At 30.8% G+C, this 72,089-nt stretch overlaps 3 protein-coding genes and 1 pseudogene across 9 annotated transcripts; 3 read left to right on the top strand and 1 right to left on the bottom strand.

Annotated features, from left to right (window-relative positions):
• The first annotated feature begins 15,229 nt into the window (after window positions 1-15,229).
• On the top strand, window positions 15,230-23,733 carry LOC114406747 (transcription factor bHLH48-like). Of its 2 annotated transcripts, none has more exons than XM_028369543.1 (7): window positions 15,230-16,103; window positions 16,215-16,343; window positions 16,487-16,552; window positions 20,766-20,834; window positions 21,547-21,618; window positions 22,330-22,537; window positions 23,439-23,733. In XM_028369543.1, the coding sequence occupies exons 1-7, from the start codon at window positions 15,567-15,569 to the stop codon at window positions 23,558-23,560; spliced, it is 1,203 nt and encodes a 400-aa protein (XP_028225344.1). In that variant the 5' UTR covers window positions 15,230-15,566; the 3' UTR covers window positions 23,561-23,733. The 2 variants fall into 2 exon arrangements, with proteins under 2 accessions (XP_028225344.1, XP_028225345.1); XM_028369544.1 differs by lacking the exon at window positions 23,439-23,733 and adding an exon at window positions 22,914-23,370 and having other exon boundaries at window positions 15,233-16,103.
• Window positions 23,734-27,177: 3,444 nt separating this feature from the next.
• LOC114405237 lies at window positions 27,178-29,926 on the top strand (annotated as a pseudogene).
• An 8,188-nt stretch (window positions 29,927-38,114) lies between these two features.
• Window positions 38,115-44,926, top strand: LOC114406746. 6 transcript variants are annotated; one of them, XM_028369540.1, is made up of 8 exons: window positions 38,115-38,279; window positions 40,034-41,354; window positions 41,441-41,732; window positions 42,033-42,239; window positions 42,349-42,522; window positions 43,187-43,390; window positions 43,496-43,609; window positions 44,237-44,926. In XM_028369540.1, the coding sequence occupies exons 2-8, from the start codon at window positions 40,267-40,269 to the stop codon at window positions 44,579-44,581; spliced, it is 2,424 nt and encodes an 807-aa protein (XP_028225341.1). In that variant the 5' UTR covers window positions 38,115-38,279; window positions 40,034-40,266; the 3' UTR covers window positions 44,582-44,926. The 6 variants fall into 6 exon arrangements, with proteins under 6 accessions (XP_028225341.1, XP_028225340.1, XP_028225339.1 ...); XM_028369539.1 differs by lacking the exon at window positions 38,115-38,279 and adding an exon at window positions 38,569-38,823; XM_028369538.1 differs by lacking the exon at window positions 38,115-38,279 and adding an exon at window positions 38,569-39,833.
• A 7,857-nt stretch (window positions 44,927-52,783) lies between these two features.
• On the bottom strand, window positions 52,784-57,797 carry LOC114405520 (AP2-like ethylene-responsive transcription factor BBM). The gene is made up of 9 exons (XM_028368008.1): window positions 57,711-57,797; window positions 55,814-55,975; window positions 55,637-55,704; window positions 55,492-55,500; window positions 55,066-55,154; window positions 54,135-54,211; window positions 53,915-53,965; window positions 53,756-53,829; window positions 52,784-53,514 (listed from the first exon to the last, which is right to left on the bottom strand). The coding sequence occupies exons 2-9, from the start codon at window positions 55,936-55,938 to the stop codon at window positions 53,018-53,020; spliced, it is 990 nt and encodes a 329-aa protein (XP_028223809.1). The 5' UTR covers window positions 55,939-55,975; window positions 57,711-57,797; the 3' UTR covers window positions 52,784-53,017.
• Between the last annotated feature and the right edge of the window lie 14,292 nt (window positions 57,798-72,089).

The following is a 72,089-nucleotide window of genomic DNA, read 5'->3' as shown; positions in this document are numbered from 1 at the left end:
GTTTTTGATTTTTACGGATAAAAAAATTCACAGTACTGACAAATAAAAAGAAAAATAGCAGGCCTAAATCAATTACACAATTAATCAAAGCCAAAAAAAAAAATGACTTGCAAATTAACTGAATAATAGATTTTTAAAGGGTTCATCATTTAAATTCCTTGAGCTGAAAAAGACAAAAAAAACTTGTCTAAAATTAATTTTTGAGAAGCATTTTCACCAAATACTTTTCATATCAAGTGTCTATCAAAGTATTAAATATAGGAAGATTCTCCAAGGGAAATGATACAAATGGTATTAATTGAAAGATATATTTTGGCCAGGGATGAAAAGATAGATAGGGGCTGTGGCTGAGTAGCTAGGTTGAGTGATCCTTTGAAAATGACTGAAGGCAACAAGCATCTTGGGAGACCCGACAGGCTGTTAACAGCTTCAAAACAGTGTGCCTTTCTTTCCACAACTTTTTCCTTTATGCTCTTAACTTTTCTCTCAACTAAAGATGCTAATATAAAGCTACAAGATTAATTTAGTAATTAAAAAATAAAGAGAAAAAAAAGATCATCAGTTCAAATTTCTCACATTATTTTTTTTTAAAGAATCTCACACTAATAAAAAAACTAACAAATTAATAACTATAACATTGATCTTTAAAATAAAACTAAAACAAAAGACGCTAATAACATTGATGATGCATTGGGTCCATTTCGAACGGATTCATGAATGCCCGTTTTCCCTATTCCACCCTTTTCTCCCCAATGTCTGAGTTGATTCTTCTTAAGGAACTTGATGTGTTGACCCTACACATTTGTCCGTGACATTAAGCAAAATGTTGGGTCATTCTCGTGTCTGCCTGTTTTTTTTTTTTATGTGGGTCCTTCGCCATCAAGGTCTAATTTGGGCAACTGCAATCTGCCAATAGTCCTATTCAGCCTTGTCTACCCATTTATTCTTGATGGTTAAGTTAAGGGCTTTAAGGTAAATTCACCGGATTGGAGCCCATAGTTGAAGCTTCCGTTTGGATTTTTGAGAGATTCTTAAGTTTTAGTTTTATTAGTGCTCCAAAACTAAGGAAGAAAACTATGTTGCTCCATGGTCCTGACAAATGAGAAGCAGCTAAGTATGATGAATCTCAGCCCAAAAAATCACGTCACGGGTGTTGTTTGGTGTTTCATGTTTGTCTTACTTTACCTGGTTACTTCCCAGTGCGTGTTTGTTTTACTGGAGTCTCACCTTTTAATGCACGTAGAATATGAATCACTCTCTCATAAAAGATTATCATTAAATGTTAAATCAAACACACCCTTAATTCTTACTTTTCTCAAGATTAAATTGGATTGAAAATAAATAATGTTTTATAAGTCAAAGAGTAAAGTGGAAATTTATAAAAGCATATCCAACTAAGGGTTTAAGTAAACTTTCTTTTTCTAAAAAATAAAGTAAACTTGCTATAATAATCAACAGCATTAAATTAGATTGCACTATTAGGGCCAGTTGATATGGTAATTGCATAGAAGGGATAATTTGTTTGAATAAATAAATAGTTGTAGATGTAACGCGTGAGACCCATTAAAAGAAATAATTTCTTAAGTTAGAAAAAGTTTTTAAAAATAGTGTATCATGATGACAACTATATAAAGTATAAAAAATAAATTATGTAACTCCGATAAATTATATAACTGAAGATACTATAAAATTGTTATAAAAAAAAAAAGATACTATAAAATTAGAGACTTATCTTTTGATCATAATTAGAGACTTATCTAATAAATACTGACAGTCTCCACTTCTAAAATAAGAATTTAGTCATTTGATGTAAGATTTGAGTAGCACAAGTCTTAATATAATGATGTTGATGTTAATTCTGAGGATTAAATAATTAACTATTATAAAAAATGAATTGAATTTACATTTTTATTATATTAGTAAATAAATGAATCAATTCATATAATATAATTTCAGAAATTAATTTAAGATATTACTCTTGTAGAAGCAAACTAGACAGTCCAACCTTTATATTATATAATCACCTAAGCTAAAAAAAGAAGTCAGAAACTTGAAATCCCCTGAAGCACACATGAATGGTTCACATCAAGAAAGCAGCAAAGAAAGAAACGACAATCTGAACCTGACATTGGAGAACACTGAACAGCGCTTGCTGATAAAACTTCGCGCTGAGGATATAATATAATTGTTGTGTCACATCATCTAACCTAAGAAAAAACATCAAAAGAAATGAAAGAATCGTTTAATATGGAGCCTAAAAGTTAGTTACCCTAATACCCTTATTTACATTATGAAAAGATCGTTAGTTTCAGCCATCATATGGTCAACATCTTGCACGTTATTAGGTTTGATATTTATTTTTCTTTTCTTTTCGAGGCAACATAAAAAAAAAAAAGAATAAAGAATCCTAGTTGAAATAGCTAGCAAGACATGCCACTGTTATCTAGCATTGTCAATTGTAAATTGATGACTATGACCTTTCTAAGATTCACTGGCAGGTTGAAAACATTGTGCAATGCGAAGAAATTAGGATATTAAAGACTTTATGTTGCCATGATGGTGTTGAGTTTGTTTTCCCTTTAAAAGATTAAATCACTGCCTTGACGGTGATTTCCTTGAGCATCCATTTAATAAAATGAACGCAGAGAAATTAGGAAAGACTATGAACAGGTTACTCCTCATCCTCATTTTTCAATGGGGACCATAAATGGACCATACCGTGCTTCCCGAAGAGTTCTAATGTAGCAAGAATACGATTTTTTTTAAATGTTTTTGACTTATCTAAGTTGATAAATTTTGTGAGGTTCCACGGGTAAATATTTTATGATCACCTTCGGTCTTTCTATCATTTCATGACCTGAATAACTGAGTAATGATGCATGCACTCACATTCCTCACATACTATTGTACAACTAACATGGTATCATAATTGGTGTGTTATATTCGGTAGATAACATGTCTTAAGGAGATGATATAAGGTTCAATCTTTAAATGAAAGAATATTTGTTGAGAAATGTTAATTTTTTAAATGAATTTCAGTACGTAAATTAGTTTCTAACTCTTTGATCAGGAGATATTATGGGTTTATATAAAAAAAAATCCTACACAAGCCATTGATTGAAACCCCAATTAATTCCTTTGTATTTCTTTTACTGAATGATTCCTATTGTGCACATACCCAACATTATTTGTGCAAGAATGGCTTCCTGTGTTTTTATCGGGTTTTGTACAAAATGTGACGCTTGTCAAAAATGAAAAACCTGACTTTCCTTTGTTTATTTTCATTATTCTCTTGTCTAAAACTTTCAATATTGTCATATTTACATGCTAATAGTAAGAGAGATTCATTTTAAAAAAGTAACCAAAACTGTTTGAATGCTCTTTTTATTTATTTACATGCTAATATTTTACTTAAGTGAAACGAAGTTTTTACTATTTAAAATAACAAACAATATTATTTTCTTTATTTAAATATACGAGTAGTTATGACTTATGAACCAATCATTGAGCATAAAAGTAGGAAGCACCTAAATGGTACTGTTGTTATCTAATTGAAGAAAAACAAGGTGACCTGTACGTTACACTCTTTCTTTTAGGTATGCTATGTTAGTTTGGTTTTCAAGTGTCGTACTTAATAGTAAAATTTAATTTTTGTATGTTTTTATGTTATTTAATTTTTTTTACAAGTATGTTCTAATAAAATGTTATCTTATTCAAGACGCAATTAAATGCTAAATATAAATGGTTCTTTAATAGAAAAAAAAAACTTAAACTACAATTCATTACTTTATAAAAAGCTAACTTCTTTATGTTAAATCAACTGTTGTTAATATTTTTTGTATTAATTTCATATGATCCAAGTAATGCATGAGAATTAATGAATGGCCCTTACCACTGTTTTAAGTCTTCAATTAAAAATATTAAATATCACTGGGTCAATCGGTCACGTGCCACGTGGGCTATGCAGTTCCTTCATGCACTCTGAGGCTGACATTCTCTAGTCTTTAACATGTTATCTTGTTTTAGGAGGAGGTTGGGGGAAGAAAAGTAGTTGTTGTTGTTGTTTTTTATTTATTTATTTACAATAAGAGAAAGTTGTTTTCGATTATGATCCAACACACAATAAAAGTTAACTTAATATCCTTTTGAACTTTATTTATTTATATATATATATATATATATATATATATATATATATATAGTTTTTTAGATACATTAATTATTTTTTTCTTAGATATTTTTATTTAATTATTTTTTCTCAAAATATTAAAGAGAAACAATTAAGTAAAAAGAGATAATAAAAGAATAACTTTAAAATGATAATACAAATAATTAATATAATTAAATAAACTAATTATTTTTTTAAGGAACATAAATTAATTAAAAAAAATTATAACTAGGGATGAAAAGATTAATTAATACTAATTATTCTTCTATTTTATTAATAAATGACTTCTCTTAACTTTTTCATTTATGATTCTAAGATTAATACTCATCTACTTTAAGATAAGTATCGCATTTGAATAATAAAAAATTAGTTTCAAAATAAGTGTTATATTAATTTTTAATGTAATATTACTTATTTTTTATTAGTACCTCTAATAAGTGATATATTATTTTATAAAATTATTATTCTCATCAATCTATTTATTATCTTTATGAAATTATTATTCTTGATCATCTATTTATTAATTTTTTTTATCAATATAAAATAAGCACACTTATTTTAAAACAAATAGAATACAAGCTATTCTCACATTTTAATTATTAGCTAGACAATAATATACACGGCTAAACGAGAGTGGGTTGATGATGTCAGCTATAACTGTGCAAGTAGTATGACATCTATTGATAAACTTTTTCATGCAACAAACATACTTTTTCTCCTTTCTGTATCAAATATAAGAGAATATTTTTTTATTTTAAATATAAAAAAATTTCAATTAACTTTATTAAAAGGAGTAACTGTGAAGTTGTTAGTCAAATTTTTCTTTGAATAAAAATTTAAATGTAAATTTGAATAAGGAAACCTATGTGTTCCATTGAAGGGAGAGGAAAAGAAATATAGAAGAAATAATGAGTTTCATGTGAATCTCACATATTTTATAATATATTTTAATTCAAGTATTTCTCTTATATTTTTATTCTTTCAATCAAATACAACATTAGATTCATCAATCTCATCTAGGAGTGGATTGAAATGAAAAGAAAAGAGATAGAGGGAAGAAAGAAAAAATAATATACAACATATAATAACTAACAAAAGTGATGTGATTTAAAAAAAATGAAATAGGAGAAAACATAGATAGATACTTATTTTGTGTCTCTTTTCAATAATATTTTATAATAATAAAACAGGTCATAAAAAATTGTTATCATAACTCAAAGTACATGTCAGTGTTCGATTATATTATATCAGTGTTAAATTGGATAAAATATTATACTAATATTATTAAAATATGGCTCTTTTATCCAAAGGAAAAACATTTTAAGGCTGAAAGATCAAACATCTATATACAGCAAGAAAAAAAAATCAAACATCTACTATAAAAGTGATCACTAATCACCGAAAGTCAGAAATAATTTCTAGCCAATTTATAAAGAGTAAATAATATATACATTTAAAAAGTCATATTTACTTTTATATTTTTGTTGACAAAAAAAGTTAATGCATAATAATTTTATTAACTTTTACAATAAATACCTTAAAAAGTCATATTTACTTTTATGTTTTTTGTTGATTAACAGTAAACTCTTTACATTATTGATACATACAAATTATTAAAACTAGCATTTTGAATATTGAGAGGGGGACCAAAGCCCAAACACTTTTCAAGAATGGAACAAAATTCTCTACAATTTTGTTAGGAAACGAATAAAAGGCTAAAAAGATGTTCCATATGTTTGGTACGAGTAATGTCACTTGCCCCCGGTTTTCTTGCTGAGCCACTTTCTTTCCCTTCTACGAATTATCTTTGCTTACCAGAAAGAACCTTCATTATTATCGCAAGGGAAAACAAATGAATAAATCATAGAATGAAGTTGCATTATTGTATCTGGCTAACTATCTATCTACTACATTCTGTGAAAGCCAGAAAATTGAGTTAGACAAAATTGTCTTGTCAGCTATGAAGCATGGACACTTCAGCTCCTTACCGTGTCCGGTGTCCGACACGCGTCCGTGTCAGTGTCCGACACCGACACGACACCCGTACTACGTTCTATATTTTGGACATTACAGGTGTCCACGTGTCCGTGTCCGTGTCGTGTCCGGTGTCCGTGTCGGTGTTGGTGCTTCATAGCTTGTCAGCATGTGTCTAATAAAGCACCAAAACAAAATTTAAAGTCACAGTGGATGAATTTGAAGTTTTGCACAAGATACCATCAAAACATAACATATCTTGTGATAGCATATTGGAGCTCTGAGTAGACCAGTGGCCTTATTACTGAAAAGTGGAAACTGGGAATACTCTCTATACCCTTGTGTCGCTTTACACAGTTGGAAAGTCCATAAATTTGAGGTACCCTTCCAATTGTCATTTCACTGTTGATTCGAACCACAACACCAAGTACAAATGCCATTGTCAAACTGCCAATCTTTGTCTCTCCCTTTGTTTTCTCTCTTTCTCTCTCTCCCCTGGGGCCTATAATCCTTGCAATTACAATTCATAGATGGGTAAGTGAACACTTTCTCTAAGATCCAATGCCAGAGGAATCTCCATCACAAGATGAAAAGATAGAGAGATTACTCATGATCAGAGCTGCATCATAAAGTTCTAGGGTCCACAATTTGGATTAGGATTTTTTTTAGTACAAACCGCATGTATTTTTATGAAAGATAATATTGTTCAAATAGAGGAAGACTATTATAGAGAATAAAACTGTTGCTAAGAATATTTAATGCATCTAATATTTAAACTCAAACTCGAGAACACTTGCAAAGTAAAACTAGAACAACCTTATATGCAACACAAAGCTCGAGGGGTCTACAATTTGGATTTGGCCTTTTTTTTTAAATACAAACCACATGTATCTCTAGCATATATAATCTTGTTTGAGTAAAATAAGACTATTATGAACAACATAATTATTTCTCCGCATATTTATATTAATACAACTCCATATTTAAACTCAAACTCGAGAGCACTTGCTTCCGTTGATATGGTTGGATTAGGCCCTTTTGTAACTAAAATTAAATTCTAAAGAGCTTCATGGGCTTCTTCTTCAGGCTCTGCCCTTTTCCATGGAACAAGCCCAACTGGTATTGTCAGCACATGTCTGGTTGCTGTCTGTCTTGCATCAATCTTCCACCCAGTACAGCTACCTAACCAAACCAGCTCATGTTTTGTTATCCACCAAACCTCATTTACATTTCATGCTCTCATTAAGGAACACAGCTTTTTTCTGAGTATTAGTCATCCTTATAGTCACCATATATTTTATTATTATTTAATAATTAAAAATAAAATAAAAACAATTGATGTTCTACCTAAATAAATTAATTTAATGTGTACAGATTTGACATAAGTAGTCTAATTATAATAAAGTATTGAATAATGGAAGAGTATAATTCTTGACCAATTTTCTGAGAACTGTCATCTGTACATTTGTATGTTGGCCAGATTTTCATCAGAGTTGAGATAGTATTTAATAGCCGTGAACAACATATATAGGTACATGTATGCATCATGGTTGAGTCGTAATCAAAGCTCTATAACAACTAGTTACTACTTTAAACTGAATAGTGAGCAGTAAGTGGGTAACTCTACTTTTTTCATCAATAATCAATAATATTTAATAAAAATGGTCACGTTTTTCAATATATTTTAAGGTTTAGGACCACATATAACTGAGTGCACTGTTGTATATGAAAAGCATTTAGCTACGTACCCTTTTGCATCTGGAGCCACACAGAGTCCACCGTTCACTGATCCAATGGTAACTTAAACCAGGTCGCAGTGTGAGGCTAGCTACAAAGTTGAAATGTGTCAGGTCAAACTCACATAATCTGTTATGCACTTATGCAATTTTTGCCCTCAACAATTTTTTGTCATTAATGTCAAAGCCTGTAAGTGCTATTGCCATAACAGTACGATGGACAGATCTTACTGCTTGTCAGAGATTAAACAGATTGGAAACATATATGCATAATGCATTCAACAAGTTACAGTTTCATGGTTTGAATAAACAGAAATGTATTAAATAAAAATGCAACTAATAATGTTTTATTAATAATCTTTTCGTCGATGCCCCTTATTAATATTATACCAGTACATACTTAATAGTTAATACTAATTTCTAAATAACAAAGAGGAACCACAACATCCATATATGCCAAACTCAGGAATGTAATTGGCTGATAATATTTGTTTGAGTGGTGTGATTATATAAAATTATATTTATTTTTTTCTGTATTGAATGGATAAGTTTTCTGTTTTCCCCTTCAAGCTATTTACCCCTTCTCTTTACGCAGAGAATATGTACTACTATATATTATATCACGATCATATCTCTTCAATTCGGCCTAACGGCCTTGCTCATATGTGACAATATACCTTAATAGCCAGCTGCAACTGCATAATAAAAGTTTCTTTTATATGGTTTTATTTCCTACATTAAATGGTACAAACAACCGTGCTTTATTTTTTGTGGGGACCAAGCAAATTAGTCTTTAAAATCATAAAATTCAGTTCATTAAGTTATGGAAATTAGAAAAATGTTATTTTAATTTCTAAAGTTATCAAATATCAACAATTTTAGTTCTTATGTTTATAAATTTTAAAACCAAAATACTTATTTTTTATTGATTGTAAAGACTAAAATGATAATTTTATTTATTTATTTTAAGAAATAAATTAATTGATGATTATAATTTTAAACACTAATTTAATTAGTGTATTACTTACATTTTAACCCACTATTTCACTCCATGTCATATAGCCTATTCTGTAACTACAAATGATCAGCTAGCTAGAAGCTGGAGACTTGAGAGTCAAGGGACAAACAGTAATTATATTTTTAAAATTAATTTATCATTAAATTAAACTAGATTTAATAAAATATAATTGATTATTATCTTTCTCAAGACCTTTTTTTTTATTGATTATTGCAGGTGACGGCTAACATGAGAAAAGTAGTGGGGTCTTCTTTAACTTAAGGCTCAAATTTCTTTATCTTTCCTCTTTTCTTTTCCTAATTTACCCTTTTATATTCTCTTCAATTCCTTCTTCTATCTCCTCTCATTCTTCTCCCCATCTTGCCTGTGCAGGGAGATTCCTCCCCTTTTGAAGGATTTTTCTTGATTTGTCTTTTTTTTTACTCTAAAATTTCATTGTAAAAGAAAAACTGATTGTAGAAAGAAATTGATGTATACTTCGTTCTTGTTTATATGATTACAGTTTACAGATTGTGTAAAATGTTGATATATTAAGGAAAATGTTGATATATGGTTACCAATTGAGCTTGGATGAGATTCATTGCTTTGTGCGTTGCAAAATTTGGATTTGTATTTTGTGCATAATTTGGATTTGGATGGAGTTATGTTTGGAAGTGAAAGAGAAAGGGGTTATGGGAGACAACATCTAGGGATAATTTAGTAAAGATATATGATTGACTGTCCATAAATCCTTTTCATTATAGGAACCTTCTTATTTTCCCATGTTAGCCCGTAACCGTTAAACAATTTCATATCAATTGATTATTATTATCATAAATAATTCACTCTTGACTTACAAATGGCACTTTATACTTTTTTTTTTATACTTTTACACTTTCTCAGTATAGTCGTCTCTTACGTTTTTGTTTTCTTTTCTTAATCGTCTTAAAGGTTGAATTGAAGCAAAAATCTTATAATCGCCATTAAAATTGTGATTAATAAGGTAATTAAGAACAAAATAAGGCACAGAAAACTTAATTGTATAATAAAGTGTAAGGGGATTTCATAAATAGGAGGCTATAAATTAAGAATGCATGAAACTATGAGAAGTATAATTTAACCTAAATTATACTTTTTTTTATTCACATCTTAAATATTCACCTACCTTTAGGAAACAAGTGAGAGTCTCGGAACTCAAATCTAATGCAATTGTGCGATACAATATATTTTTATAATATTCTCTTTCAATATTTTTATATTAATTCATTATCTTTTTATCATAGCTAGCTTTTTCATTTAATCTCACAATTTTTTTCTGTTCTTTTTTATTTCTCACATAATTATTGAAAAAAGTATATAATAATCCTGAATAGGAATATAATTTTTTATCAGTAAATTTTTTTTATTGGATTGTTAGAAAAAATTATTTTGGAAGGACCGAATTATCATTAAAGATTAAAGTAGGCAAAAGTTAAAATAATTTTAAATATTTCTTTCTTTTTCTGCTTTACCAAATTACGTACAAATTCCAAAATCGTTACACTTTTTTCCTTTTCCTTTCCCCTTCCCTCTATTTTTTTTTTCGATACCAGATACACAGTCAATTCATTCAACAAAAATAAAAATAAAATACGCAATCAATTCATTCACTTCTTCTTTTGTCAGATTAACTAAAAATAGTATTATTTACAAATTAAGCATGCTATTGACTTAAAAAAGAAAGTCTTGAACAATTTTTTGATCGGAAAAAGTCTAGAACATTTTGTTTACATTTTCAAGATATTAAATATTTATATTTTATTTAATGATTTTTTTTATTTCTTAACCTTTGTACTAATATACATATGACAAAATCCTAATTCATATATATTTTAATCAAAAAATATATTTACTAGCATACAAAGTTAACTACATCTATATCTAAAATCTAAAATATATACTAAATGTAAAAGTTGAACATATCGAAGTTTGACTTATTTGACAAATGAACTAAGATTTTCAAATTTAACTTATTTAACTCATGAGAGCCTAACGAAAATGATTAGGGGCGTGCTTGAGAATAAATAATTTATTTATTTAAATAACATTTGAGGATAAATATTTTTTATATAAAATCTTAACACGAAAGAATTTGTATATTAAATTTAACTATACATGGAACTTACTGAAATAAATTAAAGAGTTTATAAGATATTTTATAAATTCATATGAATTTCATATAAATTTTTCTAAGGGTATGTTTTCTCTGAGAAAGAAAGTGAAAAGAAAGAACGAAAAATGAAAATAAGTAGAAAGTGAGATCATTTTTAATATGTTTGATATAGAAGAAAATAAAAAGGAAAGATTTTTTTTCTTCTTATTTAAAAAATTGGATAAAATGTAAAAAGAAAGAAAAAAATATGTATATAAAATCACATAAATATTTTCAATAAAAATATAAAAATAAGGATAAATTAGTATTTTTCAATGCATAAATTCATCTTTCTTATCTCTTTCTCCCCAAAACGGAAAGATTAAAAAACTGTTGACCCTACTTAATTACCTTTTTACGTATCATTCCTTCTTCAAATATTGATGAGTCGAATTAATTTTGAGTAACATGTAATCTAGTTCAGATTATTTTCAATCCTACGTGAATAGGTATAGTGTTCATCATCCTCTCTTACCTTTTTTTTTTATCGCCGCTTGAAGCAGAGCAAAATTAAAGAGGATAGAACACTATTTCTCCAACCTCTAATCATGATAAATAAAAAGGTACACAAGTTTTGCATATCACATTATTCACATGTGTCATAGGACATTTATGGGAATACCTACATACATTAACTTATCATTACCAAAATTTTGTTTTGTAGACAGCGCTGGATATGGGAGGTTAAGTGAGTACATGGGTACAATTTGAAACTAAATGAATGGTGTCCACTACCTAACCTTGGTTACCAATTAATTATAACTTTCTGGTTTCGTTTCCTTTCATGTGTGTAGAGTGACTCTTTAGTAGCATTGCAGGAGAATGGCAGAATTAATGGTACATTGTCCATTGTCCTTGATCGAAGAGTCCCCTAAAGTCAGAAGATAACAGGTATAGCCTTGTCTCTCTAACAAAGAGATCTTCATTATTCGCTTTTATAACTGTGGAAATGGATTATACTAGTGTCGCACAAAGGAAAACCAATATAATTTCACTTTCATAATGGCTTCGTTATACTAATGTGAGGTCAGGGTCTTCCGAGAGAATGCACCAATTCCTCCCCCAGCAACTGCAATGCAAACTTGTTAAATGAAAACAGCTTGTTCCCGTGATATAGCCATATAGGGGTACACCAATGTGTCCTATCCAATTACTAACATACTGAATAGGACTTGACTCTGCTTGCCAAGTCTAGCCAATTAAAATAAAAGGCTATGATATTGGTTTTAAAATTCTTTAGAATCATATTTACTTAAAATCACAAGGAGAGAATGTCACTGACTACAGAGGAGACTTAGAGTCTGAGTGTCTTTGGAGAAGTCTCTCACAAGCCTATGCCCTAATGTGAATCTGAGTGTCTTGGATGGCCGAGTGTGGTTTCTCCTCTTCTTATAATATCAAGTGACTACTGTTCATTTGGGAAGTATATTTCTTTGTGCGCAACTGGATCATTCTTTTGTTGTCTGAGATGTTAGAATATTGTGTTCCTCGTCTTATCACCATGCTATCATATCGTAGTGTTGTTTTGCTCTGACATGTCAAGGTGTAATGATCCTAGTTGGATGTTCGAGGTTGTCTCATGGTGTACGATGAGTTGTCCTTAACAAATGAAAACGACTGAAATTCTCTTTGACAAATGCATCTCTCTACAAAAAATGAAGATCTTAATATGGAAAATTGCAAGAAAATGCGACTCGATCATTCTTCTATGTTAGAATATTGTGTCCCCCGTCTTGTCACCACACTCTCATATTGTAGTATTGTTTTGCTCTGACATGTCAGGGTGTAATAATCCTAGTTGGGTTGGGTGTCTGAGGTTGTCTCATGGTGTACGATGGGTCGTCCTTAACAAATGAAATTGGTGACATGAAATTCTCTTTAGCAAATGCATCTCTCTCAAAAAATGAAGATCTTAAATATGGAGAATTGCAAGAGAATGTCTCCCCATAAGAATGAGATTAACTACCAAAGGAGTTATATGTCCAATCACATGCCTTTATTGTGATAGATTGCATTGAAACTTACTCACAGTTTATTGGCTACATGCATACACAAGAAATAAGAGTTAAAGGTGGACTCTGGTCATCTTTACATGAACCAATTCACAATTCTAAGGATTTAAAGAGTGTCATTTTTCTCCTACTCAGAATTTTTTCTACTCATCACATGTTTAAAGTGACATCTTTATTTTGGTGTATATCACATCGAAGAAATGAAAAATTGTGGGAGAATATTCAAAAGCCAACTTGTTTATCACTCTATTTGGCAACACAATTTATTCAAAAATGAAAATCAGCGCAAGCTTAAAATTTTACTCGTGTTTGCAGCAATCAAAATCAGCATGTTGATAGGTGGACAAAATCCACTGTTGACCACATAAAATGTAACATTAATTAATGCAATTGTCTTTAGTGATGCAAGTATCTATGGTGTATTAGTTTGTTGCAAGAACCATCAAGACCATTTTCTCAAAGCAATGGCACTATTTTCATGGAAGCCCGACCGACACCTCAAGAGGTTGAAACAATAGGGCTCCAACAACTATCAATTAGGTCTCTACGCTAAACTTCTACCATGTGATTATAGAGTTAGATCGCAAGCAAATGGTGGATTGCTTGATCTCAACAAACTTCATAAACAATGAATTTGGTGACGTCCTTCATTGTTGACACAGACAAAGTCAAGGAAAACCTCTGAAATTCTTTCCATATTGGACCTTGGACATATCGTAGTTCCGAATCGAATTTCTTTAGAAAGAAAATCTTGTCTCATGGTAGCCTGCTCCAGTTCCCTTACGAAACTTTCGTTATTGGGTTAGCCACACACTTTACATGTTTCTAGCGATTCACATGGCATTTTCAAATGATACAAGTCTTGGATAAGAATCTACAACGCACTAGAACGCCCTTGTTGACGATCCTTTACTTCGACAACATCTAGGGTTCCTCGAACAATGTGATATCCACACCGGGTAAATCTTTAACCCTCCCCCTCTTACTAAGACTACATAATGTTCTTGTAAATTATGGCCAATATCGGGTATATAAGCAGTAATTTCAAATCCAGAGGTTAAGCGTACTCTGACAACTTTACGTAAAGCAGAGTTTCACTTAATTTCCTCTGCAGTATTGGGCTTTGGCGATATTTATCATGCACTTTTGGAACCTGAGACTCTTGAAGAATCTTTTCCATTCTTCGGTTATGTATGGAAAGATAGAAATAAAATGACTACAATTTTGGGTATTCACTTAATCTTGTTTTTAAAAATTGAAAAACATTTTAAACTGTTATATTCGCTCATGCACAACCAAATGAAGTTGTCAATTGTTTAGGGATGGTGCTAAATTTAAAGCTAGTCAGCCTTTGATTTAATTAATTCCTAATTTTATTCAAACTTTGATAATGAATAACAACCTATGAACGCTCTTTATTAAAAAAAAAGAAGGAAAAAGAAACATCTTACATTAAAAGTGCATATAATATAAAGTCTTAAATAATATATCAACATAATCAAATTGATATTAAATGATAATATGAAACTTTTTTACACTCAAATAGTAAGTGTTTGATAGGGTGTCCTAACATGGATGATGCATTATTTTTGAAGCAAAATGATACTCACTTAGTCATTTAACGTGAATTTACAATCAGATTCAAACACACAATTTCATAACATTAAAATCAAATTAAATTTACCATTGAGCCCTTATATTAAAAACAAAGGTAAACCTTTTGATTAGACGAATCTTAGCGCTAACCTTGTGCTCATGTGAAGCACGTTATTGCGGAAACAATAAATTATTGAAGGAACGAGATTAGGCAAGGTGATAAACTTCCAGAAAGAAATAATGAATGAATTAAGAAGTGCTTTCAATGGCCCAAATATAGCAAAAACTGCTCTACAATGTCAATCACATTAGGATACGGAATGCTCCAACGGGCTTCTTTTTCATCCACGGACCTGTTGGTCTGTCGAATCTCCGTAATCGTAAAAAGGAGGAAACAGATTGTGCGGTAAAAAAAGAACGAAACGAAATCAACGGTGAACTGAAATCAATAATATTTCTGAATAAAAAATAAAATAAAATGATATTCCCAGATGATGGGGCCCTCAATGGGTGGTGGTCCCAACCTACCCTTTAACCTTACCTCAACGAAACTGTATGGCTGGAACCGTACTCGTATGATTCAACAGTAGTAGAGTAACCGTAGCGTAGCAACGTTGCTTTCGCAGTACTTCAAATGGCCGAGAAGCAATCTCAGAGACAGAATCACAGAACCGGAGAGAAAGAGAAAGAAAGAGAGAGAGAATTTCATTGACCGCCATTGAAGCTTTGCTTCTTCTATCTCTCACTCATAACAAAATTCCCCACACACATTCTTCATTTTCTCATTCTCTCCAATTTCAACACTGTTACGGTTCATAATTCTTCCAATTAAGACAAAATTTGAGGTGTGTACGGTTCAATTGGACCTTCTACGCTGCGTTTTGTTCGCTCAATGGACCAAGCTCCGGGAGGATTGCGCGGATCCGTGCATGACGGCGCTACGCTCGAGTCAATTCAATTCAACGAAGAAATTCAGGGAATCATGGCGCCGGTGCCGGCGCCGGAAAACGCTAACTCGTTCACCGCGCTGCTTGAACTCCCGCCGACGCAGGCGGTGGAGCTCCTTCACTCGCCGGAATCCGACAGCGCTCGGAAACCGCCTAATTGCCACGTCAGCGCGAACCAGAAACCCTACCTGCCCAACTCTTTCGGCAGCAATTTAACCTTCCCTTCCAACGCCGCCTTAATCGAACGCGCCGCGAAGTTCTCTGTGTTCGCCGGCGAGAACTCGCCGCTTCCGCCGGAGGAGGCGTGCCTGGTTCCGGCCGGGACCGGTTCCGTTTCGAATTTGGATAGAGTGAAGAACGAGCCACAGGAGACCGATTCGAACCCGTGCTCGAGCTCGAGGCTGGGTTGCATTTCGGATCCCGCGGTGGAGAACAACAATCAGAGGACCGCCAAGAGAAAGGAGCGAGAGAAGAAGCTAACAGTAACGTTACTTACTTTCCCTGATTGCAGCAAATTGGAGAATTAGGGTTTCTGTTCACCGTAGAATTGAATGCTCAAAACGTGAACTAATACACGATTTTGTGGAATCCAGGTTAAAGGATCGTCGAAGAAGAGTAAAAGCATCGCCGATGAGACCTCCGGTGACGGCGAGAAGCTTCCTTACGTTCATGTTCGAGTTCGTCGAGGTCAAGCCACTGATAGCCATAGCTTGGCAGAAAGGGTAAACGCTTGATTAATCACTAATTAATTTGCTTAACTTCGATCACTTTAGTGTATTTTATAATTTTGCCAAATTTTAATGTTTTTTAATTATTATTATTTTATGGTATAAGTGTATAACTGACTACTGCGTCTCTGTTGTAGGCTAGGAGAGAGAAGATCAACGCTCGCATGAAGCTTTTGCAAGAGCTGGTCCCAGGCTGCGACAAGGTCGGTCTCTCTTCCTTTGTGGTCTTAACCTTAAAACCTTAAACCCTTAGTTACTAGAATTAATTAATTGTGCTTTGTTCGTTCTTTTGGATTATGCCATCCTTTTCCGTCTAATTTTTCTCCCAAAAGTGTAATTATGTATCTAGGTTACGAGCTAAAACAACGCTTTTTGTCATTGTCACCTTTTCAACCCCTCTAAACAAAGTGATTGCTTTTACATCAAGAGAAGCGACCACTGGCACCTAGTGTCAAACATGGCATTTGTGTAATTTCACCCTCTCTTTTTCTTTTGCCTTTTTGGATGGTTTCTTTCTGGTTAGTGGTTACAAGTTTTTTTCGAAGGTTAGTTTAGTTAAACTCTTTACTTTAAGATCTTCTACGATATTAACCTGAATAGAGCGAGCGAGGTAAGTAAAGGGGGGCTTTTTGAACAAATTGGTCACTTTCGGAAATAACAAATTACAATAATTTTAAATTTGTTTTAAATAATTTGGGGCCTTTTTTTATTAAAAAAAAAAACAGTAGGAAGGGCTGGAAGGCACCCCACTTGTGTACCCTAGCCCATATTTTAGTCCTGACCCAAAAAAAAGTCTGGAAGCTCATAGGCTGAGCTTTAAGATGCAATATTGTGTACCATCCAATCAAATAGAGCTTAGCCTACATACCTTGAACCCAGACAAAAAAGATGGATTATTCACGGATAAGCAAGCCTTAAACATTGCTAATTAAGAGTCTCTCGTCAGCTGAGACGTTGAGGGTATTTATATTCTCTTATTCTATCTTTACTCGAGTGTAAATAAAGATAAACCAAATACAAAAAGAATGAATTAGGATGGAAATAATAATTTTATTATTTGGTTGATATGAAAAATAAGAAGGAAAAAAGTTTTTTGTGTGAATTCCACATATAAAACTTTTCTTTCTAAAGTGGGATTGTTTAACTTTTTAAAATTAAAGATTTTTTTGTAATATAAAAATTATAAATAAATTTATGTCAATAAACTACATGATATACTAAAAATTTATTTTTTAATTAGTATTAAAAAATTCGTATAATTTATTTATTTTTACTTACTCTTCCACTTATTTAAATAAGTAAAATAATCACTTTTTCTTTTATATTTCTAACAATTGAAATAATATTTTATTTATTTATTTTACTTTATCTTTCTATTTCTTCTACTATTATTTTTTTTCTTTGATTTATTTTCCTGTTTCATTGAACAGTCTAAGTGGACAACTCTTAAGGCGCAGCTTCATGTGTAATCATGTATAAGCCACGTGAAGTTGGCGTCTTTACAAGACTACGCTTGATAAGATAATGGGACACGTGTTGTCACTCGGTTAAAGGCATACTTTTTTTTTCATACAATTAATGCACCACCTTTTGAGTTTTTATGTGATGAAAAAAATATCAAAGCCTGATATGCATGGAAAAACAGAAAAAAAAAATTAAAAAAAATAGGGCTTTCACCATGTAGCAAGCAGTACTTAAGAAAAGACTTAACTCCACATGGCTTTTTACAAAACGGCACTAGTGCTTTTCACCAAGTGCTGTCACGTGGTGAAGGCCCCAACACTGGCAATTATTTGTGTGTGTATATATATAAATGTTTGAAAAAGAATAATTTAAAAATGTACTTTAAATATTTCTCAGGAATTTATGGATTTTTTTATATAAAATGAGTTAATTTAAACAACAATTAGTAAATTAAACTGAATTTATTCGAGTTTTCAATAGTTAGTAGGGGTGGTGATTGAGCTGCCAACACTTGGACATGCATCTCAGTCAATGTCAAAGTGAACCTTAAAATAATAAATAAATGGGCTGATTTACTTCATCATGGGCCACTGCCGGTTGAATAAAGAAAAAGGAAAGAATAAAGGAAGGAATACAGAAGGTGGAATAATTGGTAGGGATGATAATTGGTAGTGTTTAAATAGGAAATAGAGCATTGGTGTTCATACTCAAGCTCAAGAAAATGTAACTAATTTCATACTTTCAAGATAGTGTAATTTTAGTATCTGTAGACATGGATTTATTACTTGCCTTTTGGTTGAATGGAATATTTTGTGCTTTTAATTTATGTTTTTTAACAAATTAGTAAAATAAGATATTATTCTAATATTAAAATTAGAGTTTAATGGTCATCTTATAGTATAAAACTGTTTTACACTATCAATTTGGACTAACTTGACTAACTCATCAAACCCAATCAATCCAGTTGCATCCAACTAAAAAAGGTTGAATTATGTCTAGTTCAACAAGTTGCATTGGGTTGAATTATGTTAAATCCAATCTAATTGAGTAAGCTATTAGGTTAATATATGTTGAACCCTATCTAACTCAACCCAATCTCAATTTATTGGATCAATTAATTTTTATTTTTCCAAATCTGACTCAACGTGGACCTATGTCTAGCCTGCTTTGATGCATATTTGAATTACAGTTTGCACGCCCAAAACCTTGGCTTGTAGAAAATTGACTTTTATCCACAAATATGTTTGGCATAGTCATGTTTTTTAACATGATTTTGGGTCGTAGACCATAGTTTGAGACTTTGAGTAGAAGTGGAAAAAGGTACTTTTCGGTTAGATTCAATTATGGTTTGCCAAATGACAATCAAAACACCAGTAGTCGTTTAATCAATTGCACTCTTGCAAGAAGACGTGACTCCTTTTGTTATGTTCCACTGTTGCCAGTGTAGTTGTGCTTTAGGTGAGATGACAAAAGATGTTGTCTGTTGCTAGCATTGGAAAATTAACATCCTACTAGCAAATTGTTTCAAAACTACCTCTGTAACTACCGAAATATTAACCTATGCCAAACAATTCGGTATAGGCTGAGAATATTCCGGTGTACTTTGGTAAAAAAAGCCCAAGTAATGATAACTTCGTTCATCCACATAACAATTTCCTCTAACATTTGTTTTGGGCGTACGCTCTGTTCATTCTTCCACACGGAGTATCTATTGCTCTCTTCAGCTTTTCCATTACTATTTTTCTAAAATGTATTTTATTAAATAGTTGAGTTTAAGTTTGACTTAAATATTTTAAAAACAGATAATTTAACAAAATGCAGAAAAATAGTTAGTACTCCTAAAAAATTGCATGTAGCAGTAGAATAATACATATATTAAAGTGGTAATTTTTTGGTGATAAGGTCATTGTCATTCATTGAATAGGACAATACATGCATACACAAAAACACGTCATGGATGATTATACACGACAATTTTGGTAGTCCCCTATCGTTCCTTTCTTCGGCCTTCTGGCTTATTTAAGAGACAGAATGGTGGGCGGGTGGGGCGGAAGAGACAGAGAATGGGGGGCAGGGGGAGGTTCTACTAGAACTTCTAACTAGTATAGTATCCATAACCATGGGTCCCTTTGGCAAGTGAAATATTAAAATATAATCCATCTTTTGGCGGTGATGGTATCGTTATCTTTACGAGTTTGGTATCCATCATTTATGGGATGAAGAAAATGGTCGAGAAAAGAATGCGTACTTTTGGAGTGCAACTGCCAGCCAGCAGACCTTTCACCTAACTGGCTGGGGTCAATTGTACGATCAAATTAATGTCACCTAAACTCATTTTTAATATAATAATAATAATAATAATAATAATAATAATAATGTCACCTTAACATAAACGAAATACATACCTCAAGATTTATCCCAAAAGAACAGGTTATGACATGGAAAATTAAATTTCAAGTGTTTATATCAACATCAAACACTTAACAGATTGAAATCACATTTATGGGTTGGTTTTAAATTGAGTTGTGAACAATATGATGCCATAAATAGAGATTGGAGGGCTTTGCTGCAATGCATGAAAATTTACCATGCATCTTTCATTCTTTCTTGATGATATTGAAGTATTATTTAAACCATTCTAGTCTGTAATATTTCGGAGCATGGGGGATGAATAATCGGGTATATTCGTATAAGTATAAGTTAATAAGTTATTACCAAAAATTTATTCTCTCATTCTGGCCCAATTACCATGTACTACCATTTTCTTCACACTTGCATACAGGCTTTAGGCTTGTTCCATAAATGAGCCCCTGTTTTTGTTTGATATGGAAGCCTTAATTACAGAGACACTCTACGATTTTGACATTTTGTAGTGCCTTTGGATTGTGTTAATATTCTCGAAATAGCTAATGTAGGTCAAGTATAGCTGACATGAATTGATTTACTCTGCAGATATCAGGGACGGCAATGGTTCTGGATGAAATCATCAACCATGTGCAATCTCTACAGCGTCAAGTGGAGGTCAGACTCTCACATTGCAGACATTTTGCATATATATTCTTACAATGAGCAGGCTATGCTTGTTAATTATTATCTATTTGGTTCTCAATTAAAATTATGGATTATGCTTAAGTTTTTTTGAAAGAAAGGGTCTGGTTTACTTTGCAAATTCTGAATTCTTTTGGTGCCTTAAAATTTGATATTTTGCCTTCTTAAGTTAGTGTGGTATACTAGAAGGATTTGGGGGTTATTTGGAACAAATATTGGTTGCCTGTAACTGTAAGCAAGCATTAAGCATTAGCAGTTATGGTCATATTATTTTGGACTATATGACTTGTAATCTACTTACAAATTTCCTAATGGGTCTACCTACTATTCTCACCTCCTAATGTGGACTTGAGGCTTGAAATTGCATACTCCTTGAACTATTCATCTGTTTATTTAGTGAGTATGCTCAAAAGTTACAATAAAAAACTTCATACCCCATTGCCCAGAGGCTCTTCGCTATGCGAAGGTATGGGGAAGGGATGTTGTACGCAGCCTTACCCTTGCATATGCAAAGAGGCTGTTTCCGGATTCGAACCCATGACCAACAAGTCACCAAGGCACAACTTTACCGCTGCACCAGGGCTCGCCCTCGCTCAAAAGTTACAATATTCTTGTAAAAATATTTTGTCTACTTTAACTGTCATCAATATGATTTTGATCTCACTGATTTATGCTCTGGCTGCAGATCTTATCAATGAAACTGGCAGCAGTTAACCCTAGAATTGATTTCAGCCTCGACAGTTTATTGGCTACTGATGTAAGTTATAAATTAATTGAACTTACTCAATTTTATCATCTGTTGAAAAAATTACAATTTATCTTTTTATTTTGACTGGGGGAGTAATCTGAACTCTGAAGACTCTAAATGTCCTCGGCGTAGCTAAAAGCCTATATTTGAGGGATAATGCACTTTTTATTCTGCCTCCATTGCAGCCATTGGTGCTCTATGCTTTATCCATCATGTAGATGAAATGTAATTGATAAAAAATTCAAAATTTTGTTATCGTTGTATTTAATTGTCTTTGCTCAATTAATAGTTGTCTGAAAATTGAAATGGTACATGCGGGACACCGAAAGTGATGCTTTACTGTGATTTATGCCATTCTGTTGGATGTCAATGTCATGCCAGAGAAACTAGGAAACAGTATGATGAACATGGCACTAAGGAGCAATGTGCATGTCAGACGAATGCTTGATTGCCTAAATCCATCCTAGCCATTAATTACAAATCCTCTGGCATCCTAGCCATTAATTACAAATCCTCTGGCATATTTTTAAAGTCGTTACTTCTTAATCCTTAAGTCAGGGTAGGGATTGCCCCGCTTGGTTTACAGAATTGAAAATGACTTTTCAAATGTGTTCAGCTAAAGCCTAAAGGTAGAACCGTAGAGTTAGGCATGTGTAATTTTGATGAAGTACAATGTTGAGAACTGCTGATAAAAATTAAAATATCCTTTGTAACTTACAGGGGGCATCTCTAATGGATAATAACTTACCTAGCATGGTGACACCTCTCATGTGGCCAGAAATCCCACTCAATGGCAACCGGCAGCATTATCAACAGCAGTGGCAATTGGATGCATTCCACCAACCTCTCTGGGAGAGGGAAGAAGTCAACCATAATTTCATGACTCCGGAAAACTCACTTTTGAGTTATGACTCGTCGGCAAACTCAGGTAGAATATGATTTTAGCCTCTATTATTGTCTACTACCTCACAAGATCGAAAAAAATTTCTGACTCCGTCGCATCATGGTTCCTACTGCCATTGGCCCTCGACTTCATAAATAGATAGCGATTGGAATTGTTTTCTGTCTTTGAATGGGATATTCTGAATTTCTGATAATGAAAATCATATGGGGATCTTGGAAGGATACTTATTGCTCATAGATAATAAATTACGCATTCCAGTCGCTTAATTGAAATTACAAATAGCTAGAAAGGAGTTAATTCAAATACAACATACAAAGGACTGAGATCTTTTAAAGTTTTTTTTTTTTTCTGGACAAGAAAATTTGAAATGTATTCAAGTTCAATTTAAATTGTGTTGCAGCTTCTCTGCACTCAAATCAATTGAAGATGGAGCTCTGAAAGCGTACAGAAGTCGTACCAGTAGCTATTAGCCTAGTAGTGTATATATCAAATATAGTATTTGCAGTTAGCTGTGATTTGAGTGGTCTCAACTCTCCAGATTTAGCAGGGTTTCCATGTCTTCTATTTGTCAGAGGCGGTTGGAAACCTGGATTTTCTTTGGCCCGGAAGTAAGATGAATAATTGGCATGCTATTCTTATATAAATTACTATGTATACTAACTATAGGGTTTATTCAATCCATGAGGTGATTGATTCAAGATTGTAAAATCATAGAACGGACTGTTACTGAACTATTATCATGGGAGTGAGTGCTTTGTTCATTAAATGCTACTCTTAGATGATTGGCTCTTTACGAGGATTTTCCTGAACAAGCTACTTTAATTCTGAATTACTTACAGTATTTTCTTTCTTTTGCATTTTTTCTTTTCCCATTCAAATCACAAAGCATTAAGTCTCTCACTCTCTTGGTTGTTGTTGATTCCAGCGGCAGTGCAGCCGGTTTATATTGTTGTCTTACCCTCGGATCCCCTCAGTTCTACTATGAGACATTGCTTTCTTCGTTGGACTAAAGAGTATGGTGATCAAACTCTCGAGTTAACTCGTTAACTCTTACGAGTTTACAAGTTAATTTGTTCTATGTGAGTTTACTCTTGAGTAAACTCTTTTTTAGTAGACTCTAGACCAACTTTACAAACTCTAAGTAAACTCGATAGACTCTCGAGTTTACTATTGAGTTAACGAGTTAATAAGTTAAAAAAATTAGATCAAAATGTAAATTATTTTTTATTGTTTTCTGTCTATTTAGCATTCAACATACCTTCATTTAACATGTTATTCTCAAATATAAAATTCTCACATTTAATAATATCAAATCTTTATAAGAATGATATATCACTACTATAACCTTTACAAGTTATTATCCAATAATGATGTATTATTACTAGACTTGATTATTTAAATATTCTGAATTTCATGATTTACTGTTTTGCTTTATTACATTATTAAAATGTTTAATTAATATGTTATTTATAAATATTTTATTATTATTTTTATATGAAGTAGACTTTTACGAGTCCACGAATTGAGTTTATGAAACTCTCACGAATCTACGTAAACTCTCTCAAGTTTAATAACCTTACTAAAGAAACTTCTAAATATTGAATTGCAAAATAGATGGGGTTTATGAAGTTTGAATTTCATTTAAAAACAAAAATGTCGTGAAAAACGCTTGTTACATTTAAATAAACAATAATTAAATTTGCATGAAGAAATGTTGGCAAGAACAAGAGCCAGACACGGGTCCCATATGAATAGATAACTTAATTAAGATTTTGTTTAAATAAGTATTACCATTATGTAAGTTTTTTAAACACTTACAAAAATATTTTTGTTTCAAAATAAGTTTAAATTAGTTGTAGATAAGCTCTTTCACGTCTAATGAAAAATACTCTTTATAAGTCTATAATTCACGTTAAATACGCACTTTTCATATAAACACATAGCCAAACATCTCATAAACGCATGGTGCACTGGTATTTCTCATTGTTAGATATATTATTATTTTGTTCAACAGTTGGGATTATAATTTTTCAAAAATAGCAACCAAAGCCATATTACTATATACAGTTGACACTTGACTTCTACTTACGGATGAAGCTATATTTGAGCTCCTATAATCATTGATTTGTAGCAAGATGCTACTTTGACTTTGAGTAATATTTAATCTGTTAAGTCTTTTTTATCCATAAAAATTAAATATGATATCAAAAGATTTACAACACTCAAATATCATATTTAACTAATTGAACTAAATCTATTTTTTCTCTATGTAAGTTTTCGTACCCTTTTTATTTTAATCTCAAAATTTAAATGTTGTTGAAATGGACTCATGCACATTATTGTTGGACTATAAGCCATAATCTTAAAGCTGGAGAGTAGAATAACCCCAATTCTATTTTTTATTATTAATTATTATTATTATTTAATTTATTATGTTATATGTTATTTTTATTTAATTTATTCTATTATATGTTATGCTTTATTTAATTTATTATTACTATTTTTTTAGAAGAATTATTACTAGTTATTTATATGTTACGATTGAAATAAAAATAAAAATTAGAGAAGATAAAGTGGATTGAAGTGAAGCCCAAGAAACTAAAACCGAAACTCATGACCCATTTCCACTAAAGTCCGAAGTCCTAATTCACTTGTACGTTGGACCAGAGATCGAAGAAGGAAGAGTGGAAAATTTTGGAGGCAAGAGGGACTGCGCGGACGCTTTATGGCGATAGTTTTAACTTTTAAGTGCCACTTCACAAATCGCCGCAAACGAACACGCACGACTTCTCCTGCATCAGTAAATTCAATGACTACATAGCTTATAGTAAGATGTTTATTTCACCGCATGAAACCAGAGTGTCTTTCGATGAGGAAAAAATTTTAAATTCTAGAAATTTTTAATACTTCATTGAAATTTTATTATTTTTAAAGTTTTATATTTAGACAAAAAAAATAAAAATTGTGAGAGTGAAAAAAAATATGATTGATGTACTTGCAAAAAAAAATACTTATGCAATATGAAAAGTTGCAAGAAAATAGGGACATATCGACATACACCACTATATCACCACATCCGACCACAACATTCAGTCAACAGTGCAAGACAAGACTCAGGCCTTGCCGTCGAGCACCTCTGTCGTGTGATGATTACGACGGTTGTTCTCCAGACTAGTGGATGCAGTTCTACGTGTCTCCCTACGTCCACACCTAATTGATGTTCCACGAGTTCAGATGATGTTTCTTGGAAGAAGAGGATCATTGGTGTGAGGGAATAGTAATTCGAGAACTAGATTTCGGGAACTTTTAAGGTGATAAAAGAGGATGAAAGTTATAAATGAAATACCTAAACGTTTTAGAAAATCTTATATAAAAAAAAGAATTTCAATTTCTCATCTTTTAGGAGGAAATTAAAATTCCATATTTTTAGTTGTTTAAAATTCTGTTTTAAAATTTCAAAAATTTAAATTTTTCATAAAAAAACACCAAAACAATAAATTTTAAATTACATACATTTAAATTCTCTAATAAATTATTTTCCTTAGTTAAAATTTACTATTCAAATACAATCGAAAAAATTGTTGCTCTCACCTCTGTTAACTAACTCTAGTCTCTAGTTTATCTATTTATTTGGGGATTGGCAAATTCAATGATCCTAATACCTCTTTCATCTCTTTGATAAAAATCAGATATGCAAAGTTAACGCTCCAAATTACATCCACAATAGGACACCATAAATACACTGATTCGTCCTTTGATTTATGTTGGTTTTCAGCAAATTTGATTTATTTTTGTTTACTCAATCCTTTCAAGCAAACTAATATAATTTAGGTTTAATTTCTATAATTGTTAAACTTATCATTTTTAGTCCATAAGTGAATATTTTAGTCATGAATTTTAATAAAAAAAAATTAGTCACCAAAATTTATATTTTAATTCTCAAAAAAAATTTATTGTTAAATTTTTTTAATTTTGTTGGTTAAAATTTTTTAATAACAATAATATTTTGAGAATTAAAATGTAAAATTGAGAAATTAACAAATTTACTTATAAGGATTAAATAAGTAAGTAAACTTATAATTTACTTGTGTCAGGAAGTGTACAAAATTGTTCATATTTGTAAATTGTGAGTTGACCAGGCAATTGACAGAGCTTTTCCCGTGCATCCGGGTGATTGTTTGGGGAAACTTGAAAATCTTTTCCACTGCAAGAAATTTTCCTATCATTTCCCATTACCTTTTTGATTGACTTGGTTTTGACACATCCGTTTACTCATTTTGTGAATCCAAATGGCACCAAGATGGAAAGCTAAAAAATCATTCATTTGTTTAACTATACGGACAATATATCTAATTATAATGACATTAGCTTCATCTGAATAGAACTGGATCATAGATTCTCCATCGAAGAATAAGGATTAGTCATTTATCACTTTACACATGTAAGATATAACATGATAATTCAGCATATGTATTTTTCCAATACATCAGATGGAATCATGGACCGAGAAATTTTTTTAATTGTGTCTTGCGCGTTGAATTATGAATATAATAATATCTTCATATGATAAATTAAAAAATCATATACCTTGAGTCAACTGAACCTATAGTATTTCACCAGAAAAAAAAGAAGAAGAAGTGAACCTATAGTATATAATATATACAAATTATTAATTATGAAAGAAGAGTAGGTAGTGGAGCGTAGAGAGTGAGAATCCAGAAATGAAGCCAGGTTCCTCTTATTTTCCCTTCTCGCCACGTCACACCTATCCCAACACGTTCTCCGTCGCCGACTTCGGCGCCGCCGCTGACGGCCTCCGCTACGACATGGCGGCAATCCAGTCGGCCATCAACTCCTGCCCGGAGGGTGGTCCCTGCCACGTCACCTTCCCGGCGCCGGGAAAATACCTGACGGCCATCGTGTTCCTGAAATCCGGCGTGGCGCTGGAGGCTGGGGCCACCATCCTGGGCGGCACGAGGCTGGAGGAATACCCCGAGGAGTCGTGGTGAAGGAAAATCCGAGGAAGAACATTATGGTTAGTTGGAACGAAACTGGGGCTTGCTCAGGAGATGAATGCGGACCTAGGCTCATCGGTTTTCTCGATTGCAACAATGTTGAACTCTCTAACATTACTCTCAATCAACCTGCTTATTGCTGTTTCGTATTTCTTACTAATATTGCATCTTCATTTAATCAAATTCTGATTCCTGCTCCTCCTTATTCCTCATCCAAACTTACAGCTTCACTGTGTAAGATTTACTAAAATTTGGGCTTCAATGTAATTTTTTAAAATAAAAACATTAGGGTATTTGATTTAGTTGTTTTCTGTTTTCATTTTTACTGGAAATAGAAAATAGTGATAAAAATATGTTTGGTTGAATTTTTGTTTTCATTTTCAGTGAAAATATTTTTTCAAATAAATTAGATATTGAAAATAATAAAATCTCATTTCCAACCGTTGAAAATAATAAAATAATAAAAAGACGGTGGTAAAAAATATAATTTTAAGCAAATCTGAATTTTAAGTGTTTTTATTTCTTGAAAGCACAAGAAATCAAACCAAACATATTTTTAAAATTTTAATCTTTTAAAAATAAAAATAGTTTTCAGAAAATAAAAACAAAAAATAAAAATTAAAAATAAAAATACAAATCAAATACACTCTTAATCTCCTTATTTCTATTCGATTTGAATCCATCACCAATAAAATACCTAGATTATAGATATGAAAAATATTTTTGATAAAAAGTAATTATTGATAATTTGTAATAAAAGACTCGACTCTTACTACAAATTCATTTTCGAAACTTATCTTATATATCTCCTAAAAAATTTCATTTTTAAGAAACTTAGTATTAAAAGAAACAAAATGTGTTGTAATATAAGAGAATCTATTAAAATCTACAAATTTTAATTTTTTTAATTTTTTGTAAAATTAATTTTAACAAATAGATTAAACAAATAATCTGGTCTGATGTCATTAAATTTAGGATACATCAAGTTAAATCTAGGATACATCGATACCGGGGATGATGCAATCTGTCCAAAGTAGTACACGGGCCCTGTTTACAACCTTACAGTCACCGACTGCAATTAAACTCGGCAGTGCTAGTTGGTTTGATTTCAAGCATTTTGTGTTTGACAATATCGCTATTGTTGATTCTCATAGAGGGATTGGATTCCAGATCCGTGATGGAGGTAACATGTTTCTTCTTACTTCTCTTCCGGATGAATGATTGCATCAGAAACTATTGCTTTGTTATGTGAATGCTATTTTTTCTTGTCTCCAAATGTTGAATGCAAAGCATGTATCTATAACACTAACTTGGTTCGTTATGAAACAAGACTTTCTAACTTGTGTTAATATCTCTTCAAACATATTCTTAATCTCTTAATTGTAATTGAACATTTGAGGAATGTTACTAATGGATTCTTTGATATACTTTTTCTTGTTATTGATTGAAATTTATGGGAGTCCCACTTCCTATGTAATGGTTCCTACTCTCGATTTAGTAGGTCTCACCCTATATTTCAACAAATAACAAGCATTGAAACCTTGTGTCACAGTGTTTATTTTCTCTTGGAACATTTTTGTAACTTGTTCTTGACTTAGTAAGCCTCTTACTTCTATTGAGCCTGATTAGTATGAGCGCTTTTATTATACTAACTTGTGTTGTGCTTATAAAGACCTAGCCTTAAAACATAGATTTGAAGTGTTTCAACTTCCTTGTGCAGGAAATGTAAGTGACATTGTATTCTCAAACATGAATCAGCACAAGATACTATGATCCATTGGGGGAGAGCGGAGTCTATCTATGTCACGAGTTGCCCACGAGACTCAACCTGAAAGGAGGCTTCAATCTCAAATATAGTTTTCATTAACATTACTGCAAATTCTGAAAATGGCATCTTCCTGTCTGGTTCAAAGAGAGGATTGTTAAGAAATTTGAGATTCATCAACATGGACATCACTTACAGAAGGTTCACCAATTATGCTGGTGGGTTATTGGACTATATAGGCCAGGATGCCAAGAGTTGATAAAACACAGGACTGCAGGGATGATGATGGAGCACATTGAAGGGCTTGAGGTGAAAAAAGTTGAAATGAGATGGTCAAACAGTCAACTAGAGCAGTGGAATAATCCTCTAGAGTTTAGGCCATCTACTGTGAATAACATCTCTTTCCTTAATTTTAATTCTGGTTCGTATACAAATAGTAAATCAAGTTATAAACTTTGGGTCTGCAAAGGGAGAATGTCCAAATCTTTGGCTGCTTGCTTAACCATCAAGGGAACGGGGGAACAGTTCAAAAGAAGGGAGGAGCATTTGTTCTGCACTATAAAAAAATTAGAGAGAGAGAGATCAATTGTTAAATCTTGTTCTAGTGCTTCACTTTCTGCATCTGTAATATGAATGTCATTGATTTGTGAAATTTGGATTGATTTAATCGATTATAGAAACTTTTTATTCAAAAGCCAGGTAGTTTATTTCTTAATCATATACTTGGATAAAATATTAAAATTTTGACTGAAGACATTAGTTTATCATCAAAATAATAAATTATAATTAAATTAATAATAATATAAATTTATAAAATATCAAGACCTTTTTTTATTAGTATATTTAATTATCTAACTTTTTAAGAAAAAATGGTACGTATTAAGTAGGCTTCTTCGTGCCTTCACATTTTGTAATATACCACTATTTGTTAGTAATTGATGGTTGGGTATCAAATTAATTTGAAGAACTATAAAATTAAGAAACAGATTTCACGATATTTTTAGTAGGGTTCTTGACATTTCTTAGGACAAATTAAGAATTTTATAAAGTACAGTAACTAAAAACACATTTTTTTCTTTAATTAATTATAATTATAAGGTTCGTTTTTTTCTAAAATATCATAATATTTGTCTTCTAATTAAATAATACAAAGATAATATTTATTTTTGAATTATTTCATAAAATTCATGTTTCTATTTTTTTTTTAAAAATATAGGTCAAGTACATTAAAAATTTATATACATACTTCAACATTAAAATAAGAATTTATGTTATGAGCAGTGAGCACTCCAGAAGGCTAATGCTTAATCATCCTTTAATTATCGGACTGTTAAAGCCCCAAGGATGGTCGATGTCAGTAGGGCATTTTCAGAATATTTTTTTCATATCTTTAGGATTGGTCATTCTAGAAAAAAAAAAAAAAAAAAGTGTATTTATATTCTGGATTGACGATTCTTGAAACCAAAAAAGATAAGAGGTGCAGGAAGCAACGGCCCTAAATTTGCCAACTGGAGTGAGCAGAGCCCAACTGCTGGACAACTCGGCCGACGCAAGCCCAACACAAATCACTGTTCTTATAATAGGTGGATCAGCCTCCCACCAAAGCCCAATTTCAACATCCAAACGGGAAGGCCTTTGATCAGCATCGTGTGGAAATCGTTCGCTAACTAGATCTGTTAAGTAAAAAAGCAGCTTGCTGTAATGGAGAAGGGGAAAAAAAGAGAGTAAAAAGCAGTTTGTCCGAAATTAAAGTTAGGTTCCTTTTAAATTTTAATAAATTCTTGAAAATGATTTTAAAAGTATTGGTTTTGAAAATTTAATTATGTTTAAAAATAATGTTTTAAAATTTAATTTAAAAAATTATTTTAAATAAAGAATAACTTTGAAAATGTAAATATGAGCATGCTTTAATAAGATTGATAACTCTTACATTTAGAATCAATCTACTCTTAGAGTTTATAAATTTTACATCTTTCAAAATCAATTGATCACATAAGTAATCTTGACAATAAAAAAAAAATCAAATCTCGTCATTATTTGGGCAATCAAATTTGTTGGACAACCAAATAGGTTCTAAGGATATGTTTTTGAATAAGAACAATATATATTTTAGACAAATGTAGTAATAATATACATTATATTTGTAATACTTTATTTTTAATGAACTTACATTTTGATTCTTGTAAATAACTTAATTCATTCTTTATTGATAGAACTAATATAAATTTAGTACAAGAAGTTTTTTTACTGAAAAGTAAAGGATTCACTGTTTTGGTCTGACATCACCCTACTCATGTAGCTCTTCTACTTTACAGGTACTTGAATTAAAGATAGATTTTATATTTAATATTGAGATAGTCAATACATTACTCAAATACTCAACCCTAACCTAGTTAACCTAGCTAACAGTGAATTATGAAGCACACCCCTCCTATGATATGTCACTGTCTGGTCAAGCAAAAACAGAGACAGCCAAATTATGTGGCAACCAAGGACCCCAAAATGAAATCTGAACTAGGCCATTTATACTTTTTCTAATATCTCATCGGTGCTACCTATAATAAGCCTATAAGTATTTTTAGAAGAAAACCGTACACCCGTGCTTTTATTAAATCATATACTTCCTCTATATTTATATATAAATAAAAAAAGTCATCTGATATATTAAATTTAAGTAAATATAATTAATTTCGTTTTATTTAACGTTATCTTTTTTAAAATATCTTTTATTTAATTACAATTTTATTTTTAATGACTATTTTTATTCATAATATCAAATTTTAAGAAAAAATATTTTAAAAATAATCTTATTTTTATTTATGTATGTGGTTACATATCACATGTAGTACTATACTATAAATCTATAATAGATAATAGATGAGATCTAAAGGAGCATTGCCAGATGTTTATGGTGACACAAACACAAACAGCATGATCTCCTTTGTGATCTTCTATTGTTTGTCTCAACTCTCAAGTGCCATATATGCCTGTCGGTGGAACTTCCCTTCTTTTCTTTTTCCGCTTCACAGCTTTGGTCCACTCTTTGTGCTCCCACCACACCCTGCATCAATCTCACTTTACTATTCATACCTTTTTTACACGCTTGTTCTAAAATCACATAGCTATTTTTGTTCAATTACTGAATTTCGAAATGCATATCATTATTTCAGAATCATCATTCGATAATTCTGATATAATTTTGATCTATCTATTTTTTAAAATTCTTAATGTTAGTCATTTCATTTTAAAATAGAAATAATTAGTCTTTTCATTTTCAAAAAATTTATGATTTTGATTAAATTCTAAATTTAGTCTATATTTATTTTTTCTTACATTTTAATTAATTAAATATTTTTGAATAGTATTTTAAATGAATATGTTAAAACTAAAATAAAAGAATATGCAAAATTATCATTAACCTTTCCTTGTGCTTCTCTACCAAATTATGAACACAAAGGATAACTCATGAGCACGACATAGTTTCCATCCATCGTCAAAGCCCCAAGCACATTTGGTTTAAACATACGCACCATCCCTGATCAACAAAAACTCAAACTAGTATAACATCCACTAAGCAATGACCCGAGAAAAGTATATATATAAAAAAAAAAACATAAAGCCACCATCTTTTTTAGTTCTTAAAATTTTTTATTTTTTATTTTTAGATTTTATAAATTATGTTTATTTTATTTTTTTGTTTTTATAATATTTTAGATGACACTTTTTTGTCATTATTTAAAGTGTTTTAAGGATTAATTTTTTTTTATAAAAAAGAAAAACAAAAAAATTATAAGAACTAAAAAATATTATATATATTACCCATCTAGTGTAGTAATAAATACTATAACGTGACAAAAAGAAAATAGAAAAAAAATATCAATAAACAGAATAACAAGTCTCTCTATATCATTAGTCTTGTAAATGCTGAATAAGAGTTAAGAGAGTTCTATTTTCCTTAAGGGGCCCGCGTTGATCTCATTTTCACCTGACAGCATTTGATTATAGCATTTGGTGTTGACGTGTGGTGTGGTGCCATCAACCCACCCATTTTCATTAACCCTTCCAAATTATTGAAATGAGCCCCATGGTTTTTTCACTCTTTTTTATATATATCTTTTTCTATTATTATTTAAAAGAGTAAATAGATTTCTAATTTATATAGAAATAAATTTAATTGTATTTATAAAATTAAAATACATATTAATTTATTGAAATACTCACATATTTTTAATTTTTAATATTTGGTCTTTTATCAAGATAATAGTTAATGTTGAAGAATTATTTGATATAATCTAAAAATTTATAGTTGAAGACACCTTTTTCTATTTTAAAATATGAGAGAAAATTATGGTGAAATATCATTAGCAGATTTTAGACTTTACAATAAACATAAACATTCACACAAAATGACAAAATCCTTGGATTTTATTTTGTTTACCTACTGATTTTCTATCTCTTTAGAACCTGGCTTTCTACTTTTTTGTTCATATAATACGATTCCACTATACCTACCAATCCCATAAAAACATTATATACCTACCATTCTTATGACAAATCATACTATACGGGTGTGATTTGTAATACTGTTTCTTTAAAATTCAATAATTTTATTTTAAAATTTATTATGAAGTTGAAATTTTATTTCACATATATTATATACATAAAATTTCATATTAATTTAAAATTATTTAATATTTCATTTATATACCTTAAAATTAAATTAATATATATATATATATATATATATATATAATATTTTGAATATATTTATATTATTGTTCATTTTCTTGTAAAATGTGGCATGAAAAATCAATATATATATATATATATATATATATATATATATATATATATATATATATATATATAAAATCAACATTGACTCAGTGAAAATCATATTGTATATTAATATTGAAGAATTGATGTAAGTTATATAAGTAGATCAAATACACAACTTTTATAACATTTATAATTTTTATACATGTCATTAAATTAATTCAAATTAACATATAATATGTATTTTAAAATTTAAGTAAATATTAACTATAAAATTGCATCACTTCAAATGAACAAATTATTTAAAATTTGATGTGAATCATGGTTGAATTAATAAAAATAATTCAACAGCTGAATTAGTAATTTTTTTTATCATTACTGAATTAATTAATAATTTAATATATACAAAGTGTTATTAAAAGGTATAACTTTATCTAGAGTTATTCCTAGAATAACTTAACTCCTCTTCATGTTTCTGTTACTGTTTCTTCTCTCTCTTTATATATATGATTTAATTCCTCTCAGATAATATATTTTAAAATTAATTAATATAAGTTGAAATTTAAATTTTAAATATTAGTATATCACATATAATTAACAAATACAAAAATATTATATCTTAATTTAAATACATTTTATAATTTCTTTCTTCAGCTTCAAAAAACTTGTTTCCTTCTTATTTTACCAATAAATTATTTTTCTTATTACTAACAATATTTTTTTTTGGTAAATTAAATTCTTTTCAAATAGTAATTCCACTATGATTATATATATATATATATATATATATTTAAATTTGACTAGAATTTTAGTAAACCTGTGCAATGTATAAATTTTAAGCCTCTTACCTTATTAACAACATTAGACAGAAATATCAATACAAATGAAAAAAAAAAAAGAGAAAATTTTGAATATTAAAGTCTGAAATGTATAAATTTTTAGAATGTTTGTTTAGAGGTGTACTTATGTTTAGTGTTCTACGTCTTGAATAAGATTGTCTCTAAAGACAAATACTACATGCGAAAAAAATTAAAAATATAACTTTTAAAATAAAAAATAAAAAATTAATGGATCAAATTAATTCAAGTTAGAAAAGGTAATTTTTTTTAAAAAAAAAAATTAAAGGATTTCAATTAGATTAATTTTAGTTTGACAAAAAAAATTAAGTCAATTAAACAAATTATTTGAAATTATTAAATATTTCAAATTAATATTACTGTATATATATAGTCTAACCAGAATTTAAGAAAAGGAAGAATGAATACATTGAAAGAATGTGTTTTTCTTTTATCTATTTATCAGCACAATGAAACAATGAGGAACTGAGAATTGTACGTTATCTCAGAGCAGGCAACTCGTTATTTTTTGATATATATTTCCAAAAAATCATATAAAACCAACTCACAATAGTCTTTTATTTCCTCCACAAAAAAGCTGCTTTTGTTTTTGCTTGCTAAAACATGCATGCTTCTTCAGTTCTCCCTTTTCGTTAAATATAAATATATAATTATACAAAATGTAGTAAAGAGAGATCAAAGAACATAAAAGCACCTGGATGCATTTAAAAAACTCCTAACAAAAAGTTAATGGGTGAATGAAGTGGGATAAAAATATAAAAAAATAATGATCTTCCACTTATAATGTAAAATAATTATATACTTTTTGTTAAATTATAAATTATCATATGACTTTTAAAGTTATTATTATAAAAACCAATAAATTTATCATATATAATAAATTATAATTAAATAAGTGTAAGTACATAACCTATTTTCTCATCAAAGAAATATATAGATGTACATTAACACAAAAATATGCGAATAAAAAACGAAAAATAGCTAATTACTGCTCTATTGCACTTGCAGAAAATAATGCTAGCTGACATAGAATAACGAGATTTATAATTTTTAACATGTTAAATTAGTTATACCTGACATTCCAAGTGCCACTTTATATGATAATATATAAATACTAAAAATAGATATAACAAAATTTGAAGAAAAAAAATAGATTAAGTTAACTTGATCATATTTATTTGATTCTTTGACTTGTCATTTGGTTTGGTTGTAATGTTTTTGTAAATTATGATCGATATTGATCGTAACTAAAGTAATAACTTGACAAAATTAATTAAAATAAATAAATAAATAATAAAAATGTAGCAAAAAAAGAGAGGACTAGCTTATTCAATTCAATTTGGAGTATGACATTATACATCCATGATAAGAAAATAATCATATATACAGCACATTATTATGTATTGACATGAAGTGAGAAATTCTACAATTAACGTTTAAGCAGTAATGCGTGGGCTTTTTTGGTTGGAGAAATAAAGAGATTAAATTGACCCTTCAGCAGTTAAACTACTTCCTTGATTTTATTTATTTATTGTTAGGGGATACTTCCTATGTTCTTATTGGGGCCTAATGGAACATGAGAGCAGCCAATGAAAACGACCATGGAACCATAAGGAATTAATTAACCTTTTCATATCGTTTTAAGGAAATTAACACTGAATAAATGCCGTACGAAATTGGTTGAAAATATTTCTTAACTATGTGTGATATCATTTTAATAGGTTTAATATATTTTTTTTTGTAATTAATGTGCAATTTTAATTCTCTTAATAGTTTTTACCCTTTTTTTTATATAATTAAGCTCTTCTATCAAATTTTTATTTGCTCAGAGCGTTGAAATACTTTATTTTACTATGTAAAACCTTTGTAAATTGAACCATTTAAAATATTTTAATTCTTTTTCTCTAAAATTTAGAAATGAAATATTAAATTTTACCTAACATCTTCTTTTTTCATATTTCTAATTTTAATTTCTGAAAAATATTTTAAATTATATATATTTATTTATTTCCCGACATTTAAAAACATTTCGTATCCCAAATCCATCATAAAATTCAAAGTATTTGAGAAAAATGAGGATTCAAAAATTACAAATAAAAAAAATTTCATGAAGAAAATTTATTGTGGAATTAAAAATTATTATAGATAGTAGAGGAATTTATAAATACAATTGAGCCTTCATATTAATTTTTGGAACATATTTTTCTCTCAAAATATAGTCACTAATGCTAATGGCCTAATGCCACTGCCAAATTTTATGTTTTTAATTTTCGTTAGTGAAATATACAGTGGTAAAAATCATCGAAAGTGAATTGTAATTATATAATGAGAAAATAAGAAGTATTTATAATTTTAATTATTTTTATATTTTCTTTAAATCACGAAATAAGTAATCAGTGACTTTATTTTTTTTAAAAAAAATACAAATTTGAGAATTACTATTTTCATAATAGTATCATATATAAATTATCACCTTATTGCCAAAAGAATATACTACTATAAATTATCACCTGCCTCTATATCTTTGTAATCATATTTTTTTTTTGAAGGAATCTAAAAAATAAGTGTTACTTTTTTTTGACTGAAAGGCACGATGCCTCTATGTCTAGAACTTGAGTTTGGTAAAAGAAATTGAATAACTGTCTTGCTAATTAATATGTTAAAATAGTAATTAAGTACCAAATATTTTTTTTATTGAAAATTACAAAAAAAATTGTACTAAAAAATTACGAAACAATATGTTTATAGTAATATTTGTATACTTCTTTTGCTTTTAATTTCCTGAATTAGTTTTTTTAGGAACACCTGTATTGAAAGTACCGATTTTTTAATAAATTGATTTTTAATAAAATTAAATTTAAATTATTAAATATACTCCTGCTTAATTATACTGACAAGTTGTAATGTCTGGGTCCTAAACCTAATTATTAAAGAGATTAAGAAAAGAAAGAGGAATTAAATCATGTAATTAAAGTATGGAGAATGGGACGAGGGAAGGGGCGGTGCGTGTTAGGAAAATAGGGCCCCCACAAGGATCACATCGCACCCATTCAGATAACGAAAAGGTTGACTATGATGACCGGCTATACCCAGTGAACTTCGGTCACCGACACCCTTTCCCGGTTACCCTCCACGACTCCCTGTTCCGTTTTAAAATGCGTGCACGTTCCCGCACTCTCTTCTTCTTCTCCCACAACTCTCCAGAACCTCTCATCGAGCGTTTGAATGTAACAAAAACAACACAAAGAAAACAACAGTTGCAACGTTGCTAATCCCAAGGATTCTTTTGTCTGCCATCATTTTTGCGTACGTACCACTTCAACAAGACAAAACCGCGTGTTTGAGACTCACTGGTAACTTAAGTTTCAACCTTTGTAACTGTTCCATCCCATCATCCTTTATTATTAGGGTTACATTACAGCTTTTTACTCCTTTTTTTTTTATCAACATTAATATGGAATATCAATTAGTTTTAATAATGAATAATTTGTACGGAAAAATTGATATTTTTAAGAAAATCTTCTCTTCCAATCATATTTTTCTTATTTATAAAATTCACACTTAAAAACTTACTTAAAAAATTAATATGTTAAAAGATTGACTCGGATCAGCTACTTATTGTTCTCTCTTTTCTTCTATTCTATGCTTTCTTTCTCTTTCTCTTTTTACATTTCTCTGTCCGTTTCACGTGAGAGATAGTACATCATACCGTCACGAAAAACTCCCGAATTGACTACACACTCACCCGTTTCCTGTTTCGCTTGTCTCCTCCTACATCGTGCTCGTTTCTTCTCTCTACTCAACTTCCCTCTTTGGCTTTTCTATAATTCTTCGTTTCCCATTTTCACGATTTTGTTTTTGTTCTTATCTCTATGTAGAAACGTAGAATCTCTTTGGGTACGGTTATAGGTGTCTTTTAATATAAAATCTTCAGAACCCACTTGTCTTTAATCCTAATGCATTGAATCTTCATTCGTTTTCTGCCTTTTTCATTTATTTGTTTGTTTATTTATGCTTCTGCTTATTAAATAGTGACTGTGATGCAACTTCCTTTTCCTTCGGTTTTGGTTTTGGTGGAAATTAAGGAAATGTCGTAGCAGTTGCCTAAGCTTCTTCCACTATTAATTTTACTCTTTTTCCTTGATGGGTTGGGTTGGTCAAAGTTAATAGTTAGTAAAAAAAGACAACGTTTTTAGACTGATTAATGACAGTTGTTATAAGGGGTCTTCATTGAAATTATTGGAATATAGCCAGCTGGCATATTTGATGTATGTGATTTGTGATGACGTTGGTGATCATATTTGTTTTTCTAAACCCCCTCTAGTTCTGTTCTAGGTCTCTGTTATGCTTGGTTTATCGCAAATCGATCCAGAGATTCTTTTATTTATTTATTCATTTGTTTGTTTATTTTTTTACTCTAACTTGGTGGCCGCATCTTGTTTGTTTGGCTGTTTTTCTTTTTTGCTGAGAATATTTTCCAGGGTACCACTATGTCCCTGTCACTCCATACTAATTCGACTTGGTACCACAAAATAAGTTTTTTTTTGTCCGCAATGGCGCATGTCTTGCTCCTGCACAGAGTAAAAACAAAAAAGTGATGATATCATATGTTTGCTTAATTTTAGGAACTTACTAAAATTTCACTAGTGTGGACAACATCAAAATGGATGCAGAATTTCTTATCAAAGAACTCGAACTAATCCATCCGTGCCTTTTGTAATTTTGTTCATGTTGTATTTTTTATTATTATTTATTATAGTATATGTTCACATTTTGATTTCTTCCGCTGCCTACCCTCATCGAGTAAGAGTTATTAGATACTTTCTAAACGAGATCTTGATCTATTTTATGCATAATTTTTGTGGCCTGAAATTGAACTTGGTTCCCTTTCAATTATTGCAAATTGTGTATGCTATATTAGTGAACTTTCTGCACTAGTCATCTTTCTGGGCTTTCCATTTCTTTGACACTCATTGTGATTTGTGATGAATGTTTCAAATGTCTTCACTTCACCTCTTATCCCGATAATCAAAATTGGTTTCCTTATACGATTTTTGTCTATTATTCTCTGAGAATCAAGCCACTTATTTTACCAATACTTTTGCAGGTAGACAATTGTTGTTTTGAGCCTCTGGAAAGATAGAGAGGTTTTACAAGCACTTCTCTGGTGGTGGAAGCCAAAACACTATTCTGGGGAGTAGGTATTGTTAGTGATTACAAACAAACAGACTTTAGGATTTGAGAACTAAGGCTTAAGGAGCTCGCTAAGGTTAGTTACTGCTATCATTTCCCCCTATCACATCATCTTTATTTGATTGATATTTGAAGGAATTTGAAAGCATGAAAGAAATTGAGAAGAGAAAAGCTTCAAGGAATAGTCAGACAAAGGGTTCAAGAAGAACCGAAAGGAGAGAGAATAAATTGCATCAAGATAATTCTTCCAAAACATTGAATGAAAAAGGAACTGAATCTAAGACACCCCAGGATAGTAGACCAACTGCAAATAATTTTCTAAGTGATTCAAACACGGCCTTAGAGAATTCAGAAACTTATGAAAATGTGGTTATACATTATGTGGATGATGTCAACAGGTCTGAGGAGGCACTTGCCGAGATGAAAGTTAATGAAAACAAAAATGAAGTGGCTGGTGATCGTTCCAGTGATTTGGAGAAAGAGCAAAAGGAAGGGAATGAAGAAGTCTCAGATACTGAGACAGTAAAGGATTCAGTATCTTCCCAAGGTGATTCTTTCACAAATGAGGATGAGAGAACAGAAAAGGCTTCAAAAGATCCTAAAAGTAAGGTTAAAGTGAATCCTTCAGAAAGCAACCGTGGATCAAAGGAGAGATCTGATAGAAAAACTAATAAATTGCAATCGAAGGTATCGAATAGCAATCAAAAGAAACCTATGAACTCAAATAAAGGGCCCTCCAAAGTTACAAACAAAAATACTCCCTCAACCAATTCCAAGACTGTGAAAGTTCCTGTAAATGTATCATCAGAATCTTCTGAAGGTGTAGATGAAAAACCTGTTCAAGAGGTCAAGGAACCTGATGTTGTGGATGGATCCTCCAATGGTGCTCAGAGTGTAGGAAGTGAAGATGAAATTCATGAAACAGCTAATGCTGAAGAAAATGGTGAACATGAGGATGATACAGCTGCAGAATTAAAAATTGAAGAAATGGAATTACGAATTGAAAAGCTCGAAGAGGAGCTTAGAGAAGTTGCTGCTCTTGAAGTGTCACTTTATTCCATTGCACCAGAGCATGGAAGCTCAGCACACAAGGTGCACACACCTGCTCGACGCCTTTCTAGGCTCTATATACATGCTTGTAAGCATTGGACCCAGAAAAGGCGAGCAACGATTGCCAAGAATACTGTTTCTGGTCTTATTTTGGTTGCCAGGTCTTGTGGTAATGATGTTTCAAGGTATGCACATGTGCTTTATTCAAATTCTGTCATTTACTGATTTTGAATATGAACAATAAATATTCTCTTCTTGATTTGTGTTTCAGGTTAACTTTCTGGCTGTCAAATACCATTGTGCTGAGAGAGATAATTTCTCAAGCCTTTGGGAATTCCTGTCAAGCTAGTCCCCTTAAAAGGTTGGCCGAGTCAAATGCTGCTGGGAAGAGAAACGATGGGAAGTCTATGGCGCTGAAATGGAAAGGTAGCTCCAGTGGTAAAGCAGGAAATGGTTTTATGCCTCTTGTTGAAGATTGGCAAGAGACAGGAACCTTTACATTTGCTTTAGAAAGAGTAGAATCGTGGATCTTTTCTCGGATAGTGGAGTCAGTGTGGTGGCAGGTAGATGTTGTCTCTTGTGTTAGATATTTGATGCATTCACTGATGTAAGAAAATAATCATTCTTGCATATTGTCCAGTACAGTGGGAGGAGTACATTGTCTATTCCAACCATCTTATTCCCATGTTTAGCTTATCTACTGGTTTAACTCCAAATAGGAATTAATCATTATATGTTCTAAAGTTGATATATCATTAGTAGGGTTGATGATTCATATACTCTAGTACGCTATTGATACAGTAGATCTTTGTATCATTCTTCACAGTATTTTTGATAACTTGAGAAGCATGTTATGTTTTCAGGCTTTGACTCCCTACATGCAGTCTCCAGTTGGGAACTCTTCAAATAAATCCATTGGGAAGCTGATGGGACCTGCTCTTGGTGATCACAATCAAGGAAACTTTTCCATCAATCTCTGGAGAAATGCTTTCCAAGATGCTTTTCAACGACTCTGTCCTGTTCGAGCAGGAGGGCATGAGTGTGGTTGTTTGCCTGTATTGGCTAGAATGGTGTGCTTTTTATTATTATCAATGATATCCTTAATCCTTCCATTCTTGCAGTGTTTATAATTTCCCTTTCTTTTGCTCAGGATTAAGTAGATTTAAATTCTTTTACCAGGTCATGGAACAATGCATAGCTAGACTAGATGTTGCTATGTTCAATGCTCTTCTTCGGGAGTCGGCCCTTGATATCCCGACTGATCCTATATCAGACCCTATTGTGGATTCAAAGGTTTTGCCAATTCCAGCTGGAGATTTAAGCTTTGGGTCTGGTGCACAGCTAAAAAATTCTGTATGTATTTAACCCTTTCACTGGTTTTGGTGTTCACACACATTGTTTAAAAAGTTGAATTTGAATATTTGAATTTCTTATCTGGCTATAGTAAACATTCATCATCAAATAGTGTCAACTTCTCGGAGGGACAGTTCTTGATGGGAGCATGTTTGCTTTGTATAACTTGGACAACCTGCTTGTGTTGAAACTAAAGCTTGTAGTGTATGAGAAAATTTGTTTCTCAGAAATACTGTTTGGTTTACTTGTTCAACTGATCTGATTAGCGTTTAATTGATTACTTTATATGCTTTCTTTCTTTGGAAAAGAAAAGCACGATGATTGTCGATGATATGTTGATGTATTGAGCGCCCTTTATAGTCTAACTTCATACATAATCTTAAAAAACCATCTGCTTAGATGATATCATGTGGTTTGAATTTGTGATTTTATACTGGGGAGTGGGGAACTCTTCGGATGCCTTGTGGTATTGATCTTGTTCTTGTGCCAATGTCCAAAGTAAGCCACTAAAAGTGTTATAATTGAAAAAAAAAATGATAATATGATTATCAATTAGCATAGTTGGCATAAGTAATGTGACTATTATGAAGTATGAAGGATTCATCATGTAGCAAAGTTATGTTTATATGTGTTTATGCTTATGGAAGAACTACTTGAACTGCAGGTTGGCAATTGGTCTAGATTGCTTACTGACATGTTTGGCATTGATGCTGAAGATTGTCTGCTGCAAGAAGATCAGGAGAACAGTGAGAATGATGAAAAGCAGGGCAGAGACAGTGAACCTAAACCTTTTGTTCTCCTTAATGACTTGAGTGACCTTCTGATGCTACCTAAAGACATGCTTATAGATAGAAATATCAGACATGAGGTTAGTTTCATGAATCAAATGCTGATTTTCTTCAGTGGCATGCCACCCTCACTTTTTTGGTTGGTTTGTCATTGTCTTCATTCCATATCTTTTATTGTTGTACAGGTGTGTCCAACCATCAATCTTTCATTGATTATACGGGTTCTCTGTAACTTCACTCCGGATGAGTTCTGTCCAGATCCTGTTCCAGGAACTGTCTTGGAGGCCCTGAATGCAGAGGTATACCTTACATCACTATCATTTTTAAGCTGTTCAGGAGGATACATCAATTTGTTGCTAGATTTAACAGCTTCGAAGAATTTAAGAGTTGGTCCAAAAGAAAAAAATGAACATTAAATTTTGTTACTTTATGGTATGTTGTTATGAACACCAACCTGGTTATTAAATTTTGGTTTCTCTCATCATACTTTGGCTATAATAACTAATTTGCATTAGCAAGGAAATAATAATAAATTATTGAGCAAACTACACTTGCATTCCCATGAATTTTTCTCAAATTATGCATAACATTACTATTTTTTCTATGCCTACATTAACCTCCTTTTATGTTTGAAAACATTACATTGACCTCCCCTTATATGTTTGAAAAGATTATACACCTTATATGTTACATTAACACCTACAAAGATGGTGACTGTAATGGTTACAAAAGCAGGGGATGTTTGTGGAATTAAAGAAAACCTCAAGGACAATTAGTGCAATTTACTCTAAATTATTTAAATTCTAAAATTGATATTGCCTTATGTAATTTCATGAAGCATATATTTTGTAACTTTCTGCTCTACTTTAATAATGCAGTAATTCTGGAAACTAGTTTATTGATTTTTTTTTAACTTCATCTTTCAGACTATTATAGAGCGAAGATTGTCAGCAGAATCTGCAAGAAGCTTTCCCTATGTGGCTGAGCCCGTTGTGTATATGGCTCCCTCTTCTGCTAATGTGGCAGAGAAAGTTGCAGAGGCTGCAGGAAAGTCTCACTTGGCAAGAAATGTATCAGCTGTTCAAAGAAGAGGATATACCAGTGATGAGGAGCTAGAGGAACTAGATTCCCCTCTTACATTCATCATTGATAAGCTTCCTTCATCTCCAACTGTCACTGAAAATGGAAAAGGTAATAATCATAAAGAGCAAGGTGGCAACCCCACCACAAATGCTAGATACCAACTCCTACGTGAAGTTTGGTCCATGTAAACCTTGTCAGTTCCACATGTTTACACCTACCAAGGGAAAAATGAATACTACGTTAGAGATTTGGCTGCAAAGAATTGTGAATTGAAAGAAAATTAAAAAGAAATGGAATAGAAAGATTTTAGATATTGAGAGAATCTTCACCAATAGCAGAGCTTAAGCTTGCAGATTTATTTTTTTGTATATAAAAATAAGTCATTATAGTGTAGCATTAAAAAATTTGTTATGTTCAATGTTTACATCTTTGTGTCTGCTTTATAATTAGAATGCAAGATATATTTGTAATAGAAATTTTAGTATTTATTTGTTGTTAATTGTATACAAATTCTTTATAGTTTACAAAGCTTACGTATTTGAATGTTATTTGTTGTTTAACTTGATATTGCCTTGGTCTATTCTTTTCACGGATATATTGGAGTTATGAACTCAACTTGAGCACTTGTGGTAAAGGCTTATGAGTTTTTACTTCCAGCATCATCTAAAAATCTTTTGCTAGTTCGATTTGGTAACTTAAATGCACTTTGGAGATATAATAAGGTTGGGTTAGTGATAATGGATGAAAGGAGGGAGAAATAATTTATGGGTTTGAATCCTCCCACTAATAAAATCTAATAAACTAATAATTAATATTGATAAAAAAAACTTAAATACACTTTAAACTTGTACATCCGACAGGACTAACTTCTCCTCCTTGACACTTAGGCTGTGTTTGGTTAAGGGAGGAAGGAGAGAAATAAAGAAGACAAAGTGTGGCTGTGTTAGGTATTTAGTTTCTCCAAATAACTCATTTTTATCAAAAAGTCTTGAGATCTATTCTTGATGGGAGTTGAACCCCGTTACTTTGGAAGGCTAAAAGAATTCTAGCCACTAAACTAAGAAAATCATATAGGTGCTCCAAGAGAGTTCTTTAAAAAGCATATGGGTGAAAAGTATACTATCAAAGGTACAAATATGTGCTTGGAAAATGGTTTTGGACTGAATTCCGACGACCCGTCAAATATTGGTGAAGAGAAATGTAATCCACCATGAAGAAAGCATATGTTAAAGGTTGTGAAAGAGAAGATGAGAGTACAAGGAATTTGTTTTTTGAATGTCAAATCTCCTCGATAAATTGGAAGGCCTGTTATATTGGTGATGTATCAGTTCGATAATACACAATAGTGCACATTTTTTTTTTCATAGGAGTAAGAGAAAGTGTTGCGGGCAATATGGTTTGCAGTGGTTTGGGCAATATGTTTGACCCACAATTCGTTGATTTTCACAGCTACAACTAAGGGTGAGGAAAAAATTCTGGAAACCATAACGATTTCCTCTTGGCAGTGGATTAGATGTAAAAATTCTTAAGGAGTTTCCTAGACTTTCAATTATAGGAAACAACAGGATCTTGAAACCTATGATTCTCACAAACAATCAATAAACAACAACAATAGATAATGATGTGTACTTTTCTCCATTAGGAAGACTTGTATCTTTCTCCATAGGAACTTCTCTCCGGTGTACTTTGATTTCCTTGAAAGAGGAGAGAAATAAGATTTCACTTCCTTTGACCTTTCTTTTCTGTCTCTCTCCGTTCGTGATGGCTATGGGTGAGAGAGAACACTTTTCTGGTCAGGAAGGGGACCTTATTCCACGTTAGTGGGTATTAAGCCCCTTTTATAACCACTACTCCCATCAAGTAGCAGTTAGTTCTAGAAACTTTTCCTATTAAGCCCAATTACAATTTAGTCCTTAATCATTAATTATTTACTTATTAGTCCCTACATAAGTCACATGCCTCTCACATGAGACATTAATTCTTACATTCTCCCACTTGGCTCATGTGACATTAATAAACATTATGGACTAAATAAATAAATAGATTAACTAACATAATGCGCATTAAAAATTGACTAAATTTTTTTATACATTGGGTACATCATAATTTCATGATTAAGAATAGGAACCAATTCGAGTCATGGCGGTTGTACATCATCTAATCGACATAGTCCCTTCCATGTACTACAAATTAGTCTTTTCCTTAATATGACCATTAGTTAGGAGTACATAATTGGTCCAACATAATGTCTTCATTCAAGACAAAACCTGTTAAAATTACTCTAACACAAACATGCATGCAAACATAGAGAACAGGTAATCAGAAACATATCATAATTGAGCTCAGAGTGTCAGCAAAATTACACAAGGTAAATTACACTTAATGATCATCAATAACAATAATGCCCATACTTTCAACATGTTCTATAATGTCTTGGGCAATAATACCTTATTCAAAGGGTCAACTATCATAAGGTTTGTGCTAATATGTTCTATTGACACTCTTTGTTTCTGAACTTCTTCCTTCACGACAAAGTACCTCAATTTCATATGCTTAGCACCCTTAGAGTACTTGTCGTTCTTACAAAAAATATTGCTGCGGAATTATCACAATACATTTTCAGCGGCCTAGCAATACTGTCAACAATTTCAAGCCCTGAAATAAAGTTCCGTAGCCAATTAGCCTGAATTGTAGCCTCAAAACATACTACAAATTCAGCTCTAAGATGCAACAACAACTGATGCATACAAAATTACTTTCATTTGTTTTCGTTTCATATCATTTCTAGGACATTGTGTGAGACTAACTCTGTCTCATTTCTAAATTAGAATAGGCGATGTTAAACACCTTTTCATCTTGAATCTCTCTAGCACTTTATCGATATATATACTTTCTGAGATAAGCCTAACAATCCTTGTGATCTATTATGGAATATTTATATCCCTATCACATAGCTTACCTCACCCATATCTTTCACTTCAAAGTTTCTAGAGAGAAATTTCTTAGTCTCATGAAGAAGACCAAGATTGTTAGCTGCAAGCAAGATATCATCAATATATAGAATTAGAAAATAACCTTACTCCCACTGACCTTCAGATACATACACCGATAAACAGTATTTTCCTTAAATCTAAAGGAAATAATGGTATCATTAAACCTCAAATACCATTGGCAGGAAGCTTGCTTTAAGACTGTATATTGATTTCTTTAGTATGCACACCATGTGTTCATTTCCTTCAGCTGAGAACCCCATTGGTTGGTCCATACAAACATTCTTCTCTAAATCTCCATTAAGAAAGGCAGTTTTCACATCCATCTGATGTAGCTCCAAGTCATAATGGACTACTAATGCCATGATAATACTGAAGGAATCCTTTCGTGAGACCAGTAAAATGTCTCTTTATAATCAATGTCATCTTTCTGAGTAAATTCCTTAGCAACAAGTCTAGCCTTATAACATTCAAGGTTGTCATGAGAGTCACGTTTAGTCTTGAAGACCCACTTACAACTAACTCTCTTACAACCCTTTGATAATTCTACAAGGTCCCAAACACCATTATGTTCCATGGAATCTATCTCTTCTTTCATGGCATTTAACCACTTCTCAGAACTATCACAACTTACAACTTGTGAAAACAAAAATGGATCATTATCATTAATGCTTAAGTTTGTTTCTGTTTCATGTAGGTATACCACATAATCATTGAAATAGTTGGTCTCCTTTCTCTTTGAGACCTCCTTAATGCTACTTCTTGTAGTTCTTCCATAATAGGTTCATTATGCATCATGAGTTCATTATTGTGTTGCTCCTCTTCATTAATTTTGTAACAACAACTAAAAGGAGCAATCACATTACTGCTAGAGGCCCAAGCTAAAAGGACTTGCATTCTAACTTCTTTAATTTCCACTTCTCGTGGAACTGTACTCCCACTGATTTCATCATTTCCAATGAACCTTGCATTTCTAGTTTCGACAATTCTCATACTATGATTAGAACAATAAAATATATACCCTTTTAACTTTTCTGGATAACCAATGAAATATCCACTGATTGTTCTTGCATCCAATTTTCTTTCTTGCGAATTATAAATCCTTATTTCTGCTTGGCAACCCTAAACATGCAGGTGCCTTATACTAGGTATCCTATTTGCCCACAGTTCAAAAGGTGTCTTTGGAACTGCCTTACTAGGAACCCTGTTCAACAAATACATGGCAGTTTTCAAGGCATACATCCACAAAGATACGGGTAAAGTCTAATTGATTAACATACTCCTAACCATATCCATTAAAGTTCTATTACGTCTTTCTGATACACCATTTTGTTGTGGTGTACTGGGAATTGTGTATTGCACACAAATGCACGTTTCTGAACAAGCTTAGCAAATGGACCGGGGTGTTCCCAGTTTCATCATATCTTCCGTAATACTCATCACCTCTATCATATCTAATAATTTTCACATTTATGTCTAATTGCCCTTTTATTTCATTGTAGTAAATTTCTAAGGCATCCATTGCCTAAGAAATCTCGGGCAGTAAGTAGACATAACCGTAACGTGAATAATCATCAATAATGGTGATAAAGTATCTTTCCTTTTCGAAAGAACTAACATCAAAAGGTCCACAAATATCAGTATGCACAATTTCAAGAAGATGAGTGCTTCTTGTAGCTTCTTTCTTTGTATGTTTTGCTTGTTTTCCCTTAATACAACCCACACAAATATTTAGATCCGTAAAATCTAGATAAGGAAGAATTTCATTCTTTATTAATCTTTCCATCCTTTCTCTAGAAATGTGACCTAAACGTTTATGCCACAAGAAAGCAGATCGTTCATTCACTAAACTATGTTTAGTGCCAACATTATGATGCAAAGTTAAAACAGTTTCAGCATACAAACTGTCTATTTCCAATTTATATAAACCATCACAAGAATACCAATACCAATGAGATGATTATGCTTAAATAAATTGAAACATCCATTACCAAAATTAAAAGAGTATGCAGTAACATCAAGTTTAGATAATGAAACTAAATTCCTAGATAAACTAGGTACATAAGGAGTTTCCAGTAAATCTAAACGAGGTCCAGTGTTGCGTTTTAAACAATAAGTTTCAACTATTTCCACTGGAGCTTTCACTTCATTCCCCATGAAAATGAACTTCTCATTTGGGCTTATGGTTTGGATTGTAAGGAATCTCTGCATAATGTTAGAAACATGAGTCATACATCCAGAATTAATCCATCATGTATCATGGGAAACTACAGTTAAGTTTGATTCAAAACATACATGAGCATTAAGCTCACCATTCTTTTCGAACCAAAACTTACACTTTAGGCAATCCTTTTGGAAATGTCTTAATTTCACAAAATTGACAATTATTGTCCTTTGATAACTTTCTTCTGGATTTGCAAAGAGTCGTCATTGTTCTTTAATGATCCTTTGCCTTTATCATGCTTCTTCATAAATTTCTTTTCAAGCTCCTTGATTCCCTTGGTGGCTAACATAATGGACTAAGTGACTTCCTTGATCCTTAAGCCTCATTTCTTCCTGAACTAACATACTGTGCAATTCATGCACATTCCATTTATCTTTCATGGTATTATAGTTCATTTAGAACAGGTCAAACTCAGACGGTAATGAGTTTAGAATAAACTGAACAAGAAAGTTCTCATTCACAACCATTATATTCCCAAGGTCTTAAGTCTTGCTGCAATGTTTGTCATCTCAATGACATGTTCATACATAGTACGTGAACCATCAAACTTCATGGTGATCAATGTACTCATTAATGTCCCAACAATAGACTTATCAGTTGTTTGAGAGCACTCTCCCACTAATCACATAAACTTTTTAGCACTTTCAATTTTAGGGAGAGTTGTCTTAATACTGTTTTTAACAGTCATTCTCATCAACATTAGGCTGAGTCTGTTAGATCTTTCCCAAGTTTTATAATGGACTTTCTCTTCATTGTTACTAGCATCAATAATAATAACAAACTTCTATTCCAACATAGCAAGATCATGATCCAAAACACCGAGGTGAAATTGGACTTGCTCATTTCAGTCAAAGATGTTAAGCCCATTAAAATTGGCACAGATGATACATAAGAATCCAATTAATTCAAAACATGTATTACATAATAAAATTCACATATGTGTTTTGAGACATAAAATACATGTCATACATATGATTCATTCAGATAACGGACAATGTATATTGATGTTCTCCTTTGGGTGATACACCAACATACAACATACAAACATAATGATACTAATAAAATTTTAACATTATTTGGCAATTAAATATGCACTAATTTGTAGTATCTATTTCCTTTGGGCATATAAATAAAACTAATGATACACACAAATTGCCTACAATTATATTCATTAATTATAAGAACAACTAATCAACCTTTGGGCGATCCATAAATGCCTTATAACAATGAATTTCAATTACCCATAAACCAATAATCATATAATTTAGCATCCATTATTCTATGAGTAATTGAAATAATCATTAAGTTGGAATTAAATAACCTTACAAATTTGGCCACTTTGGTGACTAACAAATTCAACATACATTTAATTCCAACCAAATATTATTGAAATAATCATTAATTTGGAATTAAATAACTTTACAAATTTGGCTACTTTGGTGACTAACAAATTTAACATACATTTAATTCCAATCAAATATATATGGCCTGTACATACTTATTGCTATTAACAATTCATAGCCATTCTATTAATTTTGTTCCAGGCCATAAAATAATATTTGTATTTATTTATGTTTTTGTATTCAAATACGTTCAAGCAAATATGTAACATATACGTATATTTACTGCTACCAATAATTTCAAAGCATTCACGTTAATTTAGTTACAGGATATAAACTTTCAATCCTTTAATCACGTTCAACAATAATTTTTCGAAAAAAAAAGATCAAGTGGGATTGGAAATAGCAAACATAAGGTTGCAAATAGCAATTTCATACCTGCATAGTTTTTCAAAATTGAAATTGAATATTTACGTTTAGGCACGCTTCCTTTCTTTCACCGTTAGAAGTAATAACTTTCTCCAAATTTAATATATACATGTTGTGCAGCTTTCTCTCCGATAATCATAAGTTTTCAAATAATCTTTCTCCAAAAATTGGTATTCAACAATAATAAAATATTGCCAATAAAACAATGTATGTAGCGAAAAATAAAATTCCTAAATTTCATAATTAGGATTTATGCATAATTGAGAGAAATTAAATTATCCCTAAATTTCATAATTAGGGTTCATACATAATTGAAAGAAATTAAATTATCCCTAAATTTCATAATTAGGGTTCATGTATAATTGAGAGAAATTAAATCATTCTTGGAGAATCTTAAATTTCATAACACATGCTCTGATACCACATGTAAAAATTCTTAAGGGGTTTCCTAGACTTTCAATTATAGGAAACAACAGGATCTTGAAACCTATGATTCTCACAAACAATCAATAAACAACAACAATAGATAATGATGTGTACTTTTCTCCATTAGGAAGACTTGTATCTTTCTCCATAGGAACTTCTCTCCGGTGTACTTTGATTTCTTTGAAAGAGGAGAGAAATAAGATTTCACTTCCTTTGACCTTTCTTTTCTGTCTTTCTCCGTTCGTGATGGCTATGGGTGAGAGAGAACACTTTTCTGGTCAGGAAGGGGACCTTATTCCACGTTAGTGGGTATTAAGCCCCTTTTATAACCACTACTCCCATCAAGTAGCAGTTAGTTCTAGAAACTTTTCCTATTAAGCCCAATTACAATTTAGTCCTTAATCATTAATTATTTACTTATTAGTCCCTACATAAGTCACATGCCTCTCACATGAGACATTAATTCTTACATTAGAGCCTTTGGTGAGATTGATCATTACCCTTTATCACTTTGGTGTATGAACCCCCGAGCATGTATTGGCCTTCTATGATGGAAACAAACAATAGTGTAATGTTTGCAACAACAATATAATTCGTGTTTTTTGGAGCCAATGTTCATATTCGGGGCACGATATATACTTGGTAGCATTTGGATGCATGACTTGACACAAGGTAACGTAAGTCATATTCCAGATATATTTATTTATTGTTGTAGGGAGATTTTCTTGAGTTAGGGGGGCTGGTCTTCAACGTGTCCTCAAGTGGAGAAAAACAAATTAAGCTTTAGCCAGTATGTTACCACATACAAACAGGAATCAAAATTCCACTAAGAAAATTAAGAGCATGCAAATTAACACTAGGATCACCGCGTTCAAATCAGCCTAATTAAGGAATATTCTTTTTTTAAATGAAATCACTCGAACTTGAATAATGAAAGCCAAAGCTTTAACGACCCTCTATCCCCTCTAGGATTGCCATATGAAAGTATAATGTTCAAGCTAACATAGAAAAAGAGCATGCATTTGCACCACAGCTACGGTGCTATAATAATGTTTAACTTCAACCAATGGACTATAAATTGTTTGACAGTGAAACCTGTTCAACATATTGAAATTAAGGTAAAAATCCAATCCAGAGAATTAACTAACTAATTCACAGCCATAATTCTGAACTTCTCCATATAACATCATCAACTTGGTCTAGGAGGTTATAAACTTAACTCCTCTTTATGAATTTTTTATAAGCATTGGTCAGTTCATCCTCAAAACACATGCTGCTGGCTGATGAGCCTCCCTGACCATCGTCCTCACCACTTCTTCCATAGACCAAAGGTTGCCCCTCAGTCACTAAGGACAAATTTCTATTAGGGTCATTTTCACGGCCTTGTGAGGCAAAGGCCACATAATTTTCCTGTTCTTCTGTGTTTCCTGATATTGGCCTTTGAAATACATTGCTTCCGAAGGTATCAGTAGTAGTACCATACAACATTTTCGAGGAGCCTTGGTCAATAATGTTCTGAAGCACTTCCAAAGGCTGCATTGCTTCCACAGGGACAGTGTCTTGTGACTGATATATTACTTTTTCAGGATCAGTTACTCCTTTCAAAATGGCCTCAACGTTGTAAAACCTGATATTGAAGTTGGTAATGGCGTCGTACCCTTTCAACCTTATGCTTTCAACATCATATGCCCTTGCTGCTTCCTCTTCTGTGTCTGTTTACATGATTAAAAGGAGATATATGATTAACTTGATGATAAATGTTAGGATGAAAGAAGAAAGGAATAGGTCATGATTTTAAATTTTTTCACTAATAAAAATTAATTAATAGTTAATATTTATCCATTAAAAAAATCACAATTAAAAGCTCAGAAACTAATCAATGCTTTAAATAGCTTAAATAATAGATAAATGTTTTAAAAATACTACATAGAATATATGGGGTAATGACTTTACCGAATAATCCAAGGGATTTGTTGTCGTCGCTGCTTGTAACAAAAATTGCTTCCCATTTCGCAGTAGATGAATCTCTGCTTAAAAATAAAGTAAAAATGAGAGAGAGGGAGAGAGATGAATATATAGCTAGAAAGTAAGAGACACTATTTTTGTGTATACCTGATGACTCCACGATACTTGGATATGAACTTCACAAAGCTGTAACTTAACCTATACATACATAGGGATATCAAATGATATATATGATCTGATTAATACGCATTCTTCACTAGGAAAAAAGACACTTCAAAATGAAAATGAATTAATTGAGTTAAAACTACAATGAAAACTAGGAATATTAAATGGTTCACTGATATGAACGGGTTTTTTCTGATATTACATTCTGACAGAATCCACAACATCCGTTTGTGTCATATCAGTCGTCATAGCCTCCAATGCTGTCTTGTAGTGACTTTCCTGGAGCAACAACGTATTATAGGACAAAATTGATGCATAAAAAAAATCAGGTTTTGCTCTAAAATAAATCTTGATTCACCTATCACATGGCTCATTTAAAGGTAGAAGAAATATCAATTGATAATATTTGAGAAACAAGACCCAGACTCTTTGTACATTCTATTCAGACCACATTGTCGGGCCAACGTTTCCATCTTAAACCATACAAATATGCAGCCATTTTTTAGAATTCACTTGAAAGTAAAAGAGTTAGCTTACACTAAAACTTTTCCAAAATTATTAACTAGAAATTAATTTCTATATGTGAATGTGTTTGCGTATCATTACTCAGTACAAGAACAAATGTTAATCTCTTCTAAAATCAATCTGAATTTTTAAAATATTATCCTTCCTGTGTTAAAGCTAAAATCAAGAAAACAATATACTAAAAAGAATCATAGGAAAGGACGAACTTCATGTTAGAAGTGCCCGATCATTGATTGCTAATATTTTTGTTTGGAACATAACCTGATGGGATATTTTAGGAGGCCAGAGGAGATGATTGAACAGATAAAAGATTTAGAAGATAGAATGACATTGTTAGAATAAGACTAGCTAGCACAATTTATTATAACACAAGTTTGTTGGAGATATATTCCACCATAGGTTGATTTAAAGTTCATTAATTGGCACATATCATTTCATTATCTCATACACACACACAGACATATATATATCATATTTATCTATATTTCTCTATTTTCCCCTTATTGTCAATTAAGCACTGCCTAAAGATTATTTTCTTATGGTACTATATTCGTGTATGCATGCATATATGAGTTATGACACGTAAATCTAACAGTAACGTAGCATACTGGAAAATTTGTTTTTGCACTGGATCCCCCGCGTTTCAGAGCCACCAAGTCATGAGCTCTTGCTGCATTTACCTCCTTGTCAAATTTACCTGCTCAAATCATTTATCAGTCGAAGCACCCATATATGCATAATGACCAAATCTATGAAGGAAAAACATTTTAATCACCAGTATAATTCATATAGCAATAAAAATCATTAATTGCATTTGGAGATAACAATATAAGAAAATTACTTATTTTTCACCATAAACAAAATATTCAGTTAGATTATATAAACCAATATGTAAACATTTTTTCATCAACAACTTTCACTTTATTGAATGTTTCCATTAAAAAACGATAGGTCAAGTTATCAGAGTTGAATTAATTATTGTACTTCCCCTTTTGAAGTCATCAAAAAGTACTTGAGCATGCTGCCTCACTCACCAAGATATACTGCAAGATACACAGGTAAACAATATTAGAATTTTGAACCTATCAAGTGGTGAATAGTTTTTATTCCTGAAAAATTATGTATTAATAGTAATATACAGGGAATGAAAATTCTGAGTTAATGTACATAAAACATTACTTGTTCGCTCGCTCTTGGTTGCATCATTCTCACGTACTAGACCTATATAGATTGGTTTATCCGTGACCCTGAATTCCCATAAAATCCATATTATTAGCAAGTTTCATAGGCATAACATAAAGAATAATATAATGCAGACATATAAACGCAAAGATATAAAGAGTACGGTATATATACTTTTGTACTCCCAGATATGTACGGGGCTCTTCCCTAACATTCCTCTGATCACCAAAAACTGTGGTTCCTTCAGAAGCAGCAACAATAGGCTGAACAGATGAAATATCATAATTGTTTGGAAACATCTTGTTCTTGCTTTCTTGTTTATAACTATGAGAAATCCTAAAGATATCAACGAAAATAACTCTTAGTAAGCGAACAAATAATTTGAATAAACAGCTACTTGTCAAAACAAGTTGTGATCCTTTCTTTCTTTTTTTTTTTAAAAAAAAAATGAAGGAAAAATTGTAAAAACCAGGGATACTGAAATGCAGACAATGAAACACTGGAAAATTTGCCATGTGGTTAGGGCATGTACAGTTTTATTTATAGTTAAGATTATTTTCTATCCTTCTCCTTACTAAGCAAACGAGCTAGGAGACTTTCCCCTTCCCTTTCCTTCAACCAAATCAAATAAGAAAATCATCTCCTTCCTTTCTCTTTTTTTTTTTTCCTTCATTAAAATCTCTTTCATTTTCTCCTCTACTTTTTCATAGGGTGTGTTTCTATACCAAGCCCTAAATAAAGGTGATTTTTATCCCATAGCAGCCAATGAACTCAACTTAAAGGGATGCCTCCACAACCATCATATTCTCCTTTAGATAATTTAACGATAATTAAATATATTTAAATCCCTTAAATTCTCAAATAATAGGCATTAACTTTTAGAAGGATTCAAACTATCATTTATACATACATGTAAAACCCTCAGGTACATCACCTTTCAATATAAATTTATGCATTGAACCTGTAATTTCAGTGTGAATGTGCTCCTATCTCGTGTACTAGAACATAACTGGAAGTAAAACCTGACCTCTAAAAGTTAGTGGCAAAATAAAATTTGGGGTAGTAGCCAAACTATATACCCACGCTAATAAAAATGAAAAACAATTAAAACCAACAGTTTATCTTTATATTTCGTTTAGTATTTTGTGGATTATTCAAGTTTCAGGCTGGTTCAAAATTTAACAAATACATTACATTGAACCAAATGAATCAAACAATCGGTATATAAATAAAATGAAGTCATCCACTTCATTATATATATATATATATATATATATATATATCATTTGTTTTTCTCCATTTCCTAATGCACGGTATATATCCTACATTCCTCATCTTAAATCTACAACTATATATATCTTCTTAGTTCTTGCTAACCCCTTTATCTTTCTTGCATGTTTTAGATTTTAAAAAAAGTGTTTTTGGTAAAACAACGTTTGAAAAGAAAAATGGAAAAGGTTGCATTTTATCATTTAGTCTTTTATTTTAAAATATGTCTTCTTCTTCACTTTTTCTCTTCAATTATGACAAATTATGAAATGTTTTTAACAACTTCGGTCTAAAATTTTGGGGCTAAATAACATTGATAGTTATATAGATTATATCAATTAATCACACACTAAACCTATGGCTGTAGTGGGTAAGGTTTCTGTATTCTCCTGATACTTTTTTTTGAAGGATATTCTCCTGATACAGATCGTGTTAAAAAAAAAACAAATTATAATAATATTCCTTGAGTTTTTGTGTAATTACACATAATTTCATCCTTTTGAGTTTCTTATTCTAACTGTCCTTTATGTTTGAAAATAGTAATATTCCCTCAAACCTTATACTAATACCACCTACAGAGGAGGCAAAAATAATATGATTAAAAACACAAGGAATGCTTATGTAATTATATGAAACTGAGGTATTATAATTTGCTCTAAAAAAATCTAACTAGTCATAACTAGCCTTTCTGTCTGTTCTCTTGCGTGTAAATGAATTGAACTCTTATCATAACGGGGAAAAATAATTCCGTAGAATGAAAACTTTTAAATGAGTTTACGCATACTTAACTGTTCCTACTTACTAATCTATATATGCAGTCTGAGTAGAGTTTTCTTCCCAGGATCTGACTCAGTTGATGATGTCTGATTGTCTGAGAAGACCAGAAAAGCTGCACCAAAAAATAATAATAATAACAGTTGTTACTCTTATTTTGTAGTTTATATGAAGTAAGGGATTGAGATGTACATATAGAACAGTAACCAAATCAATATTTTTTCTTAAGAATAGAAAAGAAGAGTACATTATTTGTATCTGTCTCTCCTCTCTTTCCCACCCTATGCTGAGATATTCACCCTTTTATCTTGGTTTAAAAAGTAAAAGGAACAGCAAAGACAATGATAGTGCATGTGTTTATTTGCCCGTTTTATTAAACGTTTATTCTCACTTTTCAAAGCACTTGTGAATCAGAGGCTATGTTTGTTTTATCGTTTCATTTGGTGGGCACGCATTTTGTGAGAAACAACGAATTATTACTTCTCTTTAAACGTTTGTTTGATTGGGGGACGTTGAACAAAAAAACAAACAGACACAAGTCTCCAGCTACTAGCTAGCATCATTCACGTTCAATGAAAATAAACGTCTACTTATACAAACACAGCGTAGTCTCCTTAATTTGTTGTTTTCTTCTTTTAAAACACGCATGAATGTCATTCGTACGAGATTTAATTGCCACCCAAATGCCGTCATATATGTTACAGATTAAAAAAAAAGAAGTGATTCTGATGTAAAATAACCGAGTATTTTTTTTATAGAAATTTTAAACAAAAGTGGAAACTAATTTATGCTTGTTTGCAATTATAAAAATTAGTTTAAAAAAAATATTTTATGAGAAGTTATTCAAAATATCTTCTGATTTTATTAAGATTTTACATTCCATTTCTGATTATTTTGAAACAAATACATAAAAAATTAAAAGCAGTGGTTATTTTTTTAAAAATAAGTAATTCTCTTAAGAAAGAAGCTGTCAAATTTGGCATTTTCCTGTATTCACCACTGTCAGCCAGGTTGTAAAAATGAAAAATTAAATGTTCATCTTAGCTTGCAACTGTTATTAATCCGTTCGTACGTTATACACTTAATTACTTTAAGAATACAATGTATTTTAAGTCTTTAATTTTTACTCAAGTGATTTGACATTTAAGTAAGGATTAAGATTTATTTATTTATTTATTTTGGTATAAGGACTAAGGTTCTATTCCTAGCTGAAAATGGAATCACAATTGTAAATATCATTTTGCTTTGAAACAGACCAATCTTGTGGGAGAGAGAATTAGTTTGAGTATAAACAAAATTCGAATACTTGTTGGTATATATATATATATATATATATATATATATATATATATATATTCAAAAATAGTCTTTAACATCTCTATGTTTTAATAAAAAAAAGATTATTTAAATTTTTATACTTTTTATAATATGTGATTTTCATTTTTTTATAAAATATAATATGCAGGCAAGAAAATCACAAATTATAAAAAAACAAAAGATACAAAATATCAGTTTCGAACTAGTAAAGTATAATATAAATTTTATCTTTCTTTTAATTTAATTTGAAATTACTGCATTAGTAAAAGTGAAAATAAAGTATAACCCAAAAGAGATAAGTCTAGTCTCTCCAATCTCTCTCCTCTCTCTATAAACATGACGAATACCAAGTCCTATATTTATAATATATTATATTATTAAATGAAATCAGCATTTTTTAAATACATGAATTTTCATATTAAAAAAAATACGTAAAAAGTTACAATAAATAATTAATACTAAATTTAATACCTAAAAATATGTAATAGAATTTTTAATTTTGATTATTGTTATGAAAGTAAATTAATAAATGGTATCAAAATAAATAAAAAATCAATTTTTACAAATAAATAAATAAATAAATAAATGAACAATATTATAATATGTAAATTAATAAATACACCATGGTTGAAGTATTTATGCATACATACACAAAGACGGATCCTGAAATGTATGGGAGGGTCAATTTTGTTTACAATAATTTAAATATTTAATTTTTAATAATAAGTTTTATAAAAATATTTATTATCAATCTTATGTCTAAAACTAGCAATATAATCCACTATTATAAGAAAATAGGTTGACCCAAGTGAGACTTAAATTAAATTTTATGATTTTTTTCTTTAAATGAAACAATTATATTATATATTAGGGATTTTTTTACCAATATATGTTATCTTTTTTATTAATATATATGTTTTTTTTTCTTTATAGAACTAATAATAATTTTTTTTCTTCTGATAAACTTAAAATTTAAACTTTAGTTATTTTATTGTTGAGTCGGTCCTATAAAAAAATTAAACAAATATAAATTAAAATCCTATTTTTCTTATTCATTTTTTCTCTATATATATACTTTTTAATTTTCTCCTACATATTCATATACAGTCTTGATGAAGGGGACGGAGAGGGTCTTGCCCCCTAAATGAGTCCTTGTACATACATACAATATTGTAGAAGTATTTTTGTTATTGACTATTACTATTCATAAAGCATATTTTAATGTACCAAAGAACTTAAATAAATATTAATATAATTTTGAAATTGTTTAAAATACTGTTGTTAATAATTTATTTCAAAGATTATTTTCTTATTGAGCATGCATTTCATGAATTTAGTTACAGTGAATCAAATTTTATTTGCAATCAATAATTAAAGGAAAAATTATAACCGCACATATTATATAACTTATAGAACTTTTATATATTAAATAAATCCATTCACGCTGTCTTGTATATTGTAACTAAAACAATAGGTAAAAAATAATAATTACTTTACAAATTTAACATATATTAATGCAAATATAATAAATAAAAAATTTAAATGCTTTAGCATTATGAATTTATTTTCGTTTTTGAGAAATAAAAAAAATATTAATTGTACTGACTTTATAAAAAGACATTTTTTACTTATTTATTATTTAAGTAAAACAATATATACTTTTTCATATACTAATGAGAATCCATTAGCAAATTTACCAAGATTTAGTTTCCATTGTCTAAATGAACGAGAAGCAGCTTTCCCAATTAAGTGAATTTTTTTCACCGATAGATAAAAAACAAGCATTAGCATCTGCCCAATTGGTTTGCAAAAAGAGATAACTAGTTAATTTAGAGCTTCTCTAATTCGTTCCACCATGTTATCTTTAGAGCTTTCCAAATTGAACTTATGTTCATGAGACTCATATATGAAAACATATCAATGTTCACATTCCAAATATTATGAAGGTAACAAAATAAAACTAACCATCTGGATTCGTCTACCACAACAAGAAAATCAATAATAGGTAATAGAAAACCTTGTTTGAGAAACTTGACTTAAGACTAATTCTAAAACATACATTCTTGTTCAAACCCCATTGTTATTATTGAATGACTAATGATAATTAAACCTGGTGCCTTGCAGTATTAGGGGCCTTGCCTATCCTCATTCCTTGCTGCAAACATGTCAAAATCGTAGCTGAAATTATCGTCTTCTAATATGTTGATATATTCTCTCATGTCAAAATCAAATTGACTTACATCGGTCTGACTTTGGGGACCAATAATGTTGTTTGGTTCAGAACTAGGATTAATCTGAAAAGTATCAGAGAAGCTGGGGTTTAAGTTTTGAGGTGGTATCTGGTTCAAAATATTGGCATTGTAGTTGTGATCAGGTTCAAGACTTTGGTTCAGTGCAGGTAACTGTGGCTGTGTGGCTCCAAATTCCTGATTAGATGGTTCCACTGGTTGGATCTGTTGCCCAAGTGAACCAACAGCATTTGCAGCTTCTGCAGTTTCATTCACCATGTCATGTGTTGGAGATGGCACGTTCAGATTGCTTGAAGAAGGTTCCAAATCCAATTCCAAGTTCCCACCTAGCAACTTTTTTCCAAACTCAGCTGGCCAATTGGTGAAACGGAGACAGCTTTCTAAATCAAGATTTTTGGTGCCACGAGCAAGCAAAGGAAAGTTAGAAATCAGAGCCAGAAACTGTCTGTTGTTGTTGTTATCCTCGTCGCCGTCGTTCAGAATACTCTGATTGAAAACAGTATTAACATTCTCTTGGCTCGGAGTCTGAAGTGGCTGTTGCAATGTAGCACTCTGATTTGGAAACTCTCCTCCAATTGGATTGAAATTGGCAGTACTACTACTTCCAGCACCAGCTGTAAAGTTAGAACTCTGAGGCAGAAACTGGTTGATGTTGTTGTTGGTGGTGTTGATGAAAAGGTTCTGATTATTGAAAACATTGTTAAAATTCACTTGGCTCTGAGGCTGAAGTGATTGCTGCAGTATAGCACTCATATTTGGAAACTCTCCTCCAAATAAGTTGCCATCGCTACTGCTTCCGGCACCAGCTGTAAATCCACCAAGAGTATAAGGGTTGCTTGGAATCAGATTAGGGTTTTTGAAGCCATGAGAAAACTCAGAAAAAGATGAATTGTTCAGTTGTTGAGGGTATCCTTCAGTACTGCCACTGCTGTCTACTTTTCTTAATGTAGCTATTCCTTCCGTGGTCTGAGTTAAATCACTCTCCATAATGCACCTAACATCATAGCAATTCAAATGGAAGTTTGTAAGCGCATCCCATCCATTCAACTTTATTGATATGATATCATAAGCTCTGGCTGCATCCTCTGCAGTGTCTGAAATAGAACAAAAAAAATGTCATGCGTTAAACTTAAACCATGATATATTTAGTAGAATGTGCAAACATACTCTTTTGATTATGTACATGAGAAATACTACCACTCTTTAAACACACTTTATATTATTGTCTAAAAATAAATTTTGGAAATTCTACTTTTATTTTTTATTTAAGGTTAAACATACAACTCAGTACGTATGTGTCACAAATTTTAAATGTTTAGTCTTTATACATGCAATTTGGTCTCTATACATATAAACATTAAATGTATGTCTGGCCTCTATGTCGTTAATCCCCTTGTACATTTTTAATTTAGATGTAATATATTCTTAATTTAATTCATATAAGTATAACACATTCTTAATTTATTCTCTTACATGTAGTGACTGAGATAAGAATACAATTTACATATAAAAATCAAATTAAAAATGTGCGACATGTGTATAGACCAAATTAAGAATATATATGATGACAAGGATTAAATGGTAATGTTTGTACGTGCAGAACCGATTTAAATAAGTTTTTATGTATGAGGATCAAATTAAAAATAAATTATATGTTTAACCTTTATATAATGAATCTCTTAGATTTTATAATTGTTAATAAATTTTAATTGATAAAAATTATGTGAGAGAGAGTATTGCTAGAACTACATTAATAACTAACTTAGTTGACATACATAGATGTTAATGCTCAACAATTCACTGTAAGCCACAAATTAGAAAATGAATTGGAAGAGTTGGAATATGAACTCACCAAAAATTCCTAAGTGCAAGGTTGGCAGACCCTCACGATCGAGCCTCGCTATCCATTTCCTGTTCTCCAAAGTCCTGTTTCTGATAGGAATGAGAGAGAGAATGGAATAAATAAGACTAATGAAAGAGAGAAAGAAGAGGGAATGCAAACCTGTAGACACCAAGGTAAGGGGAGAAGATTTCAGTAGTATAGTCATTGCCGCTCCTGAAATATTGTCAAGATTTCATGCAAATGATAACTTTCTTTATCTTAATTTAACCTATATATATATAGAGAGAGGGAGAGAGATCGACTTTATTATTATGAACGCATACCAATGGTTGTACATGTTTAAAGAATTATTTGCCTTGTCCATGCTATACAAAGGAGCCAACACTTTATCCCACACTTTAGGGTAAACAGAAAAACAAAAACAAATTAAACTTGGAGAGGTTACAGGTGAGGGGAACTATTGTGTTTGTGTTTGGAGATGGGGTGGGAAAGACGCAAGCGTAATCAATATATATAGTAGGATTTCATCCTCTGCAGAAGTGGAACCTATGAATTTCATTCACTTAATTTAATTTCATACATAATAAATTAATATTTAAAATTAAATTAAATTAATATTAATTATTGCAGCTGTGTAAGTTAATTTGTAACTGCACAATTTACAGTTTCTCTTTTATTTTTGACTGTAATGTATAATTTCTCTTGAAAGTAGTTAACATGTCAAATTTCTCAATGAATTAATGATTATACCAAAGAATGGGTAGTTTCTATCTTTCTTTGACTAAATGTACAGTTTTTCTTGAAAGTAGTTAGCATAACAATGATTATAATTCAAAGTTTTAACTCTTCAAAACAAAAGAATAATATAAGAAAAATTTCATCCTCTTATCATATATATCTTTTTATAAATTATCTTATTAATTTATTAAATAAAAGAAGATTGGTTTTTTTAATATTTCCAAGATATTAAACATTGTCTATTTAATTTAAATAAATTTCTTTATGAATAATTATAAGAAAAAAATAAAAAAAGATAAAATGAATTATACTTTTTCTTTAAGATAAAATCTACTTATGCACTACAAATTTTAGAAAAGTGGAATAAAAGAACTTCTTTAAAACATTAAGTGCAAAAGTTAATTTAGCTTACATGAAAAACTCAAACTTTTTTTCTCTTTTATAATGGAGAAATATATTCACGCCTAAAAACGGAGAGATGTTTATTCAAACAAAGCATATATTTACTTTTTTATTTGTTAATTTTTCTACGAAGAATTATAAGAATATTACATAAGGATACTATAAGAAGATATATCATATAAAAATATTTAATAAAAGACATATAAAAACTACTCACATCTTACCTTCTAACAGCAAAAATATAACCGTTTTTGCTCATACTTTGCATTTCGTTGACCCTCCAATAATATATCACCCGTGAATAATATGCTTAGTTATGAGATTGAACTCAATTAATTAATAATAATTAAATCAAAATTTACGTCAAATGTCTTTACAATGAAATTCATAAATCTATTCACGATAATATACAGAAAAAAATTGTTAATGTAGTTCAGTCCCTAATCTTAATTGAAACCGAATTATGAACTCTAGCGGCGTCAAATTCAGTCGAATAGCCACTTCTCAACTTCAAAGAAAAAATCCAATAAGAATCTCTTTTTTTTTTTTGGTAAAGTAAGAATATTTTATTTATAGGTGTAAAAAAATATTTTATTTATGCATATAAAGTCCAATCCTCAATTTTAACTTAATAACAATTAAGAAAAAAATCCAATAAGGATCTTTTAAGATATTGTTAATGTAATTAAGTCCTTATCTTAATTTGTATATTTTTTATTATAAAGCCCGATCCTCAATTTAACATATGCTTATTTTTAATTTTTAACATTTTAGTTAATTAAATTATTTTTTATGATACCTTAAATAAATATGTTAGGTTTAAAATTTAATCGAAATAAATTAAAAGAAATGAACATACAAAATTGAGGATTTCATGACAAAGAAAACCAAAAATTACAGATAAAAAATTAATGGAAAAAAATTATAATTTCGTGAGTACGCTCTCTATATATTATGATATTATGATGTATTAAATATGAATCTTCATATTGAAAAATTACTAAAAAACTATAATAACTAATTAATAAAAAATTAATTATTACATAACTAATATCTTAATATACGTATTCAAATTTTTTTATATTATTTAATAAAGTAAAATAAAAGATTAATTTTAAAACAAAAATTAATGCATTATATAATATGTTAGTTTTTCATAGAGGAATATAATATGTTAGTTAATCAATACACTATAAGTTTTTTTTCGATGCACAATGAGTTATTTCATTAAACTCACATATACATACATAAAGGCACATTACTATTCATCAAACATATTTTAATATATAAAAATTTATATAAATATTAATATAATTTTGAAATTGTATAAAATTTTGTTTCATATTAATAATTTAATCCAAATATTCTTTATTTATTGCACTTATATTTTATGCAAATAATTATAGTAAAATTAAATTTGATTTAAATCAATAATCAAATGAAAAAATTAAAACCACGTATATTATATAACTTATAAAATTTTATATAATAAATAAATTGAGTGACATTTTCTTGTAAATTTGTTACCAGTGATTAATACAATAAAATTAAATCCTTTAGATATTATCTAAATTTGATCTTTTGTGAAAGTAATTTTTTATCAAACTTTCCTAATCTCATAGTTAAATTCTGATTACTTAGTAGAGGATTAAAATAAAAATAAAAAAACTCTACTCCGGTGATAAATTCAAGTAGACAAAACTTCATTTTTTTATTTATTTTAGGTTAACTTTCATTCTATTAAAAGAATGTTATTACCAATTTTTTATGTTAAAATACATTTCCTTCTACAATTGACTCTCTTTCTCTGTATCTTGTATCTGTGTGATTATATATATATATATATATATATATATATATATATATATATATATATATATATAAATTGTATTATTTTTAAATTAACTTGTTAAGAATATTTTAAAATGTAAAATTTAAATTAATATAATATACATATATTGAGATGCATCATGCATGCATTTGTATAATAATTTATATTCTTGACAATTATTTTAATAATTTTAAATTTAACTATATAGTTTAAAAAATTATTGAATTAAGTGAGTGAAGAATAAATTGTTAAGTTAAAATTAACTATTTAAGTATATATATCTTAATATGGTTTAGAAATGTTATTAAACTAAATGGACTAAACTATATATTTTATTATAAGAGGGGACAAGCATTGTAATACTCATATCTTTTAACGAATTATCTCTCATTCTTCAAGGTTTCAGCAGGTATTATTTCTGGCCTTGAATCTCTTTATAAATCTTTTTTCTGGGATGGGTGAGAGGAGTTTAGAAAAATACATTAGGTTAAATGGGAGAGGATGTGCGCTTCTAAGGAGGTAGGTGATCTGGGTGTGAGAGATTTGAGATGCTTTAATTATGCGTTATTAAGGAAGTGGCGGAGAAGAAGGATCTATGGAATAAGGTATTGGTCTGTTTATATGGGTCGCGGAATGGGAAGGCTGTGGGTGATGACTCTAAAGGTATGAAACACTGACATTGACATGGACACCGGACACGACACGGAATGGACAATTAGACACCTGTCAAATACATTAAACTTAATCCAGACATGGGCGTCAGTGTCGTGTTGGTGTCGGTGTCGTGTCATGTCGGACACCGGACACCGAACACCGGACACCGGACACGACAAGAGACTGGGGTGTCTATGCTTCCTAGCTCTAAAGGATCCCTGTGTGTGGAAGCTTGATGAGGGTGTTAGGGGCGTGAAGAGGGGATTGTTCTTAGGTTCTTTAAAACCTAAGGTTGGTAATGGAGGTGATACTTTGTTCAGGTTCTATCTTGGAAATGGTTACAGGTGTTTTTCTCTACTCTTTAGCTTGCATGCTTCAGGGGAGAGGGCATGCATGCACAAACTCTGATTCATTAGCGGACTGGCTGTTTTGGCTTCTTGCTTAGCAATTCAGATTGTTTTCAAGCATTGAGGTGACCAGGTTCGAGAATCGTGGCATTAATCAACTAACAAACATACTAATATTCATCAGAAGGAAAATCGTGTAGTTTACTTTAATGGTGTTAATTGAGTTAAATAATAGACTAAATTGTATATTATATTTCAACGTAACAGAAAAAAGTGGTGTAAGGTTCGCATTTTTCCCATGGGGAAAGGGTTTAAAGTTGTAAATTCGATGATTTGTGTTAGGTTTTATTTTCTTTTCTTTTTAAAAAACAACATAGACTTAAATGAGTATAGTCTTATTTAATTTAGAGAAACAATAAATATTTTGTAAATTTTGGGTAGAATTTAAATATGATTATTTTTAAAATATTAAGTCAATTTGAATTTCTTTGACTGAGATAAAGAATTTGACTTTGAATTCCACGATCACTGCAAGACATGTTTGACTCTAAGCATTTATACAAAATAAATTGCAAGTAAACAGTGGGAGATGAAAATTATCATCATTAAATATTTGGAGGAGCACATATCCACTCCTTTATAAATCATATTATATATTGATAAGACCTACAATTAGATTATTGACATATTTAAAGATTCCACAAAATAGAATAAATAATATGTTTATTTTACCAAGCATAATTAATTGTACATTACATTATCAAGAATAATAATATTATTAAAATATTTGAGATTTTTTTTAGAAATGAATTGGGCTTTATTCAACTGAAATATGTAGTAAAATAAGAAGAAATAACAGAAGCTAGTTGGTGAGGAATATTCTCATCCCAATATATTTCATTTTGATAGAAAGTCATATTGGCTAATGAATCTTGAGCCTTATTCCATTCACATTTCGTATGAATTAGTTAGTGAAAAGTGTTAATTGTACTTTCTAATACATTTTTTTAACATACATTTTATTATTGATTAAAATTTATTAAAAATTATTAAAGTAAGAAAGAATCATTAAATAAATTATGAAACACAAAAAAAATTTATAATTTTTTTTATAAATTTCAGCCAAAGATAGTATTACTAACATTTGTATCATAAATTTTTGCTTTATCTAATATGCCCTTATTATAGGTAGCCAAACTTAAGCATAAGACTCCTCAAGTTTTAGATCTATCAACAAACCAAATTATTTGGTACTTATTAGTTTTTATAAAGGAAAAAAAAAACAAAAAATTACACATGTTAATAAAAATATTCAATTTATTACTCTCATTTAAAATTAAAAAAAAAATCTCAATGAAAATTTATTTTAGATCTTACTTTTTTTTCTGATCGGAAAATGTTAACAACTATATTTTTAATAAACTAACTCGATATAATTATATATCTATGATATATAAAATTATAACTTCACTACAATAGTTAGGCACGAATTCATATACCTTTGAATCCATTCGAAGATTTACCAAAATTTAGTTGCCAATGTCTAAATAAACGAGAAGCAATTACGTTCCTAATTAGGTGAAAAGCAGTTAATTAATCAATTCAGAACTTCTTAATTCGTTCCACCATGTCTTATTTAGACCTTTCCAAATTGAACCTGAGTTCATGAGACTAGACTCTTGAAAACAACAATGTTCACATTCCAAATTTATTAAGGTAAGATAAAATTACCCATCTGGATTCGTCTATCAAAAGTCTCAATCATAGGTAACAGAAATCTGAGTTTTTAAGAAACTTGACTCAAGACTAATTCTAAATCATATTCGCTTATTCAAACCACATTGTTTGAGCCAAAGTTGCATCTGCTCTGAATGACAAATGAAAACTAACCGGTTCTTATTCTGTAAACTAAGCCTGTAGTTACTAGCAGTACGTACTAGAGGCCTTGTCTATCCCCATTCATTGCTCCAAACATGCCAAAATCACAAGCAAAATCATTTTCTTCTATATAAGATCTGTTGAGATAATCTCTCATGTCCAAGTCAATTTGACATCCACTGGTCTCACCTTGTGAACCGTTGTTGTTTGGTTCAGAACTAGGGTTCTGAAAACTATCAGAAAGGATGAAGTTCAAGTTCTCATGTGGTATCTGATTCAAAGTATTGTCTTGGAAGTTGTAAGGCTCAAAACTTGTGTTCACTTCATCAGGAACGGTAGCTGTGTAGCTCCAAATTCCTGATTAGATGGTTCCACTGTTTGGATTTGTGTTCCTAATGAAGAAACAGCATTTGTTGCTTCAGTACTTTCATTCACCGTGACTTGTGCTAGAGGTTGTACATTAATATTTCTCAAAGGTTCCAATTCCAAGTTCCCCCCTAGCAAATTTTCTCCAAAACCAGATGGACAATCAGGGAAACTGACTCAATTATCCAAATTAAGATTTTGGGTACCATGAGCAAGCACAGGACGGTTAGAACCCTGAGACAGAAACTGGTTGTGGTTGTTGTTGAAGTAGACAAACATATATATGTCTTACATTATAAACTTAGACAAATATGATATATTTACTGCAATGTGCAAACATTGTCTATTGATTATGTACATTAATAACTAAGTAACTAACATACACTTGAGATACATTATACATACATGTTGATGTGAAAATATAAAATAGATTGGATGATTTAAGGAAAAAAAAATCACAAATTTAATCTCTTATGTTAATAAAATTGACATTCTAATAATTAATATTTATCAGATAAAAAAACATACACGTTGATGCTTAACTACTATTCACAGTGTGGAGGCATAAATTAGAAATGAATTTGAAGGGTTAGAATATGAACTCACAATAAGTTCCCGAGTGCATGTTTAGTGATCCCTCACGACCCAGCCTCGCTTCCCATTTCTTGCTTATTGGGACCCTGATTGATCTGATAGGAATGAGAGAGAGAGAAGCATAATAAAATAAACTAATGAAAGAGAGAAAGAAAGAGAAAATGCAAACCTGTAGACGCCACGGTAAGGGGAGTCACACTCACCGTCACTATAGTCCTTTCCCGTCCTGAAATTTTGTCAAGTTTTTATGGAATCAATGACTTTCTTTATCTTAAATTCTTAATTACGAACATCCTACCAATGGTTGAACATTTTTAAAAAATGGTTATTAATTTCCTATAATGTTAAACATCACAAGAACAATTTAAAATCTTACTTTGATAAGAACCAATTTTACATGATTTGAAAAATAAGAAATACTGTCAAAAAAATTTTTTAACTTGAAGTTATATAAATTATATATAATTTAAATTTTATTGAACTTTTTCTTTAATATATAACTCACCAAATAAGTCATGTTGATCAATTTTATTTACCAAGTACATCTTACACATCACTCATATTTTGTTAAGTATTATATGCAACTAACACATGATTAATAATGTAACTTAATGCAACTACGCATTTGGTGTAAGATATACATGTAAACACACATACACACTATTTTAATAAACATGTAAACACATGGTGCACATATAACACATATACACACCCTCTAAAAAAAAACACACACATATACACACAATTCACATCTTACCATCTAACAGCAGAATATAAATTCCGTTGTGCTCATCCATTGCATTTCGTCCAAATTGCGTCTCACCTACGAATAATAGTATGTTTATGAAATGGAATTCAAGTAATTAATAATAATTAAATCAAAATCCGCCACAAAATGATTTTGCAATAACATTCATAAATCTATCTACGATGACATACAGGAAAATTCGTTAATGCTTTTAAGCCCCCAATCTTCACCGACACTAAATCATGGGCTTTGGCGGCGTCAACTTCAGTAGAATAAGCACCTGCCAACTCAAACGAAAAAAAGAAATTCTACATATGGAAAATCCAATTAGTATCAATGAAAAACAAAACAAGAAAATAAAGATTCATATGGAAAATCCTACATGTGTGCTTTTCAATTGAGGAAAACATAGATTTTATCTTCGGCTATTAACATTAATATAAGCAACATTTAAAACAGAAAAAAAAATGTGTACTTACCCACATAAACTGCAATAGTTGAAGAAGATCCAGGCATATATACAAGTAAAAAACGAAGTCAAGTTAGTGAGTAATTTGAGGTAGCAAATAAATGGAGAATTGAAAAGCTTTAATTATATTTTAATAAAGGCTATTTCAACATGGTCTTCCTCTCTTCCCTGGATCGGAGTTATCCCACACATATGCTTCGAAACGCGGGTAGTTACACCTATATAATCAATCAAAATTAATTTTACATCTCATCAAGGTCACAAAATATTGGAACACAAACGTAAGCAATAGCTTAATTTCAAATAAAATCATACTTGATTACTCCTCGATATACACTCTTCCCTCCGTGAATCATTTCACTAAAACTACGATGCTCTCCATGTTGTTTTCGATCATTCTCATTCCTGTCACGATATTTCACAAAAAGAAAAATAAAATTGAGTGTATTATTGTAAGAAGTAATAAATTGCCATAGATGGCACGTACATTGCATAGGGGTCATGTTTGTGCGACAATAACTTGGATGGGGGATTAGACATTCTTCTATGTATTTTTCGTCTAGAATTCCCTCTAATACGGATGAGATATGACATTGCTTGAGTGAACAACAAGGCAAATTGTTCATCGACCCTTGAGAAGAATTTCCAATCTGTGGATTCATAAGGTGATGGGGTATAACTGGTGACTCGAGTGGACAACATGGTTGGTGGTACCATATTTGTTCTTCAAGCAGAGAGTATAATTCTTACAAGGTCAATCTATATGGTGCTGGAGTGAGTATAATAATTTGGGAGGTAGAAGTCAGAGGTTTTGTTTATAACGTTGGAATAGATCGGTAACGTTTGGTTAAGATTTCTTATAGCTAACTCAGACTTGGTTAATTGGCCTAGACTTTCACACCAATATTTGGCCATGATTTTTTTTTTGTTTAATTAAAATATAATCCGTTTTCAAAAAATTATCTAACATT

Source organism: Glycine soja, chromosome 3 (genome assembly GCF_004193775.1).
Source record: "Glycine soja cultivar W05 chromosome 3, ASM419377v2, whole genome shotgun sequence".
Classification (NCBI taxonomy): Eukaryota; Viridiplantae; Streptophyta; class Magnoliopsida; order Fabales; family Fabaceae; genus Glycine; species Glycine soja.
The sequence above is the reverse complement of the archived record's forward strand: the minus strand, read 5'-3'. Positions and strand labels throughout refer to the sequence as shown.

Bases quoted from the DNA above. Each gene is read 5' to 3' on its own strand.
- LOC114406747 (XM_028369543.1), top strand. From the start codon at position 15,567: ATGGACCAAGCTCCGGGAGGATTGCGCGGATCCGTGCATGACGGCGCT. The intron at 16,344-16,486 runs GTAAACGCTTGA...TCTCTGTTGTAG, and splicing joins GCCATAGCTTGGCAGAAAGG to GCTAGGAGAGAGAAGATCAA. The intron at 16,553-20,765 runs GTCGGTCTCTCT...TTTACTCTGCAG, and splicing joins TGGTCCCAGGCTGCGACAAG to ATATCAGGGACGGCAATGGT.
- LOC114405520 (XM_028368008.1), bottom strand. From the start codon at position 55,938: ATGTTTCCAAACAATTATGATATTTCATCTGTTCAGCCTATTGTTGCT. The intron at 55,705-55,813 runs GTATATATACCG...ATGGGAATTCAG, and splicing joins ACATATCTGGGAGTACAAAA to GGTCACGGATAAACCAATCT. The intron at 53,515-53,755 runs GTAAAGTCATTA...TCATGTAAACAG, and splicing joins CAAATCCCTTGGATTATTCG to ACACAGAAGAGGAAGCAGCA.
- LOC114406746 (XM_028369540.1), top strand. From the start codon at position 40,267: ATGAAAGAAATTGAGAAGAGAAAAGCTTCAAGGAATAGTCAGACAAAG. The intron at 41,355-41,440 runs GTATGCACATGT...TTTGTGTTTCAG, and splicing joins TGTGGTAATGATGTTTCAAG to GTTAACTTTCTGGCTGTCAA. The intron at 41,733-42,032 runs GTAGATGTTGTC...TTATGTTTTCAG, and splicing joins TGGAGTCAGTGTGGTGGCAG to GCTTTGACTCCCTACATGCA.